This window comes from Rhinoraja longicauda, chromosome 3 (assembly GCF_053455715.1).
Source record: "Rhinoraja longicauda isolate Sanriku21f chromosome 3, sRhiLon1.1, whole genome shotgun sequence".
In the NCBI taxonomy this organism is placed as follows: Eukaryota; Metazoa; Chordata; class Chondrichthyes; order Rajiformes; family Arhynchobatidae; genus Rhinoraja; species Rhinoraja longicauda.
In genome coordinates, this window is record NC_135955.1 from 53,566,576 (window position 1) to 53,638,664 (window position 72,089).

A 72,089-nucleotide genomic window follows, 5' to 3' on the forward strand; every position below is an offset into this window, starting at 1 on the left:
CTGGAGTAACTCGTCTTCGTCTGAAGAAGGGTCTCGCCCCTAAACGTCACCTATTCTTTTTCTCCAGAGATGCTGCCTGTCCCGCTGAGTTACTCCAGCATTTTGTGTCTATCTAAACAGCTAAACGTGGCAGGTTAACAACGATTTCAGCATTGACAGGTCTGAATAGAACAGATTGGGAGGATGATCCCTTTGGTGAAGGGTTTCAGGACCAAAGGTCACAGGTATAAAATAAAGGGGAAAATAATTTTAAGTGACATTGAGAAAGTTTACTTTCACAGTGTGTGTTGGGATCCGGAATGTATTGCGGGCAGCGGTGGTGCGGGCGGGATCAAGCCTGGCCAACAAAAGAAGGAACCGGATAAATATATAAGCAAGCCACATTTGTAAGGCTCTGGAGGGGGGAGTCTGAGCTGGAACAATAGAGTCGTTCAGGGAGATAGCCGGCAGAGGACGATGGGGCAAGTGGCATCCTCTGCTGTAACGACTCTATGATTCTGTGAAGGCAAACAAATGAAATGTCATCTTAATTCCAGTGTCTCCTATAATGAGCCTGCATCGCATATTAACAATTGAATAGGCGGGTCCGGATAAACAGGATTTCAATTGGGTCGGCTGTATGGAGGAACTGTGAACACAGTTCGTGATGGACAGATGATTTACGTTATATGAGTCGTTTCAACTCGCCTTGAATCTTTTTGGTTGTTTCTGCCGACGAGTGTTGCAATTACTACAACGATGGAGAAGTTCTTGGTTCTGTTTGGCATTTTGGTGATGTTCATATTTTTTCTGAAAGTACTGAAATGCCTGAGGTATTTTCTTCTCACCAAGTGGCATGGAGTGCCGGATTCTTTCTTCGTTTCCATGGGGGAATGGGCAGGTGATTATGACAGTTTATTTCAGGTAGTGGGATTATTTCCCGCTAAGATCTGTACTCTGACATTTATTGTGTTGATATGCATGACATTGTTGATGCGAAATAGTTGTCATGTTTCCCAGCTTTGTTGTTTGTCCGTTTCATCCTGTAATTCTTTGTAGTATTAGGAAATCCTCAAGTTTAGTTCTGTGATTTACAGTTGACTTTGTCAGCAATTCTGTTCCTTGGTGGCGATATCGTCCCGAATTAGTGCAATCTTTTGATTATGGAGTGGAACTTGGTCGCAATGATAGGAATGGAATTGACGGCGTGCAGTTGTGGTGGACGCGGTAGAACAATGTTGTGGAACTGGATAAAAGGGACACAAGCTACTGGAGTAACTCAGCAGCCCAGGCAGCCAGCCCAGTGAGGTTAGGGTCGAGACCCTTCTTCGGATTGATAGGATGATACAAAGTGAGAGGTAAAAAGAAAAAGGTGCTGGAAAGCAGATATTTTGCAAGTTGTTCAATAGATTGTCATCAGCGCGCTCTGTTAGTTGAGCCGGCTGGTTGATTCTGCAGCCACTCGCGTGTCGGGATGTCTGTCCCATCCGCGCTGAGGGACAGACAGACACTTGTGTGGTCTTGGCACCCAGGACAGCAGGCACACTTGCTGGGCTGGGCTGGGCTGGGCTGGGCTGGGCTCTCCGCTCCGCCAGCTGCCACACAGTTCGGGAAGGGGAATGGTTGGGTGGCGGGTGCACGTTTGGCATTTGCTCTTCCACGGAGTGCCTCTATCTATCTAGCCTGGTCAACAGGATTCCTCTACACTGGGCGCGGTTACCCAAGTCACAGTCTGTGGGTTGAGGGTGTAGCACGGGTAACCCCGGCAATGCAGGAGAGAGAGAGAGAGAGAGAGAGAGAGGTGGCAAAATGCCCACCTGCCCTCTCCTCATGACACCTTGAACAAGAGTCCACCCGGATTAGTCTCTCGGCCATTATTTATCCCTTTATTTCCTTAGTGCTTTGAAACAGAATATTCGCACAATAGGCAATAGGTGCAGGAGGAGGCCATTCGGCCCTTCGAGCCAGCACCGCCATTCAATGTGATCATGGCTGATCATTCTCAATCAGTACCCCGTTCCTGCCTTCTCCCCATACCCCCTGACTCCACTATCCTTAAGAGCTCTATCCAGCTCTCTCTTGAATGCATCCAGAGAATTGGCCTCCACTGCCCTCTGAGGCAGAGAATTCCACAGATTCACAACTCTCTGACTAAAAAAGTTTTTCCTCATCTCTGTTCTAAATGGCCTACCCCTTATTCTTAAACTGTGCACCCTGGTTCTGGACTCCTCCAACATTGGGAACATGTTTCCTGCCTCTAACGTGTCCAGTCCCTTAATAATCTTATATGTTTCAATAAGATCCCCTCTCATCCTAAAGTGTATACAAGCCTAGTCGCTCCAGCCTTTCAACATACGGCAGTCCCGCCATTCCGGGAATTAACCTAGTGAACCTACGCTGCAGCCCTCAATAGCAAGAATATCCTTCCTCAAATTTGGAGACCAAAACTGCACACAGTACTCCAGGTGCGGTCTCACTAAGGGACCTGTACAACTGTAGAAGGACCTCTTTGCTCCTATACTCAACTCCTCTTGCCATAAATGCCAACATGCCATTCGCTTTCTTCTCTGCCTGCTGCACCGGCATGCTAACTAACGTTAAGTGACTGATGAACAAGGACACCCAGATCTCTTTGTACTTCCCCATTTCCTAACTGGACACCATTCAGATAGTAATCTGTCTTCTTGTTCTTACCACCAAAGTGGATAACCTCACATTTATCCACATTAAACTGCATCTGCTATGCATCTGCCCACTCACACAACCTGTCCAAGTCACCCTGCACAGTTCATACTGAGACTTGACCGGTGAGACCGACGTCGGGCAGAGCCATAGTGGTGGGTGACTCCATTGTCCGAGGTGCGGACAGGAGATTCTGTGGTAGCCGGCGAGACTCGAGGATGGTCTGTTGCCTCCCTGGTGCCAGGGTTAAAGATGTCACAGACCGACTTCAGAACATCCTCGAGAGGGAAGGTGAACAGCCAGAAGTAGTTGTGCACGTGGGCAAGAACGACGTCGGGAGGAAGAGGTAGGAGGTTCTGCATCACGAGTTTAAGGAGTTAGGAAGAAGACTGAAGAGCAGGACTTCTAGGGTGGTTATCTCTGGATTGCTTCCTGTACCTCGTGCTGGTGAGGGCAGGAACAGGGAGATGGGGGATATGAATGTATGGCTGAGAGGCTGGTGCAGGGAGCAGGGATTTAGATTTATAGACCATTGTGATCTCTTCTGGGGTGACCTGTACAAAAGGGACGGGTTACACCTTAACTGGAGAGGGACCAGCATTCTGGCAGGTAGGTTTGCTAGTGCTACACGTGTGGGTTTAAACTAAATAGTGAGGGGGAGGGGTTGACAAATTGGGAATATGAAGATGGAGTTAAAGGGGAAGTGATTACAGGAAAAGTTGCAAAAGACTCCCGAATTAATGGGAAGGAAAGTTTGAGAAGGGATAAGAGAGTAAGGTCAGGACCAATAGTGACCAGTGTGAGAGGGGAGGTGAATACCGAGGTTAAAGTGTTGTATTTGAATGCATGAAGTATAAAAAATAAAGTGGACGAGCTTGAGGCTCAGTTAGATATTGGCAAGTATGATGTTGTGGGAATTACAGAGACATGGCTGCAAGAGGACCAGGGCTGGGAGCTGAATATTCAGGGGTATACGACCTATCGAAAAGACAGATAGGTGGGCAGAGGGGGTGGGGTTGCGCTGTTGGTAAGGAATGATATTCAGTCCCTTGCAAGGGGTGACATAGAATCAGGAGATGTAGAATCAGTATGGACAGAACTGAGGAATTATAAGGGTAAAAAGACCCTAATGGGAGTTATCTACAGGCCCCCAAACAGTAGCCTGGATATAGGGTGCAAGTTGAATCGAGAGTTAAAATTGGCATGTCGCAAAGGAAATGTTGCAGTGGTTATGGGAGATTTCCTAATTCACCGTTGCTAATGTATAGAAACTAGTTGCTGCATTTAATTTCAGTTCATTTTATTCACCTTCCTGGGATGTTTAATGCATGGCCATAACCAATTGTACTACCATTAACATCCACTTTCTTCATCGACAGTAGCAACAGGTGAGTAGTCTACTGAGTTGGAAACACACAATATATATTGATGCACCATTACCATCAGATGAAAATCTTGGCATTCCCTCCCACTAAGCGTTGTATCGCATTTAATAAATGCAGTCTGTGTGTGACTTTATAATTAGATATTGTACAATTCTAAGACTTTTCACAGTAAACAGCAAGTTTTTCCTGCTGTTAACCTGCAAGCAACCTGCTGTTTACCATGTTAAGTAAGTAACTAATAAGCATAAATAATTCCAACAAGAAAGTACTTTTACCAGAGTGCTATTTAAGTTAATGTCTATGCATGCCATTTAATTATCTCTGTTTTCAGTGGTCACTGGTGGAACAGATGGTATTGGAAAAGCATATGCACATGAGGTAAGATGCAAGGATATCTTCAGATTGTGCAAATTACAAGACTAATTCTTTGTACTGTAAATTGTATGTGCATGGTAAATCAATGTATTTCATTTCTGATGGGGCTCTAATTATATTTGTCTGCAAAAGAAAGGTAAATGCTTGGGCACAGGTCAGATTAAGCCAGGTGAGGCAGGGTTTTAATAAATAATTTAGATGCACCAAGGTTCTGTAGATTCTAATTTTTACAAGCATTCCCTTTAGATTGAGAGTGATTTGCTTCCAGAATCAGCACTATGACCGAGTCCACAGCATTCTGGATAAACCATGTGAAGTCGAACATAGAACATCGAACACCATAGGAACAGACCTTTGCCTCACAATCTCTGTGCTGAACATGATACCAGGGCATCTGCTCTTATCTGCCAGCACAGAATTCATACACCTCCATTCCCTACATATCCATGTGCCTATCCAAATGTCTTTTAAATGTCATGATCTTATCTGCCTCCAGCGGAAACTGACATGGTCACACAGGGAGAACGTGCAAACTCCATACCAACAGCACCCGACTGTCTGCCTTATCTTAATTTTGATTTTATATACTTAAATCAGGTGTCCCCACAACCTCCGTACATCAATGACAAGGTTCTTGTCATTAATTGTATATTTTCCCGTTACATTCGATTTCCCAAAGTGCAACACTCATACTTGCTTGGATTAATCTCCATCTGCTATTTCTCTACCTGTTTCTGAAGCTGATCTATTCCTGCTGTATATTTCAATAGTCTTTTCTACAGTCTGCGACTCCAGTAATCTTGGTGAAGTCTTTAAACTGACTAACCAACCAAACTACATTGATGTCAATGTCATTTATATATATCACAAAGAGATGTTATGGATGATCAGGACAATAATGGATTAATTGAAAATTGAAAACAGCAGATGCTAAGAATCTGAAATTAAAACTGAGAGTGCATGCAGGAAACATTTGTAAACATTTGAGAATGGCAGGCAGTGGCGAGTGGAGTGCCGCAAGTCTTGGTGTTGAGGCCGCAACTGTTTACCATATATATTAATGATTAGGATGAAGGAAATAGAAGTAACACTAGCAAGTTTGCGGATGACACAAAGCTAGGTGGCAGTGTGAACTGCGAAGAGGATATTAGGAGGTTGCAGGGTGACCTGGACAGGTTGAGTGAGTGAGCAGATGCGTGGCAGATGCAGTAATAATATAGATAAATGTGAGGTTATCCACTTTAGCGGCAAAAACAAGGAGGCAGATTATTATCTTAATGGTGTCAGGTTAGGTAAGGGGGGAGTGCAACGAGACCTGGGTGTCCTTGTACACCAGTCACTGAAAGTTGGCATGCAGGTACAGCAGGCAGTGAAGAAAGCTAATGGCATGTTGGCCTTCATAACAAGAGGATTTCAGTATAGGAGTAGAGATTCTTCTGCAGTTGTATAGGGCCCTGGTAAGACCACATCTGGAGTATTGTGTACAGTTTTGGTTTCCTAATTTGATGAAGGACATCCTTGTAATTGAGGCAGTGCAGCGTAGATTCACGAGATTGATCCCTGGGATAGCGGGACTGTCGTATGAGGAAAGATTTAAAAGACTAGGCTTGTATTTACTAGAGTTTAGAAGGATGAGAGGGGATCTTATAGAGACATATAAAATTATAAAAGGACAGGACAAGCTAGATGCAGGAAAAATGTTCCCAATGTTGGGCGAGTCCAGTCTTAGAATAAAGAGGAGGCCATTTAAAACTGAGGTGAGAAGGAACTTTTTCACCCAGAGAGTTGTGAATTTGTGGAATTCTCTGCCACAGAGGGCAGTGAAGGCCAAATCACTGAATGGATTTAAGAGAGTTAGATCGAGTTAGATAGAGCTCTAGGGCCTAGAGGAATCAAGGGATATGGGGAGAAGGCAGGCACGGGTTATTGATTGTGGATGATCAGCCATGATCACAATAAATGGCGATGCTGGCTCGAAGGGCCTCCTCCTGCTCCTATTTTCTATGTTTCTATTTTTCTATGTAATCACGTTGTTAATCGATTACATCAGCCATTGATTTAACGGTCTCCAGGGGCTTTCTGAAATGTGGTTCCAGAATTATTATGCTCTGTTCTAATTTATTTGGAATTGGAATTCAATAGAATTTTATAAAATTTATCTTGCATTCAATTTTTCTCTCTCACTGGCAAGGTGCTTCTGATCCTGATCTTGTGAATAATTATTTCAATGGATTTACCTCTGAATCCTAGCAACATTGCACTTTCAGACAGAATTTGCAAACATTTTAGCCAACCAGAACTGACCAGAACCCTGTTAACAGAACTTTGCTCATCTCTTTCAATGATTGTTTGTTCTCTCTGTTGCAGTTGGCCAAGCGTGGTTTAAACATTGTACTCATAAGTAGGTCTTATGAGAAGCTACAAAAGGTTGCAGATGAAATTGGTAAGATTTCTATTTTTTGTTTTCAACTAAGTGCCAACATTGGGAATTTCTTTAGTTTCTCTCTGTAACGTTTGCTGAATGGGTGACAGAAGCCCTGAATAAACCATGTGAAATGATATGGCTGATCTGACCAAGAATTGATTAATTATTGTCCTGTTATTGGACATTAATATATATATTTTTTAATCAAAGACTGCAGATCCTGCAAATCTGAAATAAAAATAGAAAAAGCAGAAAACTCACTAAGTAAGTCAGCAGCTGTTGAAAAAGCAGAGTTAATGTTTCAGGTTGTAGGCCCCATATTTAGTTTCGTATTCACAATGACAGATTATTATATAGTACTTCAAAAAGTCTGTTGTCCAGTATTCTGTGATTTATTTGGAAGGCAATGCTCCCTTTCAGCTGTTGGTTGATTTATAAACATAGGTTCTTTTGCTCCACTTTATTGATTCATGAGCACCTATTTTTGGGTTTCTCCTAAGTTGGTGAACAGTGGGCAGGCAAAGCAGCAGTGCCTGCGGGTGTTGGTGAGTCCTCTCACGTGATGCACCGTATGCTTCTGGTGCAGAATGTTCTCTCCAGCATGAAACTCACTGGCGCGGGAGGTTGGATGAGCAGTTGAGTATGAGGCTTGTTGGAAATTGTTGAAAGTAGAGGTTCACATCAGGAATAAAAAAAAGGCAAGAGGCAGAACACTTGTTAACTTTACAACATCAATTTGAATGTCTTTTGGGTTGGAATATGAGCACCAACTGCTTGGAAATTGTTTCTCAAGTCTTATCCCACCTCCAGTCACTAATATTCCCTGGAAATGGGTGTCTTTTGATTTGAAACTCCCACGGTTGGCAAGTGGGAACAAAAGGTAGTGTTAGGCAGGCAGATTGAATCTGGGCTTAAGATCAATTTACATAATTATATATAACCCTCCCACCACCTTTAAAAAAAAAAAAATTTGGTGGAAGGGTTATATATAATTATGTAAATTGATCTTAAGTCCAGATTCAATCTGCCTGCCTAACACCATATAACCCTCCCACCAACTTAAGCTGTGAATTCTGGTCGCCAGAATAAAGTGTTGCCAAAATGTCAAGATCGGTGAATCTATCCTTTATCTGCGATATACCTTTTGTTCAAACTGCTGTCTTGATTTTTGAGTTTCAGTGGAGCAAAACGTTTTCTTTCTCTTTCTTACTTCATTATATCAACTGTATTTTCATAAAAGAACAAAAAACTTTCATAACTGTTTCCATTGAAGGTAACCCAATGGGTCAGGCAGCATCCCTGCCGAACATGGATAGGTGACTTTTTGGGTCGCATCTTCAAATAAATGAAAATAATTAAAGTAAAGGTAAATTACAGAGAGTCCCAGGGGTATGAATAATCTCTGTTCTTGGGAACTGTCCATAAGTCAGAAACATCCATTTTCTATACAGTGGGAGTTCCAAATCATCCATTTCCTTTGGTAACCCATATTAGACTTTATTTAATACTTTCATTTCATTGAATCATCCCCCTAATTCTACCTATATTTAAACTAATGGAATATATACTAGATCCAGTCGTTAATGAATACCAAGTAACATTTTATCACCATATCACTCGTTTGAAAAATACTTTAGAAAAGTGTATGGGAGTATTTGCATTAGGTTAGATTTCCATATGTTATGTTATTCATAACCCGGGGAATCTTGCTATCTCATGAAGGAGTTGCATGCTAAGTACTTGAAATATTCCTGATAGACTGGCCCAGATGATCCTCTCATCCCTTGAGTAATCAGATAAGCTCCAAGTTACCTGGTTCTCTGCCTTTCTATCCATCTGTCTCACATTTAGTAAATTTAACATATGCTTATTTTGTTTTGAGATATCTTAATCAAATTCAGCAGTATCCCTTGCCTGCACATATTCTTGACCCCTTTCTTAGCCATCTTTCCCTCGGCTACACTTTCCACGCAATCTAAGATCCCTTCCAGCACTGACAACAATGGCAGGTATTTCTGGGAATAATACAGAAGGTGCAGGATCAGTTCATTCCAAAGAGGAAGAAGGATTCTAAGGGGAGTAAGAGGCGACCGTGGCTGACAAGGGAAGTCAAGGACAGTATAAAAATAGAAGAAGTATAACATAGCAAAGATGAGCGGGAAGCCAGAGGATTGGGAAACTTTTAAAGAGCAACAGAAGATAACTAAAAAGGCAATACGGGGAGAAAAGATGAGGACCTCCTAGTCAAGAATATAAAGGAGGATAGTAAAAGCTTCTTTAGGTACGTGAAGAGGAAAAAAATAGTGAAGACAAATGTGGGTCCCTTGAAGACAGAAGCAGGGGAATTTATTATGGGGAACAAGGAAATGGCAGACGTGTTGAACAGGTACTTTGGATCTGTCTTCACTAAGGAAGACACAAACAATCTTCCAGATGTACTAGTGGACAGAGGTCCTAGGGTAACTGAGGAACTGAAGGAAATTCACATTAGGCAGGAAATGGTGTTGGGTAGACTGATGGGACAGAAGGCCGATAAATCTCCAGGGCCTGATGGTCTGCATTCTAGGGTACTTAAGGAAGTGACTAGAAATTGTGGACGCATTGGTGATCATTTTCCAATGTTCTATTGATTCAGGATCAATTCCTGTGGATTGGAGGGTAGCTAATGTTATCCCGCTTTTTAAGAAAGGAGGAAGAGAGAAAACAGGAAATTATGGACCAGTTAGCCTGACATCGATGGTGGGGAAGATGCTGGAGTTAATTATAAAAGAAGAAATAGCGGAATATTTGGATAGCAGTAACAGGATCATTGCAAGTCAGCATGGATTTGCGAAGGGGAAATTATGCTTGACTAATCTTCTGGAATTTTTTGAGGATGTAACAAGGAAAATGGACAAGGGAGAGCCAGTCGATGTAGTGTACCTGGACTTTCAGAAAGCCTTTGATAAGGTCCCACATAGGAGATTAGTGGGCAAAATTAGAGCACATGGTATTGGGGGTAGGGTACTGACATAGAAAATTGGCGGGACTGTCGTATGTTGAAAGACTGGAGCGACTAGGCTTGTATACACTGGAATTTAGAAGGATAAGAGGGGATCTTATTGAAACATATATAAGATTATTAAGGGATTGGACACGTGAGAGGCAGGAAACATGTTCCCGATGTTGGGGGAGTCCAGAGCCAGGGGCCACTGTTTAAGAATAAGGGGTAAGCCATTTAGAATGGAGATGAGGAAAAACCTTTTCACCCAGAGAGTTGTGAATCTGTGGAATTCTCTGCCTCAGAAGGCAGTGGAGGCCAATTCTCTGGATGCTTTCAAGAGATTGTTAGATAGAGCTCTTAAGGGATATGGGGAGAAGGCAGGAATGGGGTACTGATTATGGATGATCAGCCATGATCACAGTGAATGGCGGTGCTGGCCCAAAGGGCTGAATGGCCTACTCCTGCACCTATTGTCTATTGACCAACCCTCATATAATTTCATTTGCTTGTAATTCTGTATTCCTTTCTCATCCTGCCCTCATATAAAAAAAGCATATATTAACTCCTATCTTTCTGTCTAGCCCTGAACTTGGAACAAAACAAAATCACGCATGGTAATGCTTCAGAGGTCTGGCATTGTTGCATCTTCTGGATGGCACTGTGGATGGGGTTGGTGCAGCTTTTAAGGCATTGCCAAGATATTGGAATGTCAACTTAATGCAAATGATCTTACATACATCTGAGGACTGAGCAAAGGTTTAATAACATGATAAACTGGTTTAGCTGGGTGAACTGGAACACTAATCCTAAATATATTAAAAATTTAATGAATTTGTCACCCTATGTCTAAGCTTGAGCTCCCTCCCGCAGCTCCTCTCTCCTCCCTCCTCTCGCTTTTCTCCCCTCCCCACTCTCCCAGACCCGCTGCCCGACTCGAGTAGTCCGACCTCCGCCACCCGACTCCAGTAGTCCGGAGCTCCTCCCTCCTGCTCCTCCTCCCTGCACGTTCGGTAAGTGCCTTTTGCCGCCAACGGCTCGACGGAGGGGAGTGGACGTGGGGGCCGAGTGGGTGGAGGGAAGGGGTGGGGGTTGAGGGTGGGGGTAGGGGGTTGAGGGTAGGGGGTTGAGGGTAGGGGGTTGAGGGTAGGGGGTTGAGGGTAGGGGGTTGAGGGTAGGGGGTTGAGGGTAGGGGGTTGAGGGTAGGGGGTTGAGGGTAGGGGGTTGAGGGTAGGGGGTTGAGGGTAGGGGGTTGAGGGTAGGGGGTTGAGGGTGGGGGGAGGCGGGGGGGGTAGTGGAGAGTGAGAGTGGGGCTGGGGAGGAGAGAATGGGGGAAAGGGGGGGTTGGGGGAGAGAGAAAGTGGGCGTGGGAGAGGAGAGAGTGGGTGTGGGAGAGGAGAGAGTGGGACTGGGGAGGGGGACAGCAGGGGTGGGGGGAGGGGGACAGCGGGGGTGGGGGAGGGGACAGCGGGGGAGGGGGGTGGTGGGGGGAAGATGGACAGTGGGGGTCAGCGAAGAGGGGAGAGTGGGGGGAGGTAGTGGCAAAGGGGGGGAGGGGACAGTGAGAGTTAAAGGGGGAGGAGGGGGTGGGGGGGAGGGTGAGGAGAGGAGAGAGGGGGTGTGGGGGAAGAGAGTGGGGGTGGGGGGAAGAGGGACAGTGGGGTGTGGGGAAGAGGGGAGAGTGGGGAGGAGAGGGTGGGGAGGAAAGGGGGAGGGGATCAGTGAAAATGGGGGTGGGGCGAGTGGCTGGAAGGGAGGGTGAGGGGAGGAGAGAGTCGAAGCGGGGGGGTGGGCGAGGAGGGGTGGAGGAGAGCGGGGGGTGGGGACAGTGAGAGTGGGGCTGGGGAGGAGAGAATGTGGGTGGTGGTGGGGCAGAGTGGGGGAAAGGGGGGTGGGGGAGAGTGCGAGTGGGGGTGAGAGGGAGAGTGGGGCTGGGGGAGGAGAGAAAGTGGGGGTGGGGGGGAGAGGAGTGTGGGGGAAACGGGGGGTGGGGGAGAGTGCGAGTGGGGGTGAGAGGGAGAGTGGGACTGGGGAGGAGGGCAGAATGCGGGTGGGGAGGAGGAGGGGCGGGGGGAAGGGGATAGCAGGGGAGGGGGTGGTGGTGGGGGGAAGAGAGTGTGCAGGTGGGAGGGAAGGGGGACAGTGAGGGTCACGGAAGAGGGGAGAGTGGGGGAGAGGAAAAGGGGGGAAGGTGGGTGGGGGGGAAGAGGACAGTGAGAGTGAAAGGAGGGGGAGGGTGGGGGGAGGAGAGAGGGGGTGTGGGGGTAAGGGGGATGGTGGTAGGGGAAGAGAGTGGGGGTAGGGGGGAAGGGGGACAGTGGGGGTGGGGAATAGGGGGTGGGGGAGAATGGGGAGGGGGACAGTGAGAATGCGGGTGGGGCGAGTGGGTGGAGGGTAGGGGTGGGAGAGCGGTGAGGGTGGGGGGAGGAGAGAGTGGGGGAGGCAGGGGTGGATGAGGAGGGGTGGAGGAGAGAGGGGGTGGTGCTGGGAAAGAGTGAGAGGTACTGGGAGAGGAGAGAATGTGGGGGATGGGGGAGGAGAGAGTGGGGGTGGGGGGTGGGGGGAGGAGAGAGTGGGTGAAAGGGGGGTAGAGGAGAGAGAATGGAGCTGGGGGAGGAGAGAATGAGGGGGTGGGGGGAGGAGAGAGTGGTGGAAAGGGGTGGAGGAGAGTGAGAGTGGGGGTGGGAGGGAAAGTGGGACTGGGGAGGAGGGCAGTGTGAGGTGGGGAGGAGGGAAGAGTGGGGGTGGAATGGAGGGGTGGGGGAAGGGGACAGCAGGGGTGGGGAGGAGGAGGGGGTGGTGATGGGGGGGATGAGAGAGTGGGGTTGGGGGAGAAGGGGGAAAGTGGGGGGCAGGGAAGAGTGGAGAGTTGGGGGTAGGGAGGGGGGGGGATAAGGGGGATTGAGGAGGGGGTTGAGGGTGCTACACCAATACAGGAGAGGCTTTGGGTCCAAGGCGCCTCGGTCACACCCTCTCCCCTTCCCTGTACCGCATTTAATTGCCCTCCCCCTCTGCTGGAGGAGCACGGCACCACAGTAATGGAGAAAGAAGATGGCCGCTGGCAGGACGGTGTCAGTGGCTCCCTCTCCCCTTTCCCCTCCCCCACCCCATTCCACCCTCCTCACCCACCCTCCCCTCTCCACACCCCCCCCCCCCCCAATTGAGATTTAAATATTTTTTTTTTAACAGACAATTTATTTTAAAGAAAAAACGCGTGAGGGGGGGCGGAGGGGGTGGTGGTGGGGGGGATGAGAGAGTGGCGGTCAAGGAAGATGGGAGAGTGGGGGGTAGGGAGGGGGGATAAGGGGGATTGAGTAGGGGGTTGAGGGTGCTACACCAATACAGGAGAGGCTTTGGGTCCAAGGCTCCTCGGTCACACCCTCTCCCCTTCCCTGTACTGCCTTTAATTGCGCTCCCCCTCCCCTGGAGGAGCAGGGCACCACAGTGAAGGAGAAAGAAGATGGCCGCTGACAAGACGGTGTCAGTGGCTCCCTTTCCCCTCCCCCACCCCATTCCCCCTCTTCACCCAACCCTCCCCTCTCTACCCCTCCCCTCCTCCCCATTGAGATTCTGTCTGTCTGTCTGAGTGTCTGTCTGTCTGTCTGTCTGTCTGTCTGTCTGTCTGTCTGTCTGTCTGTCTGTCTCTCTCTCTCTCTCTCTAAAATTCAGATCTTGTACATATATATATATATTCGTATATAAATCCGTATGTATGTCACAATGTGATTTTGCCATTTCGCCAAAACGGTAAACCGTGGCGCTACACTTTTTACAGCGCCTTAATCACCACTCTCCCGGCTGGTGAGAAATTATATTTTCATTTAATTTGGTCGTATATTTGTTAAGTTACAGAGGTTTTAAAATTAAAACATTTTATTTCTAACTGATTTCTTCAAGGTCTTCAGCGTGTGACATCACAATGCCCCTGTGAGATGAGCTCGCACTGCCCGCCTCCCCCACAACTCATGCAGATATATGTATAACATGTGGACCTGCAGCCACAATGGTAAACCACAGCGCCACAATGTTAGCGCCACCTTAATCACCACTGTCCTCGCGACTGTTTATAACAAGTTTTACTTAAATTGGTCGAATATCTTTTAAGTTACAGACATTTTAAACTTTAAAACTCTCATTTCTAAACACATTTTTCCAAGTGCTGTGCGTCTGACGTCACCACGCACGGCCTCTCCTCACTCGCACAAACAAGATGGACGCCGTTAGCGGAGCCGCCCGCCCGCAATCACCACCTCCCCTCTCCTCACTCCCCTCACTCTCCCCGCTCTCCCACACCCGGGGGACACTCCTGAGCAGGAGGGAGATGGTCGGACTGATGGTCCGCTCATCCGTCCCTTCAACCCACGCCACGGGGGAGGGGAGGGTGGGGGTGAAGGTGGGGGAGGGGAGGGTGGGGGTGAAGGTGGGGAGAGGGGTGGGAAGGAGAGAGGGGGAATGGGGGAGAGTGAGAGTGGGGCTGGGGGAGGAGAGGGGTGGGGGGAGTGGAGGAGAGATTGGCGGGGAGAGGGAGTGTGGGGGGAGGAGAAAATGGGGGGGAGGGTGAGTGTGGGAGGAGCAGAGAGTGGGGTCAGGGAAGAGTGGGGGGGAGGGGACAGTGAGTGAAAGGGGAGGGGAGAGGGGTGTGGGGGGAAGGGGGTGGTGTTGGTGGGAAGAGAGTGGGGGTGGTGGTGGTGGGGGGAAGAGAGTGGGGGTGGTGGTGGGGGGAAGAGAGTGGGGGTGGTGGTGGGGGGAAAGTGGGGGTGGTGGTGGGGGAAGAGAGTGGGGGTGGGGGGGAAGGGGGACAGTGGGGGTGAGGAAGAGGGGAGAGTGGGGGTGCGGGGGAGGGGGACAGTGAGAATGGGGTTGGGGCGAGTGGGTGGAGGGTGGGGGTAGGAGGGTGGGATGGGGGAGAGTGAGAGTGGGGCTGGGGGAGGAGAGGGGTGGGGGGAGTGGAGGAGTGATTGGCGGGGAGAGGGAGTGTGGGGGGAGGAGAGAATGGGGGAGGGGGAGGGTGGCAGAGAGTGGGGGTCGGAGGGAGAGTGGGACTGGGGAGGGGGACAGTGGGGGTGGTGGGGGGAAGAGGGGGAGGGGGACAGTGACAGTCAGGGAAGAGTGGGGGGGAGGGGACAGTGAGTGAAAGGGGGAGGAGAGAGGGTGTGGGGGGAAGGGTGGTGGTGAGGGAAGAGAGTGGGGGGGTGGTGGGGGAAGAGAGTGGGGGTGGTGGTGGGGGGAAGAGAGTGGGGGGGTGGTGGGGGAAGAGAGTGGGGGAGTGGTGGGGGGTAAAGAGTGGGGCTGGGGGGGGAGGGGACAGTGGGGGTGGGGAAGAGGGGAGAATGGGGGTGCGGGGGAGGGGGACAGTGAGAATGGGGGTGGGGCGAGTGGGTGGAGGGTGGGGGTAGGAGGGGGTGATGCTGGGGAGAGGAGAGGAGCGAGGGGTGGGGGAGAGTGAGAGTGAGGCTGGGGGAGGAGAGAGTGGTGGAAAGGGGTGTGGAGGGGAAAGGTGGGGTGGGGGAGAGTGGGGTTGGGGGAGGAGACTGAGGGGGTGGGGGGAGGAGAGAGTGGGGGAAAGGGGGGTGGTGGGGAAAGAGGGGTGGGGGAGAGTGCGAGTGGGGGTGGGAGGGAAAGTGGGACTGGGGAGGAGGGCAGAGTGCAGGTGGGGAGGAGGAGGTGTGGGGGAAGGGGACAGCAGGGGAGGGGGTGGTGGTGGGGGGATGAGAGAGTGGTGGTGGGGGGGTAAGGGGACAGTGGGGGTCATGGGAGAGTGCGGGGGTGGGGGAGGTTGGGTGGAGCAGAGAGTGGGGGTGGGAGGGAGAGTGGGACTGGGAGGGGGACAGCTGGGGGGAAGGGGATGGTGGTGAGGGGAGGAGAAAGTGGGGCTGGGAGGGAGTGAGGGAGGGAGGGAGGGAAGGGGGGGAAGGTGGACGGGGGAAGGGGACAGTGAGAGTGAAAGGAGGGGGAGGGTGGGGGGAGGAGAGAGGGGGTGTGTGGGGAAGGGGGTTGGTGGTGGGGGGTAGGGGGAAAGGGCGACTGTGGGGGTCAGGAGAGAGTGGGGGTGGGGAAGAGGGGAGAGGGGGTGGGAGGGAGGGGGACAGTGAGAATGCGGGTGGGGAGAGTGGGTGGAGGGTAGGGGAGGGAGGGGGATGAGGGTGGGGTTAGGAGACAGTGGGGGAGGCGGGGTGGGTGAGGAGGGGTGGAGGTGAGGGGGTGGGGGAGAGTGAGAGTGGGGCTGGGGGAGAGGGAGTGGGGTTGGGGGGGGAGAGAATATGAGGGGTGGAGGGGAGGAGAGAGTGGGGGAAACGGGGGTGGGGGAGGAGAGAGTGGGAGAAAGGGGGGCTGGGGAGAGTGAGAGTGGGGCTGAGGGAGGAGAGAATGGGGGGGTGGGGGGAGGGGAAAGTGGTGGAAAGGGTGGTGGTGGGGAGAGTGCGAGTGGGGGTGGGAGGAAAAGTGGGACTGGGGAGGAGGGCAGGGTGGGGTGGGGAGGAGGGGTGGTGGTGGGGGAGAAGGAACAGTGGGGGTCAGGGAAGATGGGAGAGTGGGGGGTGGGGGGGGGATAAGGGTGATTGAGTAGGGGGTTGAGGGTGCTACACCAATACAGGAGAGGCTTTGGGTCCAGGGCTCCTCGGTCACACCCTCTCCCCTTCCCTGTACCGCCTTTAATTGCGCTCCCCCTCCCCTGGAGGAGCACGGCACCACAGTGAAGGAGAAATTAGATGGCCGCTGGCAGGACGGTGTCAGTGTCTCCCCCACCCCATTCCCCCCTCCTCACCCACCCCTCCCCTCTCCACCCCCCCCCCCCCCCTCCTCTCGCCCCCATTGAGATTCTTTTTTTTTCAACAGACAATTTATTTTAAAGAAAAAACGCGATTTCCCCATTTCACAATGGAAACCCTACGAGGAACGGGCCCAACGGGCCCACTTGTGCTAGTATATTACTAAAACTCTGTGTCCGTGTGTTTGTGTGTATGTGTGTATGTGGGCAGCTTAACTTGTGACGCTCGCTTAGCCAAAATGATACACCATAGCGCTACAATTTGTGCACCACCATATTCACCATTATCCTGGCCATATATTACAATTACTTTCATTCAACTTGAAGCTACATTTTTAAAGCTAGAGCGATTTTAAAGTTTAAAATGTTCATTTCTAACCCATTTCTTGAAGGGCTTCAGCGTGTGACATCATAATGGCACCCGTGCACCAATGAGAGATCAGCTCGCGCTCCCCGCCGGTGTTCAGCGTCTGACGTCACAATGCAATGCGACCCGCACGTCTTCAACAGATCAGCTAGCTCTCGCCACCGCCCCCGCACCCCCCCCCCGACCTTTCACTAATGCGCTCCCCCCCCCGGACCTTTAACTGATGGCTCCCCCCGCCCCCCCCCCCCTCCCAGACCTTTCACTAATGCACTCCCCTCCTCCCCCCCCGGACCTTCCACTAATGCACTCCCACCCCCCCCCCCCGGACCTTCCACTAATGCACTCCCACCCCCCCCCCCCCCGGACCTTTCACTGCCGCCCCCTGGACCTTTAACTGATGCGCTCCCCCGCCCCCCCCCCCCCCCCTGGACCTTTCACTAATGCACTCCCCTCCCACCCCCCCGGACCTTTCACTGCCGCCCCCTGGACCTTTAACTGATGCGCTCCCCCGCCCCCCCCCCCCCGGACCTTTCACTAATGCACTCCCCTCCCACCCCCCCCGGACCTTTCACTAATGCGCTCCCCTCCCCCTCCCCGGACCTTTCACTAATGCGCTCCCCTCCCACCCCCCCGGACCTTTCACTAATGTGCTCCCCCGCCCCCCCCCGGACCTTTCACTTATGCCCTCCCACCCCCCCCCCCCGGACCTATCACTAATGCGCCCCCCGCCCCCCTCCAATTCCAAAAGTGATAACTTTAAACCAATAGTTAGTGAGGATTTTCCTCTCAGTCAGACTGGATTGTATATTTACATGTAAGATGTGAATACTTAGAGGGGTAGTCCGGCAAGCTATCTAGAATAAATATCCGAGTTACCATGTCTGAGAGTAACTAATAGATAGAATGGAAATGCTTAAGATGGGACAGTGTTATAGAAGCATATATGAACAGATTAAATTTTGGGATTTGGAGCAGAATCATGATCAACAATAATGAATTGAACAGAATTAGATTTGGCAAAAAATCAAAGGCAGTGTCTCTAAGTTCAGATGAGAGGATGTGGTCTGACTGCTTTTTTGAAGCAGTTAGGAAACTTTGGGAGACAGGAGTGTAGAGGCTCTGCTGATGTTAATGACCAGAACTAATTTCTGTGAATTTCTTGGTGATCAGTCTGAATATGGTCAGGCAACTGAACCATCCAACCAACAACTAGAGAGAGGCCAGAGCTACTATCTACCTCATTGGAGACCCTCGGACTATCTTTGATCGGAGTTTACTGGACTTTATCTTGCACTAAACATTATTCATGTTATTCCCTTTATTGTGTATTTGTACACTGTGAATAGCTCGATAGTAATCATGTTTTGTCTTTCCACTGACTGGTTAGCATGCAACTAAGTTTTTCACTGTACCGTGCTACATATGACAGTAAACTAAACAGCGAGAGATTGGAGAGAGGTGACAAACCAAATGGTGTGGGGATGTTTTGGATACCAGATGGCGAAGTAGATGTAGGAATATATAGCGTAAGACTTTCATGAGGCTAGCTGGTGATCCTCCTGACATGAAATATAAATGTTTGAACTTACCTTTGTGGGTCCCTTTTGTCCAACAATGTCCCATTTGGTAGCTCTCACCTGAGAGCCTAGCTGTCACTTCTTCATTGGGGCCACCAGCGAAAAGTGCAGATCAAAATAAAAGGCACAGGACACTGTAGGTATTTTGATCAAAGATAAAACTAATATCGGGTCAGATCTTGCTGACCAGGGTCTACCATCCAGAATTGCAACCTGCAATCTCTGCACGTCTGCAGATCGGACTATGCCGGAAACACTCACAGGCACTATCTGTGGAGAGAAAAACATTTTAGGTCAAAGACCTTTCAGCAGGATTTGTGTTGCAATTCTCCTTGTAACCAATGCATTTGGCAGAGAGGCAGCTGATTTTCTCAAAGGAACTTTTGCATAAAAATGGTAATCAGATTCAAATTATCTATTTCAAGATGTTTTGGTTGAAAGATGAATTAAAACTGATAAGATCAAAGTCACGGTGGCATAGCTGGTTGAGCTGCTGCTTCACAGAGCCAGAGACCCGGGTTCGATCCTGACCTCTGGCGCTATCAAGTATGGCAGGAGATCTTACAATGCCCTTTGCCAATGAGAATGACCAATTCAAGTAGTGGGCCTCAGGGTGAATGGCCAAATCAGGAATGTCAGGCTCGGGATGGAAATGAGCACCAAACACTGCTGATGGATATGCGATCAAAAATGCACACTGGGGAAGAATCAGAATGCCTGGAGCCCACCATGGAACAGATTCCCCTTGTGGTCCAAAGAAAGGACTGACCTTTAAACCTAAGTTTGAACAAGCTTTCTTCCTCCTACTGAAGCTCATCTCTCAGTGAATTATGCAGCACCCGTGCATCTTCAGTGATGCAGTAATATCATTGCATGCTGATCGATGTGCTGCTGCATGTTCAGCAGCCTCTGTGCAACAAGCACATTGCAGGCATGGAGAAATGTGACAGAAAATAACATTGTGTATAGACACGCCAAAAACATTTCACATTTAATTTTAACTTCAAATCTGTTATGTAACACACCTGTACCCACCAATATAATTTATATCCCAGTATCTTCTTATTCAGAAATAGTCTTGAAGGAAATGGTGCACCAATGGAAAGTGACCTGAAATCCAGATCAGAGTTGCCTACATTGGAAGAATAAGGAAGTAGATGATAAGAATTAAATCCCTGTCCCACTTAGACGATTTTGTAGGCGACTACAGGCGACTACGCTGTCGCCACATGGTCGCCGGGGTGGGGCCTGTATGGCCCTTAGTCTCCAAAGAGTTGTAGCTCCTTTCTGGTCGCTGCTGGATTTTCAGAATGTTGAAACATTTTCAGCGACAGTGGGTTTGACTCCAATGAGCGTAGCTTGACGTCTCCTGATGTAGGTGCTGTCGTAGGTTTCGCCAGGTGACGTAGGTTGTCGCTGGTGCTGACTTCGGTGAATTCCATTGGCGACTACCTAAGTCAACCTACGTCAATCGGCGACAGGTACCGGCGTCAAAACCAGAGGCCAAAATGACGTGAATTGTCTTCAGTTGCCGCCGACAGGGTCGTAGCTTGTCGTAGCTTGTCACAGGTGGACTTAGGTTGACTTCGGTTGACGTAGGTTGTCGCCTGTGTGGTCATAGGTTGTCGTAGGTGCGGTCGTAGGTGGACGTCCTACTCGCGACGATTAGGTAGCCGGTTGACGGTAGCTGGCCATAGCTTGACGTCAACTAGGTGGTAGGTTGTTGTAGCTTGTCGTAGACATTGTTGTAGGGGGGTCCAGTCCCGGTTTTTCGGCGACCTGCTACGACTATAACAGTTGCCATCAGTCGCCGAAAAAATCACCTAAGTGGGACAGGCCCTTTAATTGCTTGTGATGAAATTGCATAGAAGGGGGAACGTTCCAGAAAGTTGTCTGACAAGTTTATTAGATCCAATATCATATTACAGGCGATTTAATTTACATTTAATTTACATAACGAAGAGAATGGTGTCATAGGATGCCTTATATGTGAGTGTATATGATGGACTGAATTTCCAAATTTGGATACATATCTAACGCGAATCATGTGAAAAGCTATGGAAAGCAATGTCAATCACCACTCGACTTCCCTACCAGAATGAAGTGTGTTTAAAACATGCATTTGATGTTGAGGTGCAATTGTTTGATGTTGTTTGATGCAATTTGATGTTGAGGTGCAAAAGTTTTAGTTTAGTTTAGTTTGTTATTATCATGTGTACAAAGGTACAGTGAAAAAGCTTTTTGTTGCATGCTATTCAGTCAGTGAAAAGAAAGACTATACATGATTACAATCAAACTGTCCTCAGCATATAGATACAGGATAAAGGGTGTAATGTCTAGTGCAGTATAAAACCCAGTAAAGTCTATTTAAACATAGTTCAAAGATCTCCAAGGAGATAGATAGGAGGTTAGGACGACAGTTCAGTTGCCTGATAACAGCTAGGAAGAAACTATCCCTGAATCTGGAGATACAGTGCCCTCCATAATGTTTGGGACAAAAACCCATCATTTATTTATTTGCCTCTGTCCTCCACAATTTGAGATTTATAATAGAAAAAATCACATGTGGCTAAAGTACACATTGTCAGATTTTAGTAAAGGCCATTTTTATACATTTTGGTTTCACCATGTAGAAATTACAGCAGTGTTTATACATAGTCCCCCCATTTCAGGGCACCACAATGTTTGGGACACAACAATGTCATGGAAATGAAAGTAGTCATGTTTAGTACTTTGTTGCATATCCTTTGCATGCAATGACTGCTTGAAGTCTGTGATTCATGGGCATCACCAGTTGCTGGGTGTCTTCTCTGGTGATGCTCTGCCAGGCCTGTATTGCAGCCATCTTTAGCTTATACTTGTTTTGGGGGCTAGTCGCCTTCAGTTTTCTCTTCAGCATATAAAAGGCATGCTCAATTGGGTTCGGATCGGGTGATTGACTTGGCCACTCAAGAATTGACTATTTTTTAGCTTTGAAAAACTCCTTTGTTGCTTTAGCAGTACGTTTTGGATCATTGTCTTCCTGTAGAATGAACTGCCGGCCAATGATTTATGAGGCATTTGTTTGAACTTGAGCAGATAGGATGTGTCTATACACTTCAGAATTCATCATGCTACTACCATCAGCATTTGTGTCATAAATGAAGATAAGTGAGCCAGTACCTTCAGCAGCCATACATGCCTGGGCCATAACACCCCCACCACCGTGTTTCACAGATGAGGTGGTATGCTTTGGATCTTGGGCAGTTCCTTATCTCCTCCATACCTTGCTCTTGCCATCACTCTGATATAAGTTAATCTTCGTCTCATCTGTCCACAAGACCTTTTTCCAGAACTGTGGTTGCTCTTTTAAGTACTTCTTGGCAAACTGTAACCTGCCCGTCCTATTTTGCGGCTATTTTGTGGTTACAGTGTAGCCTCTGTATTTCTGTTCATGAAGTCTTCTGCAGACAGTATTAGTCAGCTCACCAGTGCTCTCTCTTCTTAATGATGTTCCAAACAGTTGATTTTGGTAAGCCTAAGGTTTGGCTGATGTCTCTAACAGTTTTATTCTTGTTTCTCAGTCTCGTAATGTCTTCTTTGACTTTCATTGGCACAACCTTGGTCCTCATGTTGATAAACAGCAATAAACATTTCCAAAGGTGATGGAAAGACTATGTGCTGAGAGAGCTCTCTTATACCCGCATTAAGGAGGCATTTAAACACACCTGAACAATTACAAACACCTGCGAAGCCCTGTGCCCCAAACATCATGGTGCCCTGAAATGGGGGGACTATTTATAAACACAGCTGTAATTTCTTCATGGTGAAACCAAAATGTATAAAAATACCCTTTAATAAAATCTGACCATGTGATTTTTTCTATTACAAATCTCAAATTGTGGAGTACAAAGGCAAATAAATAAATGATGGGTCTTTGTCCCAAACATTATGGAGGGCACTGTATGTGTTTTCAAACTTCTGTACGTTTTGCCCGAAGAGAGAAGGGAGAAGAGGGGATGGCCAGAGTGAGACTGGTCCTTGGTGGCCTTGCCGAGACAATTTCTTATGGTCTTGGATGGAGCTGCTCCCAAACCATGCTGTGATGCATCCCGATAACATAGAAACATAGAAACATAGAAAATAGGTGCAGGAGTAGGCCATTCGGCCCTTCGAGCCTACACCGCCATTCAATATGATCATGGCTGATCATCCAGCTCAGTAACCTGTACCTGCCTTCTCTCCATACCCCCTGATCCCTTTAGCCACAAGGGGCACATCTAACTCCCTCTTAAATATAGCCAATGAACTGGCCTCAACTACCTTCTGTGGCAGAGAATTCCACACTCACCACTCTCTGTGTGAAGAAATGTTTTCTCATCTCGGTCCTAAAAGACTTCCCCCTTTTCCTTAAGCTGTGACCCCTGGTTCTGGACTCCCCCAACATCGGGAACAATCTTCCCGCATCTAGCCTCTCCAACCCCTTAAGAATTTTATATGTTTCTATAAGATCCCCCCTCAGTCTTCTAAATTCCAGCGAGTACAAGCCTAGTCTATCCAGTCTTTCTTCATATAAAAGTCCCGCCATCCCAGGGATCAATCTGGTGAACCTTCTCTGTACTCCCTCTAAGGCAAGAACGTCTTTCCTCAGATTAGGAGACCAAAACTGCACACAAGACTCCAGGTGCGGTCTCACCAATGCCCTGTACAACTGCAGTAGAACCTCCCTGCTCCTAAACTCAAATCCTCTTGCTATAAATGCCAACATACCATTCGCTTTCTTCACTGCCTGCTGCACCTGCATGCTTGCTTTCAATGACTGGTGCACCATGACACCCAGGTCACGTTGCATCTCCCCATCTCCTAATCGGTCACCATTCAGGTAATACTCTGCTTTCCTGTTCTTGCCGCCAAAGTGGATAACCTCACATTTATCCACATTATATTGCATCTGCCATGCATTTGCCCACTCGCCTAATCTATCCAAGTCACTCTGCAGCCTCCTAGCTTCCTCCTCACAGCTAACACTGCCACCCAGCTTCGTGTCATCCGCAAACTTAGAGATAAAAAGCTGAACTTCAGACATGCTGAACTTCCTAAGCCCCTTCAGCAGTAAAGGCATTGGTGAGCTTTCTTGGCCATTACTTCGATGTGGCAGGTCCAGGACAATTTGCTGGTGATATTTATTCCTAAAAGCGTGAAGCTTTCAAGCATCTCTACTTTGGCACAATCAATGTATGACATTATTACAAATGAAGGTAGACACAAAATGCTGGAGTAACTCAGCGGGACAGGCAGCATCTCTGGAGAGAAGGAATGAGTGACGTTTTGGGTGGAGACCCGAAACGTCACCCATTCCTTCTCTCCAGAGATGCTGTCTGTTCTGCTGAGTTACTCCAGCATTTTTTGTCTATCTTCGATTTAAACCAGCATCTGCAGTTCTTTCTCACACATTATAACAAATGACACTGGCAACATAAAATCAGCCACACCTATGAAATTAAGTGAGATGTGAATGCTGTGTTTAATAACATTTTGGTTGAGTCCAGAATGTTTTTACTGGTGCATTATTTTAATGTGTTGTTTTTGTTATCTTCTTGACAGAGCAAGTCACAGGAAGAAATGTAAAAATAATTCAGGCAAATTTCTGTAACACAGACATTTATCAGCACATTGAAGAAAATCTGAAAGGCCTTGAAGTTGGGATTCTGAGTAAGTTAGATCCTTTTGTTGTTATTTCATCAAATAATTTCTTTATTTAGTTCTGTGGGTGTTGATGCTGGTGTATAACAGGCATAACTGGCTTCACGTCATACATTCACCTTTGTTACCAGAACTGGAGTGACAGTAAAAAAGTGAGAGTTGAGAGATCAATCCTTTTTTTTCAACAGTGGTGAGAGGGCGAAGGATCAACATCATGATCAGATGCAGGGGTAAATTACAAAACCTCTTCTTGTGGTCCATGGTATGGTATTAGGATACAGAAATCTCTCTCTCTCTCTCACTCTCTCTCCCACTTTCTTTTCCTCCCTCTCCCCCCCCCTCTCTCCCCCTCTCTCCCCACTCTCTGTCCCTCTCTCTCCCTCCCCCCACCCTCCCCTTCCCCTTCCCTCCCCCTCCCTCCCCCTCCCTCCCCGTCTCTCCCCCCTCCCTCCCCCTCCCTCCCCCTCCCTCCCCCTCCCTCCCGTCTCTACCCCTCTCCCCTCCCCCTCTCCCCCTCTCCCCTCCTCCTCTCCCCTCCCCCTCTCCCCTCCCCCTCTCCCCTCCCCCTCTCCCCCCCTCTCCCCCCCTCTCCCCCCCTCTCTCCCCCCCTCTCTCCCCCCCTCTCTCCCCCCCTCTCTCCCCCCCTCTCTCCCCCCCTCTCTCCCCCCCTCTCTCCCCCCCTCTCTCCCCCCCTCTCTCCCCCCCTCTCTCCCCCCCTCTCTCCCCCCCTCTCTCCCCCCTCTCTCCCCCCCTCTCTCTCCCCCTCTCTCTCCCCCTCTCTCTCCCCCTCTCTCTCCCCCTCTCTCTCCCCCTCTCTCTCCCCCTCTCTCTCCCCCTCTCTCTCCCCCTCTCTCTCCCCCTCTCTCTCCCCCTCTCTCTCCCCCTCTCTCTCCCCCTCTCTCTCCCCCTCTCTCTCCCCCTCTCTCTCCCCCTCTCTCTCCCCCTCTCTCTCCCCCTCTCTCTCCCCCTCTCTCTCCCCCTCTCTCTCCCCCTCTCTCTCCCCCTCTCTCTCCCCCTCTCTCTCCCCCTCTCTCTCCCCCTCTCTCTCCCCCTCTCTCTCCCCCTCTCTCTCCCCCTCTCTCTCCCCCTCTCTCTCCCCCTCTCTCTCCCCCTCTCTCTCCCCCTCTCTCTCCCCCTCTCTCTCTCCCCCCTCTCTCCCCCCTCTCTCCCCCTCTCTCCCCCTCTCTCCCCCCTCTCTCCCCCCTCTCTCCCCCCTCTCTCCCCCCTCTCTCCCCCCTCTCTCCCCCCTCTCTCCCCCCTCTCTCTCCCCCCTCTCTCTCCCCCTCTCTCTCCCCCCTCTCTCTCCCCCCTCTCTCTCCCCCCTCTCTCTCCCCCCTCTCTCTCCCCCCTCTCTCTCCCCCCTCTCTCTCCCCCCACTCTCTGTTCCTCTCTCTCTCTCCCTCTCTCTCTCTTTCTCTTCCTCCCTCTCTCTCTCTTTCTCTTCCTCCCTCTCTCTCTCTTCCTCCCTCTCTCTCTTCATCTTTCTCTTCCTCTCTCTATTAGGATGTTTGTTGGAGGTGAGGTGCATGTTGTGCAAGATTGAGATTTGGGATCTTACCGGTGATTGGCTCTATCATAGACCTATTGGTTAGTACATGCCTTGCATGCAGATTCTTCCCAGATTGAATTTGAACTTATATTTCCCTTAACTAGAGGGGCACATTTTAAGGTGAGAGACGAGAAATTTAAAAGCAGTCTGTGGGGTAAACTTTCCACATAGGGAGTGGTGAATTTTTAAAACAAGCTGCTCGACAAAGTAGTGGTCAGATACCATTAGAATGCTTAAAAGGCATTTGGGTAGGCACTTGGATAGGAAAGATGAAGAGGGATACAGATTTAATGCAGGCAAATGGAATTAGCATAGACAGGCATTGTGGTCAGCATGGACAAAGTTGCTGTAAGGACCTGTTTCTGTGCTGTACTTTTCTATGGCAAATCTATGATTCTATGATTAAGGGTGAGTTCTGGACCTTATTTTGCAGCTGAACGAATCTAAAGATAGATATACAAAATTGCATTATCTGTATTTTATTTATTTAAAAAATAAATATAGCTATCTTTTTCTTGCAGTACATAATGTTGGAATTGAATGGTTCTACAGATGTATATACAAAATTTCATTATCTATATTTTATTCATTTTAAAAAGTAAATATAAATATCTTTTTGTTGCAGTAAACAATGTCGGAATACTCCAGGAACCAAACCCATGTAGATTTCTTGAAATGAATGACATGGATAAGGTGCATCACCTTTTATTGCCTTTTGTACACAGAACAGACAATTCATATTTTAGGGAAGCTATTTTCTATTTCATTCATTCATAATCACCGGATATGCTGATATATTGGTGGCAATAAATGGGTGGCACAGCGGTAGAGTTGCTGCCTTACAGTGTCAGAGATCAGGTTCGATCCTGACTATGGGTGCTGCCTGTACGGAGTTTGTACATTCTCCCTGTGACCACATAGGTTTTCTCCAGGTGCTCTGGTTTCTTTCCAAATTCCAAAGGCGTGCAGGCTTGTGGGTTAATTGGCTTCTGTAAATTGTCCCTGGTGTGTAGGATAAAACTGGTGTATGGGCGATCACTGGTTGGCGTGAACTGGTGGGCCGAAGGGGCTGTTTCCACGCTGTATCTCTAAACCAAAATCTATAAAACTAATGTTACCGCTCAAATAGCAAATGTTAGTTTGAGATTTGCAAGTTAAACTGGTTTTGCTCTTTTAGAGAAAACCATAAAAAAAAGATCTCGTGAAACCCTGAGGATTGGGAAGGTTGGCGTTTTAATGTAATTTGACCAAATTGTGCTGATCGATGGTCAACAGCTCTGGAGGGAACTGCACGTATTGAGCAGTTGTGGCTCAGCATGTCTTGGACTTTGAAAGGTAACAGAGTGGTGCAGCAGGTAGTGCTCCTGCCTCACAGCTCCAGCAGTCTGGGTTTGACCTTGAGCTCTAGTTCTATCATGTACAGTTTGCACTTTCTCCTCGTGATCTGGGTTTCCGCTGGATGCCCCAGTTTCCTCTACAGCTCTAAACATGTGCTGGTTTCTAGGTTAATTGGCTGCTATAAGTTGCCCTCGTGTAGGTGGGGTAGTAGGGAGGAGGTTGATGAGCATATGAGGTAGAATAGGTTACATGGAAACACGGGAGGTGAATGGGTTTCATGGGATTGTTCTGAGAGTTTGCATTGACTCAATGGCCAAAAGGCCATCTTGTACACCATTAGGAAATATGATACGGGAAATTCCAAGCATGGATGCTGAAAGCCTTAAGTCCGACATGCGTTTGACTCTTCTCTCAGCTGCTGGAATCTCTCCGGAGTTTGGCAGTGGTGCAGGTTGGCCTGAAGTGAGGGTCTGCAACCCTGTACATCTGGTCCCCTGCTTCACAGCGCGGGCCTGACCATTCATCTGACCACTGTGACGATAGATGATTGCAGGTAGTCACTTGACCTATTTAATGTTATTTTAATTTATCAACAGTCATTCAGTTCAGACGCAGGGCCTTTATCCCACTGCGTCTGCACCAGACATCAAACACCCACTTACACTAATCAACACCGATCCCATTTTATTTTCTCTGCTTATCATTACCTCCTGCATTCTACCACTCACCTGCACATTAGGGGCAATTGACAATGGCGAATAACCTACCAACCAGCACGGCATTTGATGTTTTGTAGGAAACCAGAGCATGTAGATGAAACCTATGGTGGTCACAGGAAGAATGTGCAATCTCCACACAGACAGCACCTGAGGTCAGGATCAAACTGGGTTACTGGAGTTCTGAATCAACTGCTCTACCACCTGCAACAGCATGCCACTTAAATCTTTTGTTACTCATTTGAATGATTTTTATTTGTTATGTAGTTGAAAATCATTTGGCAATTCTGGGGCAGTGTCTCAGGATACAAGACCTACTCATCACCTGGACTCCCCCCCCCCCCCACCCTTCCAAACGTCTGGGGATCACCTCCTCATTCACCTCCTGGAGCTTGGGCCCCTACTCACTACCTGAAGCCACCCCACCTTATGGGAAGCTGGTGGAAACAGAGTCTGATCTTTCAGCCTTTTGCACCTTGAAGGAGGGTTGACAGTGTTAGTGGGCAGTGAGTCTGGGCAGTGGACTGAATATAAGGTGACTAACTAAGGTGACTAAGGCGAATATAAGGTGAATATAAGGTGACTCACTGTCTAACATTTTATAGAAAATAAATTTAATTAGTCCATTTGTAAAGCAAATCCAAAACAGTTGTTTTTCTTTACTGAGAAGGTTATAAATTATTTGCCTGGACAAGATCATAGAATTATTTTCTTGCACAAATACTAGTGTGAAGGGTTTGATAGAGCACTAGAGTTATACAACATGGAAACAGACCCTTGTCCATGCTGACCAAGTTGCCTAACCGAGCTAGTCTCACTTGCCTGCTCCTGGCTCATATCCCTCCAAAATATTTCCCATCTACGTCCCTGTCCATATGCCTTGTAAATGTTGTAATTGTACCTATCTCTACCATTTACTCTGACAGCTTATTCCATAAACACACCATCCACTGTTTCCCTTTAAAAATGTTCCCCCTCACCTAAAACCTCCAGCTTTAAGACTCGCCTATCCTGAGGAAATAATGTGAGCATTCACAATATCTATGCCCCTTCTGGCTTTATTTATGATTTTATATCATATCATCATATCATATATCTACAGCCGGAAACAGGCCTTTTCGGCCCTCCAAGTCCGTGCCGCCCAGTGATCCCCGTACATTAACACTATCCTACACCCACTAGGGACAATTTTTACATTTACCCAGCCAATTAACCTACATACCTGTACATCTTTGGAGTGTGGGAGGAAACCGAAGATCTCGGAGAAAACCCACGCAGGTCACGGGGAGAACGTACAAACTCCTTACAGTGCAGCACCCGTAGTCAGGATCGAACCTGAGTCTCCGGCGCTGCATTCGCTGTAAAGCAGCAACTCTACCGCTGCGCTACCGTGCCGTTCTTGGTTCTCTGTTCCTGTGTCATGTCTAATTGTTGCAGACGTTTTGGGTGAGATCCCTTCCATAAGTGCTGGGACACTCTGCCGAGTGAGTGCGAGGTTGCAGCACTCTCACACCGATCAACTGATTCCTCAATGAACTGTTACAGGACACATGGAAGCTCACAGAGATCCCGAATCCTGCAACACTTAAGTGGGGAAGGCTGCTTTCAAACCATCTTTGGATTATTATTCTCATTTTGGATTATTACTCTAATTTTACATAGTATTGGGTTTACGAGAACCCAAGGTTAGTTTTGCTGTGTGAAAAATCGAAATTCAGTTACGAATTACAATATCGCCCTAATATAGCATTTGGTAATTTTCTTTTGTCTTTGTGCATTAGACCATCAATGACATGATCGCTGTTAATGTGGTATCTATGGTTAAGGTATGTGGATTGCTACTGACAATTTTATTTTTTCAGTATTCAGCATTTGTGCCAAAGAACGGTTAAAGTAGTATCACAGTAATAGCATCATACAGTATGGAAGCAGGCCCTTTGGCTATGTCAGCCGACATGTACCTACCGATCCATTTCCCATTCCCTACTACCTGGCTTGCAGCCTTCTATGTTCTAGCATTTCAAGTACTCATCTAAGTACTTCTTAAACGTTGTCAGTCTTAGTTGGTGTATTTCAGATTTTAGCCACCCCCTGGGTGAAAAATCTCTTCCTTAAATCCCCTCTAAATTTTCTGACCCCTTACCTTAAACCTGTGCAAAAATAAGAAGAGTTGCTAGAAGAACTCTTATTGAGTTTAGTGGGCCCTTCATCTGGTTGAGATGAAGGGTCTCGACCCAAAAGGTTGACTGCCTATTTCCCATTAAAGATGCCGATCGGTTGAATTCCTCCAGCATCTTTCCTCTTTTTGCTCCAGATTCTGCAATCTCTTGTGCCTCCATTAAACCTATGCCCTCTCGTGATGGGTAATTCTGCTAAGGGGAAATGTTTGTATTTATCCTATCCACCTATGCTCCTCATAATTCTGTGTACCTCGATCACATTCCACCCTTAGTCTTCTTCCCTTCAACAAAAACAAATTCACCCCATCCAATGGTTCAATGGTTCATTGGCTCAATGGCACTTTATTGTCTCTCGTCTCTATCCAGTCTCTCCTCATAATTGAAACATTCCTTCCCAGTTAACGTCATGGTAAATCCACTCTGTAACCTCTCCAGATGAATTAAATCCTTCCCATATTGAGGCTGCCAAATGTACTGCAGTGGTAGTCTAATGAATGATTTGTATAGTAGCACCATAACCTCCCAGCTCTATATTCTATGCCCTGTGCTGCAGCCATCAGCAAATCGTGGCATCTGTTATATTTATTCTATCTGGACATCTGGGCAATTGGAATTGGAATGAATCACTGATCCTGGTGCAATCACTGGAGACTCTCCCCAGCAACATGGTGGCTCAAGCAAAGTACTATCCTAATGACTTGTATAGCAGCCCAATGTGGCACAAACAGATATTCATCACCACTATAAGCCCACACATCTTCCAACTTCTAAACTCCCAGCTCTCACACCGTCTTGTAATGAGGTACATATAATACTTACGACGACTATGCCGGCTCTTAGAACTGTGCAATCAGTCCTTTTTTCCTACTTATTTCCTTGCAACCAATTCTCTCACATGTTTACATTAACATCCTCTGGATTCACCCACTAGCCAACAACACTGGGACTAATCTATAGAAAGTCCCTGTGATGTACCAGGAAACCTAAGCCCTACTGGATAGACAATAGACAATAGACAGGAGTAGGCCATTCAGCCCTTCGAGCCAGCACCACCATTCAATGTGATCATGGCTGATCATTCTCAATCAGTACCCCGTTCCTGCCTTCCCATACCCCCTGACTCTGCTATCCTTAAGAGCTCTATCTAGCTCTCTCTTGAATGCATTCAGAGAATTGGCCTCCACTGCCTTCTGAAGCAGAGAATTCCACAGATTCACAACTCTCTGACTGAAAAAGTTTTTCCTCATCTCCGTTCTAAATGGCCTACCCCTTATTCTTAAACTGTGGCCCCTGGTTCTGGACTCCCCCAACATTGGGAACATGTTTCCTGCCTCTAACGTGTCCAACACCTTAATAATCTTATATGTTTCGATAAGATCCCCTTCGATAAGATGGATAAAAGATAAGCAGTCATAAGTGATGATGCCAATTCTACCCGGATGGCATTGGAAATCAGAAATTAACCCAGCCCATTGGAGCTGCAGGGTAGCACCACCTCCCGTAGCATGCCTGACTCCCCAAATTGATATCCAAATGGCATCATTTAATATCACCAGGACATGCTTCTGCAGCTTAATTGTGGTGATTCTTTGGGAAACATAGTAAAAAAATGGTCCCATTTAAATTGAAAGCATGAAATCTAACGACGCGATAATATTTCACTGTAATTTGCAGATGACTCAACTTGTTTTGCCGATGATGAAAGAACGGTAAGTTAACGGTAAACTGCATCTGCCATGTTTCTGCCCACTCACCCAACCTATCCAAGTCACCCTACAGCCTCTTTGCAACCTCCTCGCAGCTCACACTGCCACTCAGCTTTGTGTCATCCGCAAACCTAAAGATGGATGTTACATTTAATTCCCTCGTCTAAATTGTTTATATATATTGTAAACAACTGGGGTCCCAGCACCGACACTTGCGGCACCCCACTAGTCACTGCCTGCCATTCTGAAATGGACCTGTTAATTCCTACTCTTTGCTTCCTGTCTACCAACCAGTTTTCTATTCATGGTCAATACCATGTGCTCTAATTTTGCACACTAATCTCTTGTATCTTAAGAAATGTTACCATTTTAAAAAATTCACTCTATTGCTTTTAAATCAGTCCATGCTCTGCAATGCTCCAAAATAATTGAGCTTCTCCACTCTTGCTCTCATGTTATCCAGAGCTAACTACCCCTGCTGGCTGCCTACCAGAGCTGCAAACTCTGGGTCTGCCCCACGGAAACTCTCCATCTCTCCTTCCTTCTTAAAGACACTATTTAAAAGCTATCTCTTTGTCTAGTCATTTAGTCAAAAGACTCCTTATGTTGTTCAGATGAATTTTGTTGAGATGACATGGCATGTTGTGCTGTTATAAATGCTATGTAAATGTAAGTATTCATCGTTATCATATCTGGCTGTGGAATAACTGGGTAAATAATGGAAGAAAACACAAAGTCAACAGGTCAGGCGGCAACTGTGGAGGAAAAAGGATAGGCAATAATTGGGGTCAAGACCTTGGCCTGAAGAAGGGTCTCAATCCAAATTGCTGCCAGTCCATTTCCCTCCACAGATATTGCCTGACCCGTTGAGTTCCTCCAGCACTTTGTGTTTTGCTCAAGATTCCAGCATCTGCAGTTTATAGTGCCTCCATGGTGGAGGAATCTGAGCTGCTGACTATTAATTCTGTATGACAAATGCTGTTGCTTGACCAATTGACAGGAGAACTCTCATTAGTGTTGAAAATTATTATATGAGAATAGGGTACTTAGGGCCGATGGCTGGATGTGCCTTTGCTATGTGTTTGAATGGGTTGGCCAATTTGAAGAAGGTTCTCGACCTGAGACATCACCTATCCATGTTCACCAGGGATGCTGCCTGACCTGTTGATTTACTCCAGCATTTTGTGTCCTTTGGTGATTGTTGTATTTTGTCATAGACTTTGGATACAACTTTGGATACAACTGCCTGGCTTCCTAAACCATTTCAGAGCGAAGAGTCAAACATATAATGGTCAGACCTTTACCAATATTTTCTAAAGGAAAAATAGTGTAGATGCTGGAAACTTTATATAAAAACAGAGAACATAATTGGAGAGAACTTTTAGCTTCAGCAGGTGCATTGAGAAACAAATGTAAAGCATAATAAAACCCGGTAGTCATTTTGGCTGGAGTTATGATACATTTTCCATTGTCTATCAAGAGTTTTGGTGGAGCAGCACAAAATCCAAAGAGAACATCCTGTGGCATGATTAGCTACATATCTCACTCAGTTCATAATTGGCCACCTTCAGTGCGGGAAAGTGGACCCTGAACTACAGATATGAAATGCTGACCCAGTTGCATTGTGAATTAAACTATTATTTAATTATTAACTAATTATTGATCTTGCACACAGTTTAATAGCTAGGGTCCTTGCTCAATCTGCCAGCCCTGTCTACACTTACACCCGTGAACCACCCTCATTGTTGCACTTCTCTTCAATAACCTCAACCTTGATGTTCTAACTGTCTAATCAGTTCTAACAATGGCCAAGCCTTAAAGCTTAATTATTTTGTGACAGTACAAATAAAAGAGTCAACTTATTGTTCCACACTCCCAGGTATGAATCACCTCGGATAAGATTTTATTTGGTGAAGCATAGATGTTAATTTTTTTTTTACACAATTTTCCTTGGTCACCTGACTTGTTACCAATTGCAGTTCCTGCGATGCTGTGACATAGTTGCTTCAGTCTGACTGGAATTTGGCCAACACAGACTGACAGAGCTGCATAATTACTTGAAGGATGGGACTCTAGAAAATATTAGATTTCCCATGTTCCACATGAAATGAAATTGCTGTTGCAAGAAACTGATGAAGTCTTGTTCTTTATTCGTATTCAACTGAAACATTAAATGTTAAAGAGAAATACTTCATAAACTCTGTCAAAAAGACAGATTGTTCTGGTGTGCTATATTGCTGACACCTTCTGGCAGGTATGTGATGAGATCATGTAATGTTCTTAAGTCATGGGAGCAGAATTAGGCCATTCAGCCCATTGAATCTACACAATCATTCCATCACGGCTGATCTATCTTTCCCTCTCAACCTCATTCTCCTGCCTTCTCCCCATAAACGTTGACACCTTCACTAATCAAGGGGCTGTTAATCTCGGTTTTAAATATCCCCAATGACTTGGCCTCCACATCCATCTGTGACAATTAATTCCACAGATTCACCACCCTCAGACTAAAAAAGTGTAAATTGTTGCTTAATTAGCTCTCTTGTTCTCATCTAATATCTCACACCTTCAGAGTTGCCAAATGCATGGAATAAATGCAGTGGTCACCTCATTTAAAATGCATTTACAATTTCTCTACCTGCAACTATATGCGTACACATGGAGCAAATATGTAGAATTAAAAGTGTTGCAAGGAGCTAGGTTGTGGAGATATTGAATAAAAATGATAAAATATATGTTGACACACAGTGGAATGGTTACAAGTTTATTTCCAAAGGGAAGATTCAAGAAGGTTTTTAATAGGGAAAGAGAAATTGAAGAGTGAAGAGAGTGTGAAAAGAGGCAGGGATTTTCCTGGGTGGGATTAGCTGAGGAATTCAAAATCGCACAAAATATCTTGCGGCAGATAACTAAGAATTCCATATCACATCTCTTCTAATTCTTTTTTGTCATTGGATATCAAGTGAAAGACGCTTGTTACACATTTAACCACTTTATATTTGGAAATACTATATTTTCAGACAAAAGGGTTTGATCCTGAACATTTCATCTGGAGTGGCGAATTCCCCATGTCCTCTTTACAGTTTGTACTCATCTACTAAGGTGAGGCTCTATACTTTCTATTCTTTTCAAAATGCGGTGTGTTTTTTGCATTCCTCTATTTTGAACCAGGGGTGACAATTCATTAGGAAAGTATTGAAAGTGTAATTAAGGCTGAGCTTCCCATGAACATACTCCTCCTACTCTGTCATTGCAACTTTATCACAGGTAACCAACCAGGTGTTCATTATATTGCACCTTCAGCCACATGAAGGCAGTGGAGCAAAAGCAGCTTTGAAGACCCTGATGGGCTGAAACCCTTATTTGCAATTTTATTGATGTAAATTGATATTGATAATAAACTGTTGAAATAGACAGTAAGTGTAAATGCAAGTTTTCATTTCTGGTTTTAAAGCAAATTATTCTCCAATCTGCTTTCCATTATTTCAGTTGTTTTTAATGAGGAATTAGAATAGGTTCATTCTGAGTGCACAAATGCTGCCCAGAAAATTAAAATAGCCTGGTATCTTTTCTGGGTCCCCATTTGCATTAAGGAAGTCTTCAACTTCCCCTTATTAAATAATTGTGGATACAATTGACGAAGCTTTTGTGAATTATACCTCTACACAGCAAGTTGGTGGAACAACAGTCAGTAGACAAATTCTACATCTGATTTTCAGTTTTATATCTTTGTGCATGTTAAGCCAGATATTCTATAGAATTGTGCATATTGCTTATTGTTTGAGATTTCATTTTAAAATATTATAATAAGGGGAGATTTGTTAAATTGATTTATTTGTTTTAAGTATTCTGGACAATTTTAAAATGTATAAATCACTAGATTTTTCATTAAATGATTTGCCAGATCTTTATGGAAAGATTTTCCAGAGGCTGTCAAGCAGAGTATGGATCAAAGAACATTATTATACAGGTAAGCGTAGATTACCCCTTTGCAGAATTGGTCCACTCAGTTGTGTGTGCTTTGGGAGTGCAGTAGGGGACTGAGAACATTTCCTTGTGGTACACCGATTGAGAATTACTGAGGAGGAAGGCAGAGCTATGGTTGATAGACATGAGTCCCTCTGGGTGTGCCAGAGATGGGTTTAGGGCCAGGGAGATGGCGTCTGCTGCAGACATGTTGTGATGGTAAGCAAACTGCAATGGATCAAGGCTGTCTGGGAGGTTGGAGTTATTGTGCACCATGACCAGCCTCTTGAAGTATTTCATCATAATGACGGATATCAGAGCCACTGAATGGTGTCATTAAGGCACGATACCTTACTTTTCTTTGGCACTAGGATGATAGTGATATTCTTAAAGTAGGAGGGAATCTCAGGTTGGAGTAGGGAGACATTCAAGATGTCTGTGAATACTCCTTCCAGCTGGTCTGTGCAAGTCCTGACGTTGCAGCCAGGGACATCATCTGGGCCAGTTGCTTTCCACGGGTTCAGTCACAGGAAGGCCAGTCTGACACCTGTGACAGTAACTGTGGTACGGACGCACCCGAGGTTGTTTGAGCTCTTGACTTTTTCCACTGTTCTTCTGTTCAAAGCGAGAGTAGAATGTGCTGAGCTCACCGGGGAGGGACATGTTGTTGCCGGCGATACTATCTGAATTTATTTTGTAGGCGGTTGTAGATTGCAAATAATATCACAATTGACGGGTGTCCGTGTGCTTATCCTGGGACTCTAGCTTGCTCTCTCTTGCTATCATTGATGGCTTTGCGAAGGTCATAAATAGATTTCTTCTACCATTCTGGATTGTTTGACTTAAACACTGCAGGCTTGGACTTCACCTGGGAATGGACTTCACAGTTGAATGAATGAATGAATGAATGAATGAATAAGTTTATTGGCCAAGTATGCGCATATACAAGGAATGTGCCTTGGTGCTCCGCTCACAAATGACAACACAAACATACAGTTAACAATTAAGAATAAAGCATAAACACATCAAAACAATAAGGATAAAACATTATGGTCTAAACATGTGGGTGAAAATAAACCAGAGCAAAAAAGAGACTACAGACTTTGGTTATTGAGTAGAACTATCACTCGTGGAAAAAAGCTGTTTTTATGTCTGGCTGTGGCTGCTTTGACAGTCCAGAGGGAAGTGCTTCAAAGAGATTGTGGCCAGGGTGAGAGGGGTCAGAGATTATCTTGCCCGCTCGTTTCCGGGCCCTTGCAGTGTACAGTTCGTCAATGGGGGGAAGGTTGCAGCCAACAACCTTCTCAGCTGTGCGAACGACCCGTTGCAGCCTCCGGATGTCGTGCTTGGTGGCTGAGCCAAACCAGACCATGATGGAGAAGGTGAGGACGGACTCAATGATAGCAGTATAGAATTGGACCATCATTGCCTGTGGCAGATTGTGTTTCTTCAGTTGCCGTAGGAAGTACATCCTCTGTTGGGCCTTTTTGACTGTGGAGTCGATGGTGGCCCCCCATTTAAGGTCCCTGGAGATGATGGTTCAAAGGAACTTAAATGACTCCACAGATGTGACTATGTTGTTGTTGATGGTGAGTGGGGGGAGGGGAGGGGGATCTCTTTGAAAGTCTACAATTAGTTCCACTGTCTTGAGAGCATTGAGCTCCAGGTTGTTGCGATGGCACCAGGACGCCAACTGTGCCACTTCCCCTCTGTAGGCAGATTCCTCCCCAGGCAGTTCATCCATTGTTTCCAATTGGGAAACTCTCGCATTATCCCAACCTCTTCCCAATCAGGCAATCTCAAACTACCCTGACCTAACCTTCAATTTCTCAATCATCACATTTTACCTTTACAGCTGATGCTGATTTAGACACAAGGAACGACAGATGCTGGAATCTTGAGCAAAAATCAAAAGTGCTAATATAGCGTGGAGGCAGGCCCTTCGGACCATCGAGTCCACGGTAACCTGTACACTAGTTCTATATTATCCCACTTTCACATCCTACACACCAGGTGCAAGTTACAGAAGCCAATTAACATACAAACCTGCACATCTTTCGAATGCGGGAGGAAACTGAATGACCACTGGGTCAACAATGGTTGCCTCGCCAACAGTCTGTCTGTCCTTTCCTTCTTTGTGTTTTAATAGTATGTGTTAAATGTATGTTTTTAGCGTTCTTTAGCTTGTTTTATGTGGGGGATGGGGGGCTGTTGGGGGAAACCTTTTCTATTCTCTTACCTTGACGGAAATGCGATTTTTTAACATACGGTATCTCCGTTCGCGCTGCAGCCTAATATCGGGGAGTAGGCGGCCTTTGCTGGAGACCGGCCTTTGAGAGCATCACGCGGGTATCTGTGGACTTACCATCGTGGAGCCCGCAATCCCTTTGCCAGGGATCGATCTCGAAGTTCCAACCGTGGGTGCTTGCGGACTTAACATCACAGAGCCTGGGATCTCCGGTCAGAGGCCGACTTTCGGAACTCCAAGCTGCGAGAGTTTCAACCGTCCCAACGCGGGAGTTTCGATTGCCCCGACGCGGGAACTTCGATTACCCCGACGGATGGTTCGACTGTCCCGACCGCGGGAGAAATAAAGAGGAAGAGAGATTGGATTCTTTTGCCTTCCATCACAGTGAGGAGTATGGGGAATCCGCTGTGGTGGATGTTTATGTTAACTTTTATGTATTAGTGTGTCTTGTTGCTTTTTTTTCGTATGGCTGTATGGTACTTCGCATATCATTGTATTTTCAGTTCTGTCGTTCAACGGTAAAGTAAAACAAACTTTCTGAAAAAGTTTGTAGCTATTGCTTTGTCATTCTCTTTATGAACTACTACACTTTGGACTTTGCACCCAAGAAATTGATTGAAGCATACTCGTCTTAAAATAACCATAATGTTTGATGCCAAACAAATATGCATTCTGCACCATAAGTGTACTACCTGGCAACATTAATAAAAGTAGAAAATGAAACTCCAGCCCCGAAACAGATATTGAATCCATTTTAAGGTAGGCTTGTCCGAATGGACAGCAAGGCAGGCGTGTATCCGAACTAATACTCCATAAAGGGTCTGCAGCAGATGGATGGTAAGATTGTTGAAAATGCTTGTTTAGTTTAGTTTGAGTTGAGATTAGTTTATTATTATTGTCACCAAGATGCAATGAAAAGCTTTTTATTGCGTACTATCCAGTCAAAGACAAGACTATACATGATTACTATCAAGCTGTCCACAGTGTACAGGTACAGGAAAAAGGGTATTACATTTAGTGCAAGATAAAATCCAATTAAAGATGGTTCAAAGGTCTCCAATGAGGTAGATGGGACTGCACTCAAGTTGATGAGAGTACAGATCGTTTGCCTGATAACAGATGGGCAGTAACTGTCCCTAAATCTGGAGCTTTGTGTTTTCAAACTTTTGTACCTCTTGCCTGATGGGAGAGGGGAGAAGAGGGAGTGACTGGGATGAGACTATTTCTTGATTATACTGATGGCTTTGCTGAGGCAGTGTGGTGTAGACTGAGTCAATGGAAGGGAAGTTTGTTTGCAAGACGGTCTGGGCTACGTCAACAACACCCTTTAATTTCTTACCCATGCAGGAGAGTGGCCATAGACCACACTGTTACATTTTTGTGTCACTAGCTATCAAATGAAGAATAGGAATGCGATTACTTCTATTTACAAACTGTAGATTGTTTGCCAGGCATTGGATTATTTCAGGCAAAACTTTTGGGATATTTTGGAAATAATCAAATGTTCTTTCAAATGTTGAAAGGTTTGTAAACATAAATTTTCTTGCACACCCAAAGTTAGTAGGTTAATTGGCCTCTGTAAATTGCTCTTTGTGTGTCGGGAGTAGATGTGAAAGTGGCGTAACATAGAACTAGTGTGAATTGGTGATCGATAGTGTGCGTGCACTTGGTGGGCTGAATGGCCTGTTTCCTTGCTGTATCTTTTAAGAAAGTTAATAGCTAAGTGTTTAATTCCTCATACTAACTGTATAAATTGGCCACCTTCAACATGGTGAGATGTGGCTCCTGGGAAAATGTGCATAAATAAAGAACATAGATTCTATAGAACATAGTCCAACCTGTCAGGCACACTACAATACAAAATGTGAATTTCAAGTCGAAAAACAAATGTGGCTTTTAATCAAAATCAGTAACTAAAATCTTCCTTTACAAATCCAAGGGAAGCAGGAAATAATACTGACTCACTGATTTTACATGGCCATGTTCAGTACAATGGCTCATTTGATATTCCTAAGGATGTAGGCCTCTTCAATATTACTTCTTCATGATTAGTTTAGCGATAGCCTGAAAACAGACCCTTTGGCCCACAAGTCCATGCTGACCACCATCGATGCCTTGTTTACGCTAATTCTATGTTATCCCACTTTCTCATCCACTTGCTGCATGTAGGGGCAATTAGACAAGGCCAATTAACCTACAAACCTGCATGTCATTGGGAGGATGGTGGAGCACTTGGATGAAACCCAGATGGTCAGAGGAAGGAACCACCAATGTATAAAACTCCACACAGAAAGCACTCGAGGTCAGGATCGAACCTGAGTCTGGCCCTGTGAGGTAACACAGCTAGTGATGCTACTTGTACACAGACCACACAGGACCAGAACTTCTCTTGACCAAGAATGATATTTCTGAGATTTCTATAATGTCAGACTACCTGTCCGATTTGCAGCAATGGATGAGCAGAAACTCCTTCCAACAGACTACTGGCAAAACCCAAGCCACAACAGTCCTTGGCATAGATTCAATCTCTCGCCTAACAACCGTCCAAACTTAAATCAAATTGTTTACAAAAGTGGTGTCATATTTTACCCAAAATGAATTTCCAATCTCAGATCCATGCTAGATTCCTAAAGCCCAATTCTATAACCTTGTGTAATCTTCCGGTTCCTTAATGCACGCCGCAGCAACCTCAGGAATTGTCTATTCGATTGCTGCTGCCTCACAGCGCCAGAGACCTGAGTTTGTTCTTGACCTTGGGTGCTGTCTGTGTGGAATTTATAGGTTGGTACATCCTCCTCTCATGTAATTTCTCAATTTCCACCCACAGTAAACTCCAATAGTCCATCCAATAGTCTCTCAGACATGTTCTAAGTTGCACTAGTCCCATTCACCCTTTGCCCCATGACTGACATCTACCTATGTCTAAATAATAAATGTTTGCTTGAAAATACCTGCTTGTTTCTCACTCACTTCACTCTCCTTCTCTGACATGATCATACATGGCGAGAGAAAGCAGCTGCCTAACACATCTGGATACAATCCAGTAATGTGAGTGGAGGGTAATATTTCTGAAAGACCAGCTTTATCAGAGCCTCAGAAGTCTCCCACAAAGGTCAAAGCTTCTGCTTCCAGCACTCGCTGAGAACACGGCTGAGAGAAGGATTAATTGAGTTCAACAGTCAAAAGGATGTAATTAGTGAAAAGGTCGGGTCCAAAAGTATTTCCAGATGCTATTATATCATATTTTTTAAGGGAATCTTCCTAATTCAGGAGTGTATTTGTAGCAGCTACAAAACAAATAGTGTTGCACTCCTGCCATGAAGCAGGCGCTGCACAGCACATTGAATGGTTTATATTGTCATTTTGGCCTAGATGCAGTTACTGCTCCATTTTTATGATTTAAAGTTTTGTTCAAAGAGTGCGAGTTTGGAACTAGGGCAAAGATGTTGGGGAGCTCCATAGGGCTTCTTCCCTATTTTCATTTGTTGATAGGGAGGAGCATTGCCTTCCAAACAAAATGTTGGATCACAAAGATAAGTTTGTTGCTGATGGAAAAAAAAATTCCAGATGCAAGTTATTATTTAAATTCAATGATATTGAGCTTCTAACATTTGCTACAAGCTTAGAAAGATAACAGCCTTGACTGTAGCTTCTGGCACATAGTAGTTTCCAAGTAGTGAAAACGACTAATCCTGGCAGTTTATTGAAGCACATCCTTCATTTCCATATATTCTCGATTCATGAAATTGTACTAACTTCATGCTGGCACAAAATTAGATGATTTAACTCCTGATATTGAGCTATTTCTCACCAGTACAGGGAAATGCAATATAACACAGTCATTGTTTGGCAATCCCTGTTGCTTTATAGTCAAAGCTAGGCAACGACAACAGCAACAAATTCATGGCATTTAATCTGGTTTTTGTTCAGGCACTAAATACATCAAAGTGTAATCAGAACCAAAGTCTACATCTCAGTTTTCCTGAAGGTGCATGCCAAGTAGAAGCACTGGTGAGAAAAAGCAACTCTCAGGTCTGTCGCACAGGAACAAATGAGCAAGAATGTTGCTGGTGTCACAAAATGCTGGAGTAACTCAGCAGGTCAGGCAGCATCTAGGAGAGAAGGAATGGGTGACATTTCGGGTCGAGACCCTTCTGCACATTGCTGGTGTCAGAACAAGGACCAAATTACAGGAATCTTATTGTACATTTTCCTTTTTTTGGGATAAGAATGTGCCAAACACATCTCTTGGCTGGTATGAGCTTTGATACATGGAAACCTTAATTGGCAACATCCACCATTCTTTTTAATAATTCAGCAGTTGTTATCTACCGATGGGTTGTAAGCTGCCCAGGCAAAATATGATTGAATTGGTGTTCAGAGTAAAAGACACTAAAACATCCCATAACAAGGGAGGGAAGAATTGAAAATAATTTATATCACATTAGTATAAATAGCAGGCAATCTAATGCGAATAAAGCCCCCCAGGTCCCCTCATCCCGATGATCTGCATCCTGGGGTTTAAAGGAACTTATTGCAGAAATAGTGAGTACATTTGTTGTAATCGATCAACATTTCCTGGTTTCCTTCTGGATCCCGTATGAATGAAAAACTGCAAAATGTAACGTCATTATTCAAAAGGGAGGGGGCAGAAATCAGGAAACTATTAACTTGTTGGCCTCTATCAATCATTGGAATCCATTATTAAGGTCATATTTACCCAAAAAAAATCATGAGGCAATCAAACAAAGTCAACATAGTTTTATAAAAGGGAAAATCATTTGAACAAATTTGCTTGTGTTCTTTGAGAATGTAACAAACAGGATGGACAAAGTGGAAGCGTTATTCGGATTCCCAGAACGCATTGTGATAAGGTGCCGCATACTTGGCTACTGCACAACGCAAGTGGATTGGCGTTAATATATTGTCTTAGAAAGGTGACACACTAACAAATGAAAAACAGAAAGATGACAGAAATGGATCATTTTAGATTAGCAATCAGCACCTGGTTAGATCCATAAGTGCTGGAGTAACTCAACAGGTCAGGTATCATCCCTGGACAACAGGGATAGGTGATATTTTGGGTAGCATTCTCCCAAAATCTCTCGGCGGCAGCTGGCTTGTCGCCAGCTTATTGTTGCTTATTGTGGTCGCTGTCGCATGCTGTCCCCGGGTTTGATAGGTTATCTTAAGATACATTTAGAAGCACATAATATTAAAATAAATATAGTCATTTCAAAATACCAAAAAATGCTTGTGTTTAACCAATTTATTTACCGCCAGGACATTTGGCAGGTAGATTGGAGGCGGCAGTTTGACGGTCAGGTAAGCGTGGGAATTTTCGCGATGTTTTTGGCCTCAGCCATTACATTTAAAGTGGACTCCAAACCCAGATATTCAACCCAGAAACCAGATATACATCTCCCTTACATTTTCAAAGAATGCCCACACACTTTTCACAAAAATCCACTGAACCACTTTTCATTTTAAAAAAATTTAATATAGCTATTAGTAAACTGGAAGTAAATCTGGTTTATTCCTTGTTACACTGAAGCTTGGTTTTTAAGTAACCCATACAAGGTGTTATAGTTCAAAACTCTCAAGTACTTACCGACTTGTCAGTGATTTCAGCGAAAATTAGGACACCGGAGAAGCATTGACAGCGTGGGAATTTTCGCGATGTTTCAGAAGACGCTGTAATCTCGACCTAACTCGGCATTGTCGTGGTCATTGTCATCAGGTAAAAGAAAAGTTTGGCGATCTGCTACGACTTTGACAGTCGCCGGCAGTGGGACAGGCCCTTTACTCCAGCACTTTGTGTCCTGTAAAAATGGGTTCAGATTAGATCTCCATATTTAAGAAAGGATATTAATGCATTGGAGATAATGCAGATGCAGGCACTCAGTTGATTCTTGTGGTGAAAGGGTTGGCATCTGAAGAAAGATTGAGCAGGCTGGGCGTATACTTCTTGTGGTCTCTAAGAATGAGAGACTATCAAATGTAAATGTAGATTTTGAGGGGAATTGATGGGGTTGATACTGAAATTATGTTTCGCCTGATGGAACGACGCATAATTTCAGAATTAGGAGCCATCCATTTCGGACTGAGATGGGGAAAGTGTCTTCTTTGGGATTCACTATCCATGGAGAGCTATAGAGGCAAAATTATTGAATCTGTTCAAGACCAAGCTTGGCAGACATTTGCATTGCAAGGGATTCAGAGGGAATGGGAAGAGAGCTGGAAAGTGGTATTTAGGTAAGGGTTGGATTAGTCATGATCTGTTTGGCCTACTCTTGCTCTGCCTTCTTATGTTCTTCTGTGTCTTACGTGTGCAGTTTCAGTGAGATTCATTGCACTGATATGTCTTCATAGTTACATGTACTATTCTGGTGATATCCTGGTATCAGTCAAAGGAGAGGTCAAATGAAGAACTCCATTAGGAAATCATTATTGGGACAAATAAAACATTGCACATTGGAAATAGTTAACCAGTCAGGTAGCAACAATCAAGAGAGAAATTGAGTGAACCTGACAGAGTGGTGAGCTTTCATCAGAACTGAGAAAACCTAAGAGCTAAAACTAACTTTGAAGTGCAAAAAAATGGGAAAGAGGCAAGGAGAAGGTTTGCCAGCTCTGATGAAAGGTCATAAATTAAAACTATTCCCTGCACATCTCTCTCCATTAGTGCTGCCTTTGCCACTGTATGTTCCAGAATTTATGATTTATTTCAGATTCCAGCAACTTAAATATTTTACCTTTGGTGACTTGTAGAGCAGTTAAAGGAGGGTTGTACTGGTACCAACTGCATTAAGGATACCTAATCTACATGAAATCTAACAATCTAACAACAGGTCCGTGCCAAGATGGAAGACTGGCAAAAATACCTGGCTTCTTGTAAAGCCTGGAGGGACAATGATAAACCCCACCATAAAATAGTGCCCCACATGAAGCAGTGGGCCAGAGATTCTTGCTTCCACCACCCCCACCACTCTCTGAGTTTCCAATTATGACCATAACACCCCCCCCCCCACAATCACCGCGCCTCCCAAATAACATCTTCCCCCCCTCACAATCACCGCGCCTCCCAAATAACATCTGCCCCCCCTCACAATCACCGCGCCTCCCAAATAACATCTGCCCCCCCTCACAATCACCGCGCCTCCCAAATAACATCTGCCCCCCCCACAATCACCGCGCCTCCCAAATAACATCTGCCCCCCCAACGATCACAGCACCTTCCAGATAACATCTGCCCCCCCCAACGATCACCATGCCTCCCAAATAACATCTGCCCCCCCCCCTCACAATCACCACGCCTCCCAAATAACATCTGCCCCCCCTCCTCCCCCTCACAATCACTGCACCTCCCAAATGTTTCCAACTCGGAATGATGTTTTAAGAATTCAACTCAAAAGTATAATTGTCCAATCTTCAAAGCTCTGGTCAAGTAGGCTGCTTAAAGATACCAATTAGATACCGGAAGTCCAATATTGGTTGCAGTTCAAGTCCATGCATTCACAAATAAGAATTATTTCCGTTGCACCCATTTTTTGGACATGTTTATTTTTTTAATGTTTATTCACAATTATTTTGAAGTCTCACTCTTATTTTGAGCAACAAATGTTGGATTCATTAAGAGGGTTCAGCACACAAACAGGCCTTTGGTCCACCAGCATTAAGTGGCCATTTTTACAGTATCCTTCTCTGATCCATTTTATACTCTGCACACCTCCCATCAATGCCCCATCCCAAGCCACCCACAGATTCCACCACTCAGCTACACTCTTGGAACGTTTCACAGTGGCCAATTAACCTGCCAAGATGGAAACAAACATTATCATAGGGAGAACATGCAAACTTCATATAGACAGCACTGGAAGGTTACGATTGAACCTGGGACGCTGGTGAGGAACTATTCTACTCATTGTGCGAATATTATCCATTACTTTCTGGCAGTTATCTGAATGATCCCTTTCCCCCTCCCTCTTTTTTCCCCAGTGTTTAATGCCCTATGGTGTGGCTACCAAGTTGTCAAAAATTAAGCCTGGAATGAATGTAGAGACTGCTGAAGATTATGCGAGAAAGTCGTTGGATTGTGCCTTCCTTGGGGATCGATGCTGTGGTTGTTTGATATATGAAGTACAGGTAATCATTTCCAGTGAAAATTCATCTTGTTGTCATGTTTGTTGATGGAGTGAGTAATATTTTTTTAATGAGTAATAATTTACACTCTGAATCATATAATCAATTAAACAGCTCTTCATTGTGTTTTTTAGGCCTTTGTTTTGAGAAAAATTCCGCAATGGTTTCTTTTTAGTGATGCATTTCAGAATAAATTTCTAGATTTTGCGAATAGAAAATAATAAACCCTGGAGAACACTCTTCATCCAATCCATTGTGATTTACAGACCACAACGACATTACTACTGGATATAGATTATATCTTTGTTGGACAATATTTGATGTATTTTATCTGATTAAAAAATATTGATCAGACAACTTTTCTTTCATCATTCATGGGATGTTACTCTCTGTAAAGACATTGATCGTCTGATGCATGTACCTGAGGAGACTGATCATTAGTCTCATGAGAGAGAAGTTGAGGAATAGTGCTGGTGGAATCAATAATAATGTGCATCGGAAAGGGAGTGAACGTAAGTGGACACGAGGTGTAATATAGAAACATAGAAACATAGAAAATAGGTGCAGGAGTAGGCCATTGGGCCCTTCGAGCCTGCACCGCCATTCAATATGATCATGGCTGATCATCCAGCTCAGTAACCTGTGCCTGCCTTCTCTCCATACCCCCTGATCCCTTTAGCCACAAGGGCCACATCTAACTCTCTCTTAAATATAGCCAATGAACTGGCCTCAACTACCTTCTGTGGCAGAGAATTCCACAGACTCACCACTCTCTGTGTGAAGAAATGTTTTCTCATCTTGGTCCTAAAAGACTTCCCCCTTATCCTTAAGCTGTGACCCCTGGTTCTGGACTTCCCCAACATCGGGAACAATCTTCCCGCATCTAGCCTCTCCAACCCCTTAAGAATTTTATATGTTTCTATAAGATCCCCCCTCAGTCTTCTAAATTCCAGCGAGTATAAGCCTAGTCTATCCAGTCTTTCTTCATATGAAAGTCCTGCCATCCCAGGGATCAATCTGGTGAACCTTCTCTGTACTCCCTCTAAGGCTAGAATGTCTTTCCTCAGATTAGGAGACCAAAACTGTACACAGTACTCCAGGTGTGGTCTCACCAAGGCCCTGTACAACTGTAGCAGAACCTCCCTGCTCCTATACTCAAATCCTCTTGCTCTGAATGCTAACATACCATTCGCTTTCTTCACTGCTTGCTGCACCTGCACGCTTGCTTTCAATGACTGGTGCACCATGACACCCAGGTCACGTTGCATCTCCCCTTTTCCTAATTTGCCACCATTCAGGTAATACTCTGCTTTCCTGTTCTTGCCGCCAAAGTGGATAACCTCACATTTATCCACATTATATTGCACCATTTACCCACTCGCCTAATCTATCCAAGTCACTCTGCAGCCTCCTAGCATCCTCCTCGCAGCTAACACTGCCACCCAGCTTTGTGTCATCCGCAAACTTAGTGATGTTGCATTCAATTCCCTCGTCCAAATCATTAATATATATTGTAAATAACTGGGGTCCCAGCACTGAGCCTTGCGGTACCCCACTAGTCACTGCCTGCCATTCCGAAAAGGACCCATTTATTCCTACTCTTTGCTTCCTGTCCGCCAACCAATTCTCTATCCACCTCAACACTGAACCCCCAATACCTTGTGCTTTAAGTTGTCTATCTTGGACAATTCACGTCTCATGCCCTCAAAGTTACCTTTCTTTAAGTTCAGAACACTTGTTTCTGAATTGACTTTGTCACTCTCCATCCTAATGAAGAACTCCACCATATTATGGTCACTCTTGCCCAAGGGGCCTCGCACAACAAGACTGCTAACTAACCCTTCCTCATTACTCAATACCCAGTCTAGAATGGCCTGCTCTCTCATTGGTTCCTCGACATGTTGGTTTAGAAAACCATCTCGCAAACATTCCAAGAAATCCTCTTCCTCAGCACCCCTGCCAATTTGGTTCACCCAATCTATAGATTGAAGTCACCCATTATAACTGCTGCACCTTTAGTGCTCGCATTTCTAATTTCCTGTTTGATGCCATCCCCAACCTCACTACTGCTGTTAGGTGGCCTGTACACAACTCCCACTAGCGTTTTCTGCCCCTTAGTGTTTCGCAGCTCTACCCATATCGATTCCACATCCTCCGAGCTAATGTCCTTCCATTCCACTGCGTTAATCTCCTCTCTAACCAGCAACGCTACCCCACCTCTTTTTACTTTCTGTCTATCCCGCCTGAATATAGAATATCCCTGGATGTTGAGCTCCCAGCCTTGGTCACCCTGGAGCCATGTCTCCGTAATCCCAACTATATCATAATCATTAATAACTATCTCCACATTTAATTCATCCACCTTATTACGTATACTCCTTGCATTGAGACACAAAGCCTTCAGGCTTGTTTTTATAACACTCTTGCCCCTTATATAATTATGTTACAAAGTGGTCCTTTTTGATTTTTGCCCTGGATTTGTCTGCCTGCCACTTTTACTTTTCACCTTGTTACCTATTGTTTCTACCCTCATTTTACACCCCTCTGTCTCTCTGCTCTTGTTCCCATCCCCCTGCCACATTAGTTTAAATCCTCCCCGACAGCTCTAGCAAACACTCCCCCAAGGACATTGGTTCCATTCCAGCTCAGGTGCAGATCGTCCTGCTTGTAACGGTCCCACCTCCCCCAGAACTGGTTCCAATGTCCCAGAAATTCGAATCTCTCCCCCTTGCACCTTTTTAGTTTATCTCCTAGCTCCCTAAATTCACCTTGTAGGACCTCATCCCGTTTTTTACCTATATCGTTGGTGCCAATGTGCACCACGACAACTGGCTGCTCACCCTCCCCCTCCAGAGTGTTCTGCAGCCGCTCTGAGACATCCCTGACCCTTGCACCAGTGAGGCAACATACCATCCTGGAGTCTCGTTTGCGACCGCAGAAACGCCTATCTATTCCCCTTACAATTGAATCCCCTATCACTATAGCCCTTCCACTCTTTTTCCTCCCCTCCTGTGCTGCGGAGCCACCCACGGTGGCATGAACTTGGCTGCTGCTGCCTTCCCCTGATGAGCCATCTCCCCCAACAGTATCCAACATGGTATATCTGTTTAGGAGGGAGATGACCGCAGGGGACTCCTGCACTACCTTCTTAATGCTATGCTGGCTAGTGGCCACCCGTTCCCTTTCTGTCTGCTTAACCTTTACCTGTGGTGTGGCCAACTCCCTAAATGTGCTATTCACGACTTTCTCAGCATCGCGGATGCTCCAGAATTAATCCAACCGCAGCTCCAACCGTTCAATGCGGTCTACCAGGAGCTGCAGCTGGACACATTTCCTGCACACGTAGTCATCAGGGACACTGTCAGTATCCCTGATTTCCCACATGCTACAGGATGAGCAAACCACGGGGCCGATCTCAGCTGACATGGCTTACCCTTTATATTAAATCAAATCCCTTAAATTAAATCAAATCAAATCAGCACACTCCCTATTTAAAAATCGTAATCCTTTTAAGCTGTACCTTTAACTAAAAAACCCAGAACCCTTAACTCAAAGTGCTATCAGAAAGCAGAAATACAAACCTGGGGTTACTCACCAATCAGCTGCTCCCTCCCGCTTACTCACCAATCAGCTGCTCCCTCCAGTCCGCGTTACTTTTTCAAGTGTGACGCGCTAATGGAACGTTGCAGAGAGTGGTCGCTCCCACCTCTCCAACGGCTCCTGGGCCTATGGGAAACAAAAGCCTCGCGCTCTGTTTTAAACTCATCACACAGACGCTATACCAGTCGCTCCCACCTCTCCAACGGTTCCTATGTCATGGAATAGGCAGTTTCCCCATGTTTATTGCCTTTCTTTAATTGCCCTCCATATTTACCAGGACATCTCAAGAGCGGTTAACAGCTAAACAAATGGCTATGGATCTGGAGAACACTTTAGCCTGACAATGCAACAAAAACAAATTCAATCTTCTGAGGTAGGCAAGTAAACACTTGGATCTCTGTGACAATCTAGTAACTGCATTGGCCCCATTACTGATGCTAGCTATATGTTCCAGATGCTGTTGATTCATGATATATAGATATACTCAAGAGAGAGTTAGATATAGCTCTTAGGGCTAATGGAATCAAGGGATATGGAGAAAAAACAGAAACAGGGTACTGATTCTGGATGATCAGTCATGGCCTGAAGGGTCAAATGGCCTACTCCTGCATCTACCTTCTATGTTTTTATGAACCAAATGAATTCATTCAATAACTTAATTCATTCCCTGGGTCTTATGATCAGACTTGAATTGTCATTAGAATTGTAAAACCATTATAAGATTGTGAGATTTAAATGCCCCATGTGTTTTGGAAAAGCCACATTGATTAAGAGTATCTGCCAAAGGTTTGTCATGTATGCTGAAACTCCACCTGTAACAAATGATGCTTGAATGTAGATGGACCATTCACAGCTTTAAAACACTGCACCTTAGGGGAGTGCCTATACACTGTTCCTTCATCCATCCTGCCCATGACTTTCACTCAGACAAAATTAATGTGCTGGCAGGGTTATCTAAGACTTTGGAACAACTTGGATGGAACAATGGCACACCTGGTAGAACTGCTGCCTCACAGCGTCAGAGACCAGAGTTCAATCCTGACCTCGGCTGCTGTCCGTGTGGTGTTGACACATTCTTCCTGTGACCATATGGTTTCCTCTGGGTGCTCCGGTTTCCTCCCACGTCTCAAAGACATGTAAGTTTGTAGGTTAAAGAAGGTAGGTTCAACTTTAGATAGTTCCTCTGTCCCTCTCTTCTCCTCCTCCTTCCCAGATCTCCCTCTATCTTCCTGTCTCCACCTACATCCTTCCTTTGTCCCGCCCCCCCTGACATCAGTCTGAAGAAGGGTCTCGACCCAAAAAGTCACCCATTCTTTCTCTCCCGAGATGCTGCCCAACCTGCTGAGTTACTCCAGCATTTTGTGAATAAATAAATTTGTAGGTTAATTGGCCTCCATAAATTGACACTAGTTTATAAGAATGGGATAACATAGATCAATCGTCACCATGGACTCACATGGGCTGAAGAACCTATTTCCATGCTGCATCTCTGAACTAAACTAAAGCTCCAAGACTGTCTTTCAACTCAGTCACAGTACCATCCTCAACATAGTATATATTTTAGCTGCTTTACAGTTTCATGTCTTCAACCTCTTTCAATGCTTGTGGATCTTTGTTGATGTAAAGTGACCAAAGCTACTTGATACACACAAGGCTTCTCATTATGACTTGCAATTGTAAAAATGTGCATTGAATCCTCTCGGTTACAAGCATGCCTGTGCACAAACATTTCCTGGATATAGAGGCTTTCCACACTGAACCAGAAATGTTGCCAGTACCCAGTAAATGGAACCACCTTTTCCCCATTCCTTCAGTTATGTGGTTATTTCGTTAATTTGCTTATCCACATGCCAATGCATACCTGGCTTGGTTAATATATTTAACTAGACAGGCATGGACCCATTGGGACCAAACCTCCCCTGCTGGTAGTCAAAATGCATTTAATACACCTGATCACGTGGCCGGATGTGAGCTGCAGCTCGTTACGGGTCGCTGTCGTTTGCACCATCGTAAGGTCGAAATGTTGTAAGTCGAAGTATCGTAAGTCAAGGAGCATCTGTATTAGATCAACGGGCCCCAAATCCGCAGGCGCAGATCCGTTGGGTTCCCATTGTGACGTCGAACACGGCGGTATTACGGCGCAAGTGCAGCTGACGGGCAGGGAAGTGGACAAGGGATTTATTAAAGTTTAAAAAGGGATTTTTTAAGTTTAAAAAATGAATAACTTTTAAAATATAACAACCATTTGAACTGCAGGGCAATGGTGAGAAAGGTGGGCCTAAAATTGTTGCGCTATCGTGTACCGTTTTGGCTGTATTTCAGGTACGTACAATCAAACTAGCAAACTGACAAACAAACAAGATGAGAGTTTTAGTAATATATATATACTGGACCAAGTGGACCTGTTGGGTCCATTCCTCGTAGAGGGGGAATAGGGAAGGGGAGAGGGTGCCCCTCACCTCGGCCCCGTGGCATCTGGTCCATTGTTATAATAAAATGATCCTGATGTTTTAGTGGAACTCCATCTGCAAAATAAACTGACCCCATAAAGCAACAAGTCTATTCATGCATTCAGAATACCTGTAGTCATCATACTTTAAAAAAAAAAGTAGAATAGTTATTTAAGAGTATTTAAAAGTGATTCATGACATTTAATCTTTCATAGCATGGATATATTATGACTGGAAAAAAATGATTAAGGTAATTTTCCTGCCTATTTCGTTCATTTTTAGCAGACTCTGAAGCTGTACATTCCCAAAACATATTCTTGCAGTGGCAATATGGAACTTCAAGTTAAGTTATGGTTATTCTGCAGTAAATCACCATCTTCACGGCAGGTTTTCCATTTTCTCTCTTTGAAATCACTCAATACTCCCTCTGTTGGCCTTGATTTATATTCCACTCATGTGCAGAGGTAAGAGCTCTTGATCACAGACCTTGAATTTTAACAACAGCTTACATTGACATCACATTTTTAAGATAGGAAGAACACCCAAGATGTTTACCCAGCCAGAGGAAATGGGACGAGGAATGAAAACAGCGAGGCTTCATTTGCACCAAACATTATTTTTTTTAAAGTATATTTTCAGCCAGATTATTCATTTCCTATCATACATTTATTCCCATTCAATATTGAAAAGGAAACAAATTTTATTTTAATAAAAGATTCAAAATTTAGTTTTAGAGAATGCATGTTGAAACAGGCCTTTTGGCCCATCGACCAACGATCATGCATGCACTAGTTCTATTCTACGCCCTAAAGACAATTTACAGAAGTCAATTAACAGACAGACCTGCACATGTTCGGATTGTGGGAGTAAATCAGAGCACCCAGAGAAAACCCATGTGGAAAACCCACAGGGGGAACGTATAAACTCCATATAGACAGCGTCCGTAGTCAGGATCAAACCAGTGTCTCCGGTGCTGTAGGGCAACATCTCCACCACTGTGCCATCAAACCACCCCTTTGCTCACTCACTTTCCTACCAAACAGCTACAAGATGCACCTTCATACATTGAATGGTAGTGAGGAGCCTAATGACAAAATCACACCACATTTTCAAAAATCGTCTTTCCCAGGACCATAACTAAGATTTTTCCTAGATACCTGGTTCATGGCCACATTATTCCGTTAGATCAATAGGTTTATATTAGCCACATAAACCTTTATCTCAGGATTGATTTAGATATAATTATCGCCAATACATGTGTAATGCTACGGTGGTTATGGGAGATTTCAACATGCAGGTAGACTGGGAAAATCAGGTTGGAAATGGACCCCAGGAAAGAGAGTTTGTAGAGTGCCTTCGAGATGGATTCTTAGAACAGCTTGTACTGGAGCCTACCAGGGAGAAGGCAATTCTGGATTTAGTGTTGTGTAATGATCCTGATCTGATAAGGGGACTAGAGGTAAAAGAGCCATTAGGAGGCAGTGATCACAACATGATAAGTTTTACTCTGCAAATGGAAAGGCAGAAGGGAAAATCGGAAGTGTCGGTATTGCAGTATAGCAAAGGGGATTACAGAGGCATGAGGCGGGAGCTGGCCAAAATTGATTGGAAGGAGGCCCTAGCAGGGAAGACGGTAGAACAGCAATGGCAGGTATTCCTGGGAATAATGCAGAGGTTGCAGGATCAATTTATTCCAAAGAGGTGGAAAGACTCTAAGGGGAGTAAGAGACACCTGTGGCTGACAAGGGAAGTCAGGGACAGCATAAAAATTAAGGAGAGGAAGTATAACATAGCAAAGAAGAGTGGGAAGACAGAGGATTGGGACTCTTTTAAAGAGCAACAAAAGTTAAATAAAAAGGCAATACGAGGAGAAAAGATGAGGTACGAGGGTAAACTAGCCAATAATATAAAGGAGGATAGCAAAAGTTTTTTTAGGTACGTGAAGAGGAAAAAAATAGTCAAGGCAAATGTGGGTCCCTTGAAGACAGAAGCAGGGGAATTTATTATGGGGAACAAAGAAATGGCAGACGAGTTAAACCGTTACTTTGGATCTGTCTTCACTGAGGAAGATACACACAATCTCCCAAATGTTCTAGGGGCTGGAGAACCTAGGGTGATGGAGGAACTGAAGGAAATCCACATTAGGCAGGAAATGGTTTTGGGTAGACTGATGGGACTGAAGGCTGATAAATCCCCAGGGCCTGATGGTCTGCATCCCAGAGTACTTAAGGAGGTGGCTCTAGAAATAGTGGAAGCATTGGAGATCATTTTTCAATGTTCTATAGATTCAGGATCAGTTCCTGTGGATTGGAGAATAGCAAATGTTATCCCACTTTTTAAGAAAGGAGGGAGAGAGAAAACGGGTAATTATAGACCAGTTAGTCTGACATCAGTGGTGGGGAAAATGCTGGAGTCAATTATAAAAGACGAAATTGCTGAGCATTTGGATAGCAGTAACGGGATCGTTCCGAGTCAGCATGGATTTACGAAGGGGAAATCATGCTTGACAAATCTACTGGAATTTTTTGAGGATGTAACTAGGAAAATTGACAAGGGAGAGTCAGTGGATGTGGTGTACCTCGACTTTCAGAAAGCCTTCGACAAGGTCCCACATAGGAGATTAGTGGGCAAAATTAGGGCACATGGTATTGGGGGTAGGGTACTGACATGGATAGAAAATTGGTTAACAGACAGAAAGCAAAGAGTGGGGATAAATGGGTCCCTTTCGGAATGGCAGGCAGTGACCAGTGGGGTACCGCAAGGTTCGGTGCTGGGACCCCAGCTATTTACGATATACATTAATGACTTAGACGAAGGGATTAAAAGTACCATTAGCAAATTTGCAGATGATACTAAGTTGGGGGGTAGTGTGAATTGTGAGGAAGATGCAATAAGGCTGCAGGGTGACCTGGACAGGTTGTGTGAGTGGGCGGATACATGGCAGATGCAGTTTAATGTAGATAAGTGTGAGGTTATTCACTTTGGAAGTAAGAATAGAAAGGCAGATTATTATCTGAATGGTGTCAAGTTAGGAGGAGGGGGGGTTCAACGAGATCTGGGTGTCCTAGTGCATCAGTCAATGAAAGGAAGCATGCAGGTTCAGCAGGCAGTGAAGAAAGCCAATGGAATGTTGGCCTTCGTAACAAGAGGAGTTGAGTATAGGAGCAAAGAGGTCCTTCTACAGTTGTACCGGGCCCTGGTGAGACCGCACCTGGAGTACTGTGTGCAGTTTTGGTCTCCAAATTTGAGGAAGGATATTCTTGCTATGGAGGGCGTGCAGCGTAGGTTCACTAGATTAATTCCCGGAATGGCGGGACTGTCGTATGTTGAAAGGCTGGAGCGATTGGGCTTGTATACACTGGAATTTAGAAGGATGAGGGGGGATCTTATTGAAACATATAAGATAATTAGGGGATTGGACACATTAGAGGCAGATAACATGTTCCCAATGTTGGGGGAGTCCAGAACAAGGGGCCACAGTTTGAGAATAAGGGGTAGGCCATTTAGAACGGAGATGAGGAAGAACTTTTTCAGTCAGAGGGTGGTGAAGGTGTGGAATTCTCTGCCTCAGAAGGCAGTGGAGGCCAGTTCGTTGGATGCTTTCAAGAGAGAGCTGGATAGAGCTCTTAAGGATAGCGGAGTGAGGGGGTATGGGGAGAAGGCAGGAACGGGGTACTGATTGATAGTGATCAGCCATGATCGCATTGAATGGCGGTGCTGGCTCGAAGGGCTGAATGGCCTACTCCTGCACCTATTGTCTATTGTCTATTGTCTATTGTAAACGAGATAGATGCAACTGAGAAGGAAGAATGCTGTTAAATCAATTAAAAGCAAAACTGTCTCACAGAAAATGCAGGAATTAATTGACTGATAAGTGCTTGTACAATTAAGTTTGCATATCTCTGTTAACTTTACATAACATCTGTTTGAAGATGCAATTACTGTCAAATGATATAGTAAAGGCCAACCCATTAAAGTGATTCAGGATCACGTGGAGCGCTGTAGGATGAATGTGCAAAGTAAATGTAAAGAAGCAGCTGATTGGAATAAACAGCTTGCATTCATTTTGACGAACTCATTAAATCTAATTCTCTCTCCACAGATGCTGACTAACCCATTAAGTTTCTCCTGCATTTTCTATTTTTTTATTTCAGTTTTCCAGCAACTGCACAGCTTTGCTTTTCAAATTTGTATTGTGAAGTTGACTAATTTGCATAAAAACAGAGATCATCTTCAATATGTAAAGGCAATGAATTATCTCAGATGTTTGAGAGATAACAATGTAATCTTTGACCAAGAGGGTCACTCAGAGGGTGGTAGGTATATGAAACGAGCTGCCAGAGGAGGTAGTTGAGACAGTTACTATAACAGCATTTAAAAGACAGGTCTATAGATAGGAAAGATTAAGAGGGATATGGGCCAAATGCGGGCAAAATGGGACTAACTAAGATGGGGCATCTTGGTCCGCAAGGACGAGATGGGCTGAACATCCTGTTTCCATGCTGTATGATGCTAAACAGCCCAAGCATTTACACATGCACACACAAAACACACTTGATTGAGCCAGTGATTCACTTTTTCTCTGAGGTATCTCAAGATGAATATAAAAGTCTGTTTTATAATTAAATTGCAAATATAGGGCCCTGGGGCATAGTTTCAAACCTGTAAAAGGCAATTTAAAGACTGGTAGTTGGATCGCTATGAATACAGAGCATGGTTAATATACAGAAGAGGTGAAACCACTCCTGTTTCAAAGTTTAGATCTTTCTGGATTGATCCCCTGTAATTATATCTTGAATAATTGAAAGATACAGCATCAAAAAAGGCCCATCGGCCCACCGAGACTATTCCAACCGTCACATTAGTTCTATGTTAATCCACTATGGCATCCACACACTTCATACTAGGGATAATTTACAGAGGCCAATTAATCCATCAACCCGCCTGTGATTGGGATGTGGGGAGTAACCAGAACACCCAAAGGAAACCATACAGTCACAAGGAGAGCGAGGAAACTCTACACAGACAGTTCCCAAGGTCAGGATCGAACCAGGATCTCTAGCTCTTTGGGGCAAAGTATCATAATGTTCATGATATGAACAGAGAGGAACCAAAAGGGAATCAAAAGGTAAATTCAATTTACATATACAGTATTGAATAATGGGTGGGATGTCCCTGTCAACTAATAGTGTTTGTGATCACTTAAACACATCAGCAAGTCATGCACAGGGGAGGTGTGGAATTAAATGCAAACATTCTAAACTTGCCATCTGAAATTCATTGCTCTGTTGAGCTTTGCATAAATGGTATTTCACAAGCTGCATCACTTTCAAAATCCATTCAACATCCGCTTTAAGTATTTAGATGGAGTGGTCAAGGGGGCTTTAGTACCCATTTATGATGTAGAAATGAAGAACTGCAGGTAAGGACTGAAAGTGCTGGAGTAACTCAGCAAGTCAGGCAGCATCTCTGGAGAACATGGTTAGGGTTATTTCAGGTCGAGACCTTTATTCAAGTCCTTCTGAAGAAGGATCTCCACCCAAACTATCACCTATCCATGTTCTCCAGAGATGCTGCCTGACATGCTGAGTTACTCCAGCACTTTGTGTCCCATTTTATCATAATTGTTCATGACTGTGAATTCTCTCTGGCACTGAAACAATATGTGCGAAATGTTGTTATTTTTGATTGTGAATAAAATCTGTCTCATTATATTTCACTACTATCTTTCAGGCAATTATTGCTGAGTTATTAGCTATTTCAGGTTTATTAACAGTCATTTACATTGACTGAGGAATGTGCTGTTTACCTTAGAGGTTCAAATCCACCTGAATAGATTTCTCTATTTTACAAACAACTGTGCTAATATTTGAATGAATAATTGCAGGCTTGACTTTTGTTTTGCCCCGAAATGTATCAGCAGTTTCATTCATAATTTCTAACATCTAAATCCATAACTAGTGCAGGTGTGATACAACTCCCATCTTTCCTAGCTAAGTTGCCATTTGGATAGATTGTGAGGCCTGTTGTGAAATCAATAATACTGTTTTTTTTCCTCCTGCATTGCATTTACCCTGAATGATGCTGAAAGACAATATATCAACTCTATTGTTTATGTGAATTGCAGAACACAAATCAATTTTTGTGGCGTGAGATAGTTCAACATATTTTTACATTTTCTGGTGTAGGCATCTGGCAAACTAACATTATTCATTAAAAAATAAATCTACAATGAGTTCTAGAAATCAAAATCACTGTCAAATCTACTTAGGAGCATTATCATTTAAACATGTAAAAAATGTCAATATTACTCTGTTAAATTTCTAAAAAATTGCAAATCAATTTTGAAGAACTTCTCACTTTTTGTTTACTTCTTGTTTGTCCTTGGATGGGGTTACATGAAATGGTCAGTTGACTAAGAGCTTGAACTAAATGTTTGAGATAAAGAGGTTTCATATTTCCAAATCTTCCTTCAAAATATCACTCTGGTAATTGAAATATTGCCGCTCTACGCACATATCCGTAGTGCAGTCCAATTCAATGGGTTACAAGCCAAGTCAGTGTCAAGTAAGGCTGCCCACTCACTCTTATCTTGTTTACGTGCTGCACAAACCCTTTGCCAAACCAAAAGGAAGCCCAAAAGCATAAGAGGGGAGATTTTACCAGGCAGTCGGGACACTCAGATCAAAGCCACTGTACATGGATGATTTTGTCTTCTTCAGCTCGCAGTCCACAGATTGAACAGCATCTGCAACCAGTTTGAGCTGGCATCAGGAGCCAGAGTACAGCACAAGTGGAGTGAGGCCATACTCTTTAGCAACTGTCCAATTGGCCCCAACATCTTCACCATCAGGTCTGACTTCCAAAAGGTTCTGGGGATCTGATTCTGAGGGTTTGTAGCATGCAACAAAAATTGTCTGGAGCAAACTGGAAAGATAAAACAAATATTTTGGACTGTGAGCTGCAATCGCTCTCAATTACTGGTAGATACGTAGTCATCAGGTGTGATGTATACTTGGGGCTGCTTTACCTGACAGTGGTGATGTGGCCCAACCCCTGCTCCTCCACCCAGGCCAGCTTTCGGCTCATCTGAGGCTAAACGATGAAGCAGGTACAATGGATTACGATTCATATCTCCACAGACAATGGAGGAAAAAGCATCCCCAACATTGCCATTGTCAAACATTTTATCTTCCCTTCCTATTCCCACACTGACCTTTCTGTCCTGGCCTCCTCCACTGTCATAGTGAGGCCACATGCAAATTTGAGGAACAGCACCTCATATTTCACTTGGGCAGCTTACAACCCAGCGGTATAAACGTTAATTTTCCTAATTTCACGTAACCCCTGCAATCCCTCTCTCCACCCCTCCCCCACCCTAGTCGTCCTACTAGTTCCACTGTTCGCATATCTGTATCCCTTCGTTATCACCTCTTCCCCTGCCACCAGTGGGCCATTATGGGTTTCACCCTTGGTCATTTGTTATTAGCCCTGATTTGTTCTGGCTTTTTCCTACCTTCATTCTTCCCCCCGCCCCCACCAACCACCCCATCTAATTTCAGTCTGAAGAAGGGTCCTGACCCGAAACGTCACCCATCCTTTTTCTCCAGAGATGCTGCCTGACCCATTGAGTTACTCTAACACTGTGTGTCTATCTTTGGTATAAAACAGCATCTGCAGTTCCTTCCCACAAACATTGCTCTCATTCTGATGGCCCCTCTGTGTGTGTGGCTGCATCAGGCTGTGTACAAAACCAAAGTATGCAGAATATGTTTATGCAAAGAGAGACTCGCGAGAGATGCAAGGGTTCTTGTCACAGTGTATCATGAGCAATTGAGTAACAGAGGACTCTTTGATTTACGAGCATTTCCTAGGGACACATTCAGAGACGGACATTAAGTGCTGCTGGAAGACCTTCAACTCAGCGAAAGACACTCTGTCTTGTTGGCCTTCCATCTCAGCGAGACGTCTGCCGGCTGGGGCTTTCTAGACTGCAGGACTCATGCTGAGGGACACACTGAGGCTTGGTGGCATGAAAGGTCTGTGGGGAAAGACCACAGTCCTTCTGCTCCTGCACTTAGAGGGGCTGAGTCCAGTGGGGACATCCCCCAAGCAAGGAAGGGATATTATTGAGTGCCAATGGTGCTATGTAAAGAAAGATGTGCTAATCTTACTGTGTGTAAAACTAGCAACATTGAATCTATGTAGGCACCAACGCTAAGTATGTATTAAGAGGTTTGCATTGTTTTCTTCAACATTATTTAAATTGTGAATAACATTTATTTTTGAAATAAAAAATTCTAACATTGGTGATTATATTTGTACCAGTTGATATTCAGATGAAATAAGCATTTCATTGTTAATCTTTTCTCCTCTTAAGTAGCTACTTATCGTGAGTTACAAAATAATTTATTTTTATGGTAGATATTTGTAGATACAACACTGACAAACGTATTTCAATATTTTGATATAACTAAGTGAACATGTATTAAGAATCCGACCGGTGATATGACAAAAGTTCCGTCATACTTTCAAATGACGGAAAATGTGAAGTATTGTGTTTTCAGTTTTGGTCACCCTGCTATATCGTAAAGTTAATTTACATTTTGTTTAGTTTAGAGATGCAGTGCAAAACAGGTCCTTTGACAAACCCACGTGGTCACGGGGAGAACACAGAAAAGGAGACTTCAACTCCCTATGTAAGGAGCAAGGCTAAATCTCTGTACAGTGGTTGAGTGGAATACATCGCCTGGAACATGACCTCTAGAATTCTTGGTCGGGGACTGAGGAGGAACTTCACATCTAATCTTCCCAATCCTTCAGAGGCTCTTGGGAAGAGGCAATGGAATCTAGAGGCTGCTGTTTGTAGTGGAGATAGATCGGACAGTCTTGTGCCGCATTGACCTTGTCCTTTCATTTACATCGTACACAGTCTCCCAAATGGGATGAGCTGCAAATTCCCTCAGGTACTGACAGTGAGCAGAGACAAGATGTCACGTACTGAATTGTCAAAGCAGGAACACTATTTACAAGGGTTTCAGCTCGTCCTTTTGATAACTGGTCAACAAATATTTTTTTGCTTTGAAATGCCAAAAAAAGCTTCACAAATGCTGGAAATCTGAAATAGAAACAGAAAATTTGGAGTTTTGTGTTCAGTTTTGGTAGAAAGGATGTCATTGAGATGGGAAGAGTGCAGAGAAGATTTACAAGTATGTTGCTAGAACTTGAGGGCTTGAGCTACAGGGGAAGTTTGGGCAATACTAAGGCTTTATTCCTTGGATGCGAATTATGAGGGGAAAAGATAGGATGTATGTACAGAGTAGGGGATCAAGAGTTAGAGACTTACGGTGAGAAGGGAAAGAACCTGGGGGGGGGGGGAAATGTTTCACTCAGATGGTGGTAGGTACATGGGACAAGTTGCCATCGTTTAAACCATCAATTATAGACAAATCATTTATACAATGGGAAAGAATGGGAATCAAATCGCTCGAAGATTTGTATGAATTGGGAAAATTACTATCATTTCAACAAATACAACTGAAATATAATTTGAAAAATAACCAATATTTTAAATATCTTCAAATTCGTGATTATCTGAAAAAATATACAAAAGATTATTATAATATGCCTTCCGACTTACTGGATGAAGCAATGAAGACAAAGGCGGAATCAGCTAATCTAATATCGTATTTATATAATATCATTTTAAACATAGCAATACCCACAACAGATGGAATTAGAAGAGACTGGGAACAAGATTTAGCTATAAAAATTTCAAAAGAGAGTTGGGATAATCATTCACTACAGGTGCATAAATGTTCGATCAACGTACGACATACGCTCATCCAATTCAAAACATTACATAGATTATATTATTCAAAAACTAAATTAAATAAAATCTTCCCGAATGTTTCACCAATTTGTGATAAATGTCTGTGTCAAGAAGCTACTATAGCGCATTCTTTTGTTTTTTGTACAAAAATCCAAAAATTCTGGTATGAAATATTTGATATTTTTTCAAAATTAATCAAAATAAAACTGGTACCAAAACCAGAATGGATCATTTTTGGAATATCGGAAGGTAACCCTGAATTAAACGTGTTTCAGAAGAATTTATTTAATTACGGGCTAATAATGGGAAAAAAGCTCATACTGAAATTCTGGAAAAATGCGCCCACACCAACAATAAAAATGTGGATATCAAATATGTTTGAAACACTACATTTGGAAGAGATGAGATTCCTCTTAGCAGGTAAAGCAGACCAATTCCAAAAGACGTGGTCTACGTTTTTGGACCTATTACAAGCATGAGGTGCAATAGTAATTTTACAAATAAATAAATAAATAAATGGTATCAGGACCTGGTAACGGGAGGTAAAACAACAAAACAGACTTGGTTGGTAGTCCCCTTCCTGCGGAGTTTAATGTTATAATAGAGCGATTGTTTCTACCCCTTTTTTTTTTTCTTTTTTTTTTTTTTCTTTCTTTTCTAGGGTCTACTTTCTTACTTTACTTCCTTCTCTAACTTCTTTTCCAAGGGGCTTTCTTTTCCCAACACTCTCTTGCACTTCACGACTCTTGCGCACTTTCTTTCTTTACTTCTTTACTTCTATCTTTTTCTTAAAACTCAAAAAAATGAAGCGGTATAAAAAATGTATTAAGATATATCTGTTGTATTATTGTAATTTACCGTACCTTTAATAAAAATATTTAAAAAAAAAAAAAAAAATTTACATTTTGTTTAGTTTAGAGATGCAGTGCAAAACAGGTCCTTTGACAAACCCACGTGGTCACGGGGAGAACACAGAAAAGGAGACTTCAACTCCCTATGTAAGGAGCAAGGCTAAATCTCTGTACAGTGGTTGAGTGGAATACATCGCCTGGAACATGACCTCTAGAATTCTTGGTCGGGGACTGAGGAGGAACTTCACATCTAATCTTCCCAATCCTTCAGAGGCTCTTGGGAAGAGGCAATGGAATCTAGAGGCTGCTGTTTGTAGTGGAGATAGATCGGACAGTCTTGTGCCGCATTGACCTTGTCCTTTCATTTACATCGTACACAGTCTCCCAAATGGGATGAGCTGCAAATTCCCTCAGGTACTGACAGTGAGCAGAGACAAGATGTCACGTACTGAATTGTCAAAGCAGGAACACTATTTACAAGGGTTTCAGCTCGTCCTTTTGATAACTGGTCAACAAATATTTTTTTGCTTTGAAATGCCAAAAAAAGCTTCACAAATGCTGGAAATCTGAAATAGAAACAGAAAATTTGGAGTTTTGTGTTCAGTTTTGGTAGAAAGGATGTCATTGAGATGGGAAGAGTGCAGAGAAGATTTACAAGTATGTTGCTAGAACTTGAGGGCTTGAGCTACAGGGGAAGTTTGGGCAATACTAAGGCTTTATTCCTTGGATGCGAATTATGAGGGGAAAAGATAGGATGTATGTACAGAGTAGGGGATCAAGAGTTAGAGACTTACGGTGAGAAGGGAAAGAACCTGGGGGGGGGGGGAAATGTTTCACTCAGATGGTGGTAGGTACATGGGACAAGTTGCCAGAGGAGATATTTGTGGTAGGTACTATAACAGCATTTAAAAGACACTTGGATGGGCACATGGATAGGAAAGGTTTAGAGAGACATGGACCAATAATGAGCAAATGGGTTAATTTAATGGGGTATCTTGGTCAGCATGGACAACTTCGGCAGAAGGGCCTATTTCCGTTCTGTATGACTCTATGCCTCTAACATGCTGGGGATACTCAGCAGATCAGTCAACATCCGTGGAAAGTGAGCGAGTTAACTTTTCAGGTTAATGACCTTTCATTGGTTCCGATGGGCCATTGACCTGAAATATTTACTCTGCTTCTTTCTCCACAGATGTTGCCCGACCACCCAAGTATCCTCAGCATGTTCTGTTTCCAGTGATTCATTCCTTTGTTCAATTTATTTTAGGTGGCACAGTGGCATAGCATTGTGTTACAGCGCTTACAGCGCCAGAGACCCGGGTTCAATCCTGGCTATGGGTGCTCGTCTGTACAGAGTTTGTACTTTCTCCCCATGACCTGAGTGGGTTTTCTCTGAGAACTTCGGTTTCCTCCCACTCTCCAAAGGCATACAGGTTTGTAGGTTAATTGGCATTGTATAAATGTAAAAATAGTCCTTAATGTAGGATAGTGTTAATGGGTGTGGATCGCTGGTCGGTGCGGACTCGATGGGCCGAAGGGCCTGTTTTCAAGCTGTATCTCTAAACTAAACTAAACTAAAAATATCTCAAAATCAAAGTTGCCTTTGGCATTCTGTTGCACATTTCAAAATCTGAGACAAACAATCACACTGTTTTGTTCAATTTAGTTTAGTTTAGAGATGCAGCATAGAAATAGGCCCTTTGGCGCACTGAGTACGCACCCACCAATGATCACCCATACATTAGTTCCATCCTACACATTAGTGACTATTTACCAAAGCCAATTAACCTACAAATCTGTCCATCTTTTGAAAGTGGGCGGAAATCGGAGCACCAAGCGAAAACCCACAGGGAGAACGTACAAAGTCCATACAGACAGGACCCGTAATCAGGATTGAACCCGGGCCTCTGGTGCTGTAAGACAAAAACTCTACTGCTGTGCCATTGTGCTGCTCCTGTTGCATGTTTTTACCTTTATGTTCCTATGTTGCTAACAAGAAGATAACACATAAACCATGAACTTATTTTTCAGAATTGAATGCACATCCTGCTCTATTCACCCATTGAGCTCTGCACCCAGTACAATGCCCACAAATTATCATTCTAAGGCAGGTCTATACACTTGAGACTGCAACCATATAAACAGATTGCTGTGCACTATTACGTTTACTTTGGGAGATTAATACTTACGCATTTTATGTCACTGAAGTGTCATAATTGTTAGATAATGGAAGATCACATCTTGCCTTCTACCATGCTGATAATAAATTGATGGTGAATTGTAGCAGTCAATGTATAACAGATCCAAGGATGACACCACAGTGGTGAAGAGCTTCGGAGACCAAATTTATAATTTCCTTTTACACATATTTATGTTTCACATGACGTTTAGCCAAGTGTGTTAAATGATTGAGAGTAATGTGTGTGTGCTTGTGCTTGTGATTGTGTGTGTGTGTTTGTGTGTGCATGTGCGTGTGTTTGTGTGTGTGTCTGTGTGCTTGCGTGTGTTTGTGTGTGTGCGTGTGTTTGTGTGTGTGTGTGTGCAAGTGCATGTGCGTTTGTGAGTTGGGCATACATAGTTTCATGAACAATTAATTAACTCATAGATCCATTAAATGAATGAATGAATACGTTTATTGGCCAAGTATGCATATACAAGGAATGTGCCTTGGTGCTCCGCTCACAAATGACAACACAAACATACAGTTAACAATTAAGAATAAAGCATAACCACATCAAAACAATAAGGATACAACATTACGGTCTAAACATGTGGGTGAAAATAAACCAGAGCAAAAAAGAGACTACAGACTTTGGTTATTGAGTAGAACTATCACTCGTGGAAAAAAGCTGTTTTTATGTCAGTGGCAGTGTTGAAGTTATTATGGATTCCTGGCAGTCTGAATTCAGTCTTAAATACATGGTCATTATCTCCAAAAGCTGAATCATGGAAGAATAGGGTTGTTTTTAAAAAGTTAAGTGGATGTGCAATGTGCAAACACCAGCAATTCCTTCAAGGCACAGATATAGTGTATCAGTGTTCCTTAATATGGAATGCTAATATCTCCCAACATCAACACTTTGATCTGAGGTGAAAAAAGTTGTCTGAGGGAAGCTACCTACATTAGTCTTCTGACATATCTTTAGTTTGCTTACTTCAAACATTTAATTCCACATCAAGCAGCTGAGATGGATTTCCTTGGGACTAAATAACCATGCTGTAGATTATTAAGTCTGACTTAAAGACCTTGAGAGAGGACCCAAATAACTTTAAATTGTCTGGTTATGTCAATTGGAAAGCTGGTTTAAAACATCCAGTAACAGTTAAGTATTTGTTAGGTTTTACCCGTTGATTTGCATTCATATTTGTTTTGTATAAATCCACATCTTGCTTTGGAAAAGGAGAAATTCTACAGACTATGTGAGTTATAATAAACATCAAAGGAATATTAAGGGGCGAGAGTTGTGAAAAGAATATGCAGAAAATAGCTTGTGCTGATATTGAACAGTATTGAAGCTTTAGATTCAGATGAGCTAATTGTCATATACACCATTTCTCTCCTCCCTCCTGTCTCTCATGCTATCTCCAAACTCACTTGTCCATGAGACTTGTCTGGGCCTGAGTTCTAGGGAAAGGTTGGGCCAGAGAGGACTTTATTCATGTTTTCAAGGTTTTAAGGTCAGTTTATTGTCACATGTACCAATTAAGGTACAGTGAAATTTGAGTTACCAGACAGCCATACTAAGTGAAATGTTTATGTTTCACATGACGTTTAGCCAGGTGTGTTAAATGATTGAGAGTAATGTGTGTGTAGCAACAAGACACACAACCACATAAAAGTTAACATAAAACTCCAAACACCAAATTCTACATCCAATCTAGTACATTTATACCAATTCTATAATGGCTTCTCTTGTGGTTAAACACCTTCTGGAATAATATAAAAATACAACCTAATACAGTATCTTTACAAAAAATGTTTGCTTTTTTCTGCTTTTTCTGCTTTGTACTGCACAACCGCCAACAGCTGGGCAGTTTTGCTCTTGTGCAGGTTTTTCTCAAATCTAAGAATCACTTAGATTTTTACGTGGGCAAGTTTGGTGAGGTGATCCATGTCCAAGTTGTCGAGCTGTGACTTGAAGAGTGACAAGGTTGGTGCACATCTGGTGGTGTCGGGAAGGATGTTCCACTCTGGGATAGTCCATGGATATAGTGACTGTGGGTAGCTATTTTTGTTTGCTCTAATTCTTGTATAAATGAAGTGACCTGAGGACTGTCTTGTAAATTTCCGGGTATTGGATTGAATGAAGTGAGATATGTTACTGGGGACAATGCCATGAGTCTCTTTGTAGACAGTACATAAGCGAGCTTTGGTGCGTCTTGACTCCAGCGACTCTCAGCCAAGGCGATTTAACATATCGGAGACGCTTGACTGTCTTGAGTAGTTGTCAGAAACAAACCGTGCTGTACACCTCAGAACCTTGTCAAGGGTGTCAATGTTATTTTTCTGGTGAGGGCCACATATTGTCTGGCAATATTCCAACAGTGGGCGGATAAGTGTTTTGTACGCTACCTCCTTTGTTGGTTTGTCACAACCGGATAAATTTCTCCGGAGAAGGCCCAAAGTTCTGTTTGCTTTTGTGGCAATCTGGTGTATGTGTCTGTTCCAGGGTAGACCAGATGTGGCAATCTGGTGTATGTGTCTGTTCCAGGGTAGACCAGATGTGGCAATCTGGTGTATGTGTCTGTTCCAGGGTAGACCAGATGTGGCAATCTGGTGTATGTGTCTGTTCCAGGCCAGGCCAGATGTGAGTTCAACGCCCAAGTTTGGGTGGTGATTAACTTCTTTAAGCAGGTTGTCTCCCATCTTGTACCGGTTTATGATCGGCTTGACTTTATGAGTAACTCTCATGGAAAAGCATTTGGTGTAATTGAAACCCATTTGCCAAATGGTTTCCCAATTGCAAAGATAGTTTATGTCATTTTGAAGAACCTTGGCATCTTCAGCAGCTTTGATCTCCAATACACAATATAGTCTCAACCCAACTGGAGATTGTTGTGATGACTCACCATCTACTACAACCTTTTGATGTCGTTTGGTGAGGAATGAATCAATCTAGGAGTAGATGTTATTTCGGATGCCAACGTGGGGAACGGTGTCGAAGGCCTTGCTAAAGTCCATTATAATAAAACCGACTTGCCCTTTGTTATCCAGGATTGTTTGCAGACCATTAACCAAGACAGTGACTAGGTCTCGCATGACCTCTCTTTGCGGAATCCATGCTGCTGGTCAGCTAGTATAGAGTCCTAGAACCATACAGGAAGGAGTCTGCGGGACTTTAACATCACGGAGCTTGCGATCCCTTTGCCGGGGGTCAAATCTCCAACCGCGGGGCCTGTGGTCTTTAACATCATGAAGCCCGTGGTCTCTGGTAAGAAGAGGCCGACTCGGGAGCCTCATGCCGCGGAGAGAGTTTCAATCGCCCCGATGCGGGAGTTTCAATCACCCTGACGTGAGGGCTTCGGATCGTCGGCTGCGGGGACGGGGGATTGTTTCGTTGCCACGACCGCAGGAGAACAAAGAGGAAGCAGATTGAACTTTATTGCCTTCCATCACAGTGAAGAATGTGAAATCCACTGTGGTGGATGTTTATGTTAACTTTGAGAGCCAGTGACTCTCTTTTTCTCTGAGATATCTTAAGATGAATATAAAACTCGGTTTTATAATTAATATGTAAAGGCGATGAATTATCTCAGATGTTTGAGAGATAACAATGTAATATTTGACCAAGAGGGTCACTCAGAGAGTGGTAGGTATATGGAACGAGCTGCCAGAGGAGGTCGTTGAGACAGGTACCATCACAGCATTTAAAAGACAGGTATATAGATAGGAAAGATTAAGAGGGATATGGGCCAAATGCGGGCAAAATGGGACCAGCTTAGATGGGGCATCTTGGTCAGCATGGACGAGATGGGCTGAACGTCCTGTTTCCATGCTGTATGATGCTAAACAGCCCAAGCATTTACACATGCACACACAAAACACACTTGATTGAGCCAGTGATTCACTTTTTCTCTGAGGTATCTCAAGATGAATATAAAAGTCTGTTTTATAATTAAATTGCAAATATAGGGCCCTGGGGCATAGTTTCAAACCTGTAAAAGGCAATTTAAAGACTGGTAGTTGGATCCCTATGAATATAGAGCATGGTTAATATACAGAAGATGTGAAACCACTCCTGTTTCAAAGTTTAGATCTTTCTGGATTGAACAAAGGCCTTGCCTCCCCTGTAATTATATCTTGAATAATTGAAAGAAACTGCATCAAAAAAGGCCCATCGGCCCACCGAGACTATTCCAACCGTCACATTAGTTCTATGTTAATCCACTATGGCATCCACACACTTCATACTAGGGATAATTTACAGAGGCCAATTAATCCATCAACCCGCCTGTGATTGGGATGTGGGGAGTAACCAGAACACCCAAAGGAAACCATACAGTCACAAGGAGAGCGAGGAAACTCTACACAGACAGTTCCCAAGGTCAGGATCGAACCAGGATCTCTAGCTCTTTGGGGCAAAGTATCATAATGTTCATGATATGAACAGAGAGGAACCAAAAGGGAATCAAAAGGTAAATTCAATTTACATATACAGTATTGAATAATGGGTGGGATGTCCCTGTCAACTAATAGTGTTTGTGATCACTTAAACACATCAGCAAGTCATGCACAGGGGAGGTGTGGAATTAAATGCAAACATTCTAAACTTGCTATCTGAAATTCGTTGCTCTGTTGAGCTTTGCATAAATGGTATTTCACAAGCTGCATCACTTTCAAAATCCATTCAACATCCGCTTTAAGTATTTAGATGGAGTGGTCAAGGGGGCTTTAGTACCCATTTATGATGTAGAAATGAAGAACTGCAGGTAAGGGCTGAAAGTGCTGGAGTAACTCAGCAAGTCAGGCAGCATCTCTGGAGAACATGGTTAGGGTTATTTCAGGTCGAGACCTTTATTCAAGTCCTTCTGAAGAAGGATCTCCACCCAAACTATCACCTATCCATGTTCTCCAGAGATGCTGCCTGACATGCTGAGTTACTCCAGCACTTTGTGTCCCATTTTATCATAATTGTTCATGACTGTGAATTCTCTCTGGCACTGAAACAATATGTGCGAAATGTTGTTCTTTTTAGTTGTGAATAAAATCTGTCTCATTATATTTCACTACTATCTTTCAGGCAATTATTGCTGAGTTATTTGCTATTTCAGGTTTATTAACTGAGTCGTTTACACTGACTAAGGAATGTGCTGTTTACCTTAGAGGTTCAAATTCACTTGAATAGATTTCTCTATTTTACAAACAACTGTGCTAATATTTGAATGAATAATTGCAGGCTTGACTTTTGTTTTGCCCAGAAATGTATCAGCAGTTTCATTCATAATTTCTCACATCTAAATCCATAACTAGTGCAGGTGTTATACAACACCCATCTTTCCTAGCTAATTTGCCATTTGGATAGATTGTGAGGCCTGTTGTGAAATCAATAATACTGTTTTTTCCCCTCCTGCATTGCATTTACCCTGAATGATGCTGAAAGACAATATATCAATAGTGAGGCCCGCCGGAAATTGGAGGAGCAGCACCTCATATTTCGCCTGGGCAGTTTGCGGCCCGGTGGTATGAACGTCGACTTCTCCAACTTCAGATAGCTCCTCTGTCCCTCCCTTCCCCTCCTCCTTCCCAGATCTCCCTCTATCTTCCTGTCTCCACCTATATCCTTCCTTTGTCCCACCCCCGACATCAGTCTGAAGAAGGGTCTCGACCCGAAACGTCACCCATTCCTTCTCTCCCGAGATGCTGCCTGACCTGCTGAGTTACTCCAGCATTTTGTGAATAAATCGATTTGTACCAGCATCTGCAGTTATTTTCTTATATATCAACTCTATTGTTTATGTGAATTGCAGAACACTTAAATCAATTTTTGTAGCGTGAGATAGTTCGAGATATTTTTACATTTTCTGGTACAGGCATCTGGCAAACTAACATTATTCATTAAAAAATAAATCTACAATGAGTTCTAGAAATCAAAATCACTGTCAAATCTACTTAGGAGCATTATCATTTAAACATGTCAAATATGTCAATATTACTCTGTTAAATTTCTAAAAAATTGCAAATCAATTATGAAGAACTCACTTTTTGTTTACTTCTTGTTTGTTCTTGTTGGATGGGGTTACATGAAATGGACAGTTGACTAAGAGCTTGAACTAAGTGTTTGAGATAAAGAGGTTTCATATTTCCAAATCTTCCTTCAAAATATCACTCCGGTAATTGAAATATTGCCGCTCAACGCACATATCTGTAATGCAGTCCAAATCAATGGGTTACAAGCCAAGTCAGTGTCCAGTAAGGCTGCCCACTCACTCTTATCTTGTTTGCGTGCTGAACAAACCCTTTGCCAAACTAAAAGGAAGCCCAAAAGCATAAGAGGGGAGATTTTACCAGGCAGTGGGGCACTCAGATCAAAGCCACTGTACGGATGATTTTGTCTTCTTCAGCTCGCAGTCCACAGATTGAACAGCATCTGCAACCAGTTTGAGCTTGCATCAGGAGCCAGAGTACAGCACAAGTGGAGTGAGGCCATACTCTTTAGCAACTGTCCAATTGGCCCCAACATCTTCACCATCAGGTCTGACTTCCAAAAGGTTCTGGGGATCTGATTCTGAGGGTTTGTAGCATGCAACAAAAATTGTCTGGAGCAAACTGGAAAGATAAAACAAATATTTGGACTGTGAGCCACAATCGCTCTCAATTACTGGTAGATACGTAGTTATCAGGTGTGATGTATACTTGGGGCTGCTTTACCTGACAGTGGTGATGTGGCTCAACCCCTGCTCCTCCACCCAGGCCAGCTTTCGGCTCATCTGAGGCTAAACGATGAAGCAGGTACAATGGATTACGATTCATATCTCCACAGACAATGGAGGAAAAAGGATCCCCAACATTGCCGTTGTCAAACATTTTATCTTCCCTTCCTATTCCCACACTGACCTTTCTGTCCTGGGCCTCCTCCATTGTCATAGTGAGGCCACATGCAAATTTGAGGAACAGCACCTCATATTTCACTTGGGCAGCTTACAACCCAGCGGTATAAACAATAATTTTCCTAATTTCACGTAACCCCTGCAATCCCTCTCTCCACCCCTCCCCCACCCTAGTCGTCCTACTAGTTCCACTGTTCGCATATCTGTATCCCTTCGTTATCACCTCTTCCCCAGTCAACAGTGGG

The 72,089-nt window shown here is 44.4% G+C and overlaps 1 protein-coding gene across 1 annotated transcript; it reads left to right on the forward strand.

The window, feature by feature from the left end:
- The first annotated feature begins 738 nt into the window (after window positions 1-738).
- Window positions 739-46,318, forward strand: hsd17b3 (hydroxysteroid (17-beta) dehydrogenase 3). The gene is made up of 11 exons (XM_078396979.1): window positions 739-880; window positions 4,378-4,424; window positions 6,789-6,864; window positions 24,120-24,227; window positions 26,393-26,460; window positions 29,603-29,647; window positions 31,676-31,710; window positions 34,728-34,809; window positions 35,612-35,677; window positions 45,920-46,066; window positions 46,198-46,318. The coding sequence occupies exons 1-11, from the start codon at window positions 739-741 to the stop codon at window positions 46,282-46,284; spliced, it is 903 nt and encodes a 300-aa protein (XP_078253105.1). The 3' UTR covers window positions 46,285-46,318.
- The last annotated feature ends 25,771 nt before the right edge of the window (window positions 46,319-72,089 follow it).

Excerpts from the sequence above, each read along its gene's own strand:
- hsd17b3 (XM_078396979.1), top strand. The coding sequence starts at position 739 with ATGGAGAAGTTCTTGGTTCTGTTTGGCATTTTGGTGATGTTCATATTT. Across the intron at positions 881-4,377 it reads TTCCATGGGGGAATGGGCAG|TGGTCACTGGTGGAACAGAT; the intron begins GTGATTATGACA and ends CTCTGTTTTCAG. Across the intron at positions 24,228-26,392 it reads CCTTGAAGTTGGGATTCTGA|TAAACAATGTCGGAATACTC; the intron begins GTAAGTTAGATC and ends TTTTTGTTGCAG.